The sequence below is a fragment of the Pongo pygmaeus genome, chromosome 18 (genome assembly GCF_028885625.2).
Source record: "Pongo pygmaeus isolate AG05252 chromosome 18, NHGRI_mPonPyg2-v2.0_pri, whole genome shotgun sequence".
Lineage (NCBI taxonomy): Eukaryota > Metazoa > Chordata > Mammalia > Primates > Hominidae > Pongo > Pongo pygmaeus.
In genome coordinates, this window is record NC_072391.2 from 37,231,812 (window position 1) to 37,303,900 (window position 72,089).

The window sequence follows — 72,089 nt, forward strand, 5'->3', positions numbered from 1 at the left end:
TTGAACGTTCTTTTTGATAGAACAGTTTTGAAACACTCCTTCTGCAGAATCTGCAAGTGTTTATTTCGAGCGCTTTGAGGCCTATGCTGGAAAAGGAAATGTCTTCAAATAACAACTACACAGAAGCATTCTCAGAAACTTCTGTGGGATGAGTGCATTCAACTCACAGACTTGAACGCTCCTTTTGATAGAACAGTTTTGAAGCACTCTTTCTGCAGAATCTGCAAGTGTTTATTTCGAGCGCTTTGAGGCCTATGCTGGAAAAGGAAATGTCTTCAAATAACAACTACACAGAAGCATTCTCAGAAACTTCTTTGTGATGAGTGCATTCAACTCACAGACTTGAACCTTCCGTTTCAAAGAGCAGTTTTGAAACACTCTTTTTGTAGAATCTGCAAGTGGATATTTGGAGCGCATTCAGGCCTATGCTGGGAAATGAAATATCTTCACCTAAAAACTAGACAGAAGCATTCTCAGAAACTTCTGTGTGATGAGTGCATTCAACTCACAGACTTGAACATTCCTTTTGATAGAGCAGTTTGGAAACACTCCTTTTGTAAAATCTGCAAGTGTTTATTTGGAGCACTCTGAGGCCTATGCTGGAAAAGGAAATATCTTCAAATAAAAACTAGACAGAAGCATTCTCAGAAACTTCTTTGTGATGAGTGCATTCTACTCGCAGAGTTGAACCTTCTTTTTGATAGAAGAGTTTTCAAACTCTCTTTTTGTAGAATCTGCAAGTGCATATTTTCAGCTGTTATAGGCCAATGCTGGAAAAGGGAACATCCTCAGATAGAGACTAGACAGAAGCATTCCGAGAAACTTGTTTGTGACGAGTGCATTAAACTCACAGACTTGAACGATTCTTTTGAAAGAGCAGTTTTGTAACACTCTTTTTGTGGAATCTGCTAGTGTATATTTGGAGCGCTGAGAGGCCTATGCTGGGAAATGTAATGTCTCCACTTAAAAACTAGACAGAAGCATTCTCAGAAACTTCTGTGTGATGAGTGCATTCAACTCACAGACTTGAACGTTCCTTTTGATAAAACAGTTTTGAAACACTCTTTCTGCAGAATCTGCAACTGTTCATTTCGAGCGAATTGAGGCCTACGCTGAAAAAGGAAATGTCTTCAAATAACAACTACACAGAAGCATTCTCAGAAACTTCTTTGTGATGAGTGCATTCAACTCACAGACTTGAACCTTCCTTTTGAAAGAGCAGTTTTGAAACACACTTTTTGTAGAATCTGCAAGTGAATATTTGGAGCGCTTTGAGGCCTATGCTGGGAAATGAAATATCTTCACCTAAAAACTACACAGAAGCATTCTCAGAAACTTCTGTGTGATGAGTACATTCAACTCACAGACTTGAACGCTCCTTTTGATAGAACAGTTTTGAAACACTCTTTCTGCAGAATCTGCAAGTGTTTATTTCGAGCACTTTGAGGCCTATGCTGGAAAAGGAAATATCTTCAAATAAAAACTAGACGGAAGCATTCTCAGAAACTACTTTGTGATGAGTGCATTCTATTCGCAGAGTTGAACCTTCTTTTTGGTAGAAGAGTTTTCAAACTCTCTTTTTGTAGAATCTGCAAGTGCATATTTGGAGCTGTTGGAGGCCAATGCTGGGAAAGGAAACATCCTCAGATAGAGACTAGAGAGAAGCATTCCCAGAAACTTGTTTGTGACGAGTGCATTCAACTCACAGACTTGAAAGTTTCTTTTGAAAGAGCAGTTTTGGAACACTCTTTTTGTGGTATCTGCTAGTGTATATTTGGAGCGCTGCGAGGCCTATGCTGGGAATGTAATGTCTCCATATAAAAACTAGACAGAAGCATTCTCAGAAACTTCTGTGTGATGAGTGCGTTCAACTCACAGACTTGAACGTTCCTTTTGATAGAACAGTTTTGAAACACTCTTTCTGCAGAATCTCCATGTGTTTATTTCGAGTGATTTGAGGCCTATGCTGGAAAAGGAAATGTCCTCAAATAATAACTACACAGAAGCATTCTCAGAAACTTCTTTGTGATGAGTGCATTCTAGTCGCAGAGTTGAAAATTCTTTTTGATAGAAGAGTTTTCAAACTCTCTTTTTGTAGAATCTGCAAGTGCATATTTGGAGCTGTTGGAGGCCAATGCTGGAAAAGGGAACATCCTCAGATAGAGACTAGACAGAAACATTCCCAGAAACTTGTTTGTGACGAGTGCATTCACCTCACAGACTTGAACGTTTCTTTTGAAAGAGCAGTTTTGGAACACTCTTTTTGTGGAATCTGCTAGTGTATATTTGGAGCGCTGAGAGGCCTATGCTGGGAAATGTAATGTCTCCACTTAAAAACTAGACAGAAGCATTCTCAGAAACTTCTGTGTGATGAGTGCATTCAACTCACAGACTTGAACGTTCCTTTTGATAGAACAGTTTTGAAACACTCTTTCTGCAGAACCTGCATGTGTTCATTTCGAGCGCTTTGAGGCCTATGCTGGAAAAGGAAATGACTTCAAATAACAACTACACAGAAGCATTCTCAGAAACTTCTTTGTGATGAGTGCATTCAACTCACAGACTTGAACGCTCCTTTTGATAGAACAGTTTTGAAACACTCTTCCTGCAGAATCTGCAAGTGTTTATTTCGAGCGCTTTGAGGCCTATGCTGGAAAAAGAAATGTCTTCAAATAACAACTACACAGAAGCATTCTCAGAAACTTCTTTGTGATGAGTGCATTCAACTCACAGACTTGAACCTTCCTTTTGAAAGAGCAGTTTTGAAACACTCTTTTTGTAGAATCTGCAAGTGGATATTTGGAGCGCTTTCAGGCCTATGCTGGGAAATGAAATATCTTCAGCTAAAAACTAGACAGAAGCATTCTCAGAAACTTCTGGGTGATGAGTGCATTCAACTCACAGACTTGAACATTCCTTTTGATAGAGCAGTTTGGAAACACTCCTTTTGTAAAATCTGCAAGTGTTTATTTGGAGCGCTCTGAGGCCTATGCTGGAAAAGGAAATAGCTTCAAATAAAAACTAGACAGAAGCATTCTCAGAAACTACTTTGTGATGAGTGCATTCTACTCGCAGAGTTGAACCTTCTTTTTGGTAGAAGAGTTTTCAAACTCTCTTTTTGTAGAATCTGCAAGTGCATATTTGGAGCTGTTGGAGGCCAACGCTGGGAAAGGAAACATCCTCAGATAGAGACTAGAGAGAAGCATTCCCAGAAACTTGTTTGGAACCAGTGCATTCAACTCACAGACTTGAACGTTTCTTTTGAAAGAGCAGTTTTGGAAAACTCTTTTTGTGGAATCTGCTAGTGTATATTTGGAGCGCTGTGAGGCCTATGCTGGGAAATGTAATGTCTCCACATAAAAACTAGACAGAAGCATTCTCAGAAACCTCTGTGTGATGAGTGCATTCAACTCAAAGACTTGAACGTTCCTTTTGATAGAACAGTTTTGAAACACTCTTTCTGCAGGATCTGCAAGTGTTTATTTCGAGCGATTTGAGGCCTATGATGGAAAAGGAAATGTCTTCAAATAACAACTACACAGAAGCATTCTCAGAAACTTCTTTGCGATGAGTGCATTCAACTCACAGACTTGAACCTTCCTTTTGAAAGAGCAGTTTTGAAACACTCTTTTTGTAGAATCTGCAAGTGGATATTTGGAGCGCTTTCAGGCCTATGCTGGGAAATGAAATATCTTCACCTAAAACCTAGACAGAAGCATTCTCAGAAACTACTGTGTGACGAGTGCATTCAACTCACAGACCTGAACATTCCTTTTGATAGAGCAGTTTGGAAACACTCCTTTTCTAAAATCTGCAAGTGTTTATTTGGAGCGCTCTGAGGCCTATGCTGGAAAAGGAAATATCTTCAAATAAAAACTAGACAGAAGCATTCTCAGAAACTACTTTGTGATGAGTGCATTCTACTCGCAGAGTTGAACCTTCTTTTTGGTAGAAGAGTTTTCAAACTCTCTTTTTGTAGAATCTGCAAGTGCATATTTGGAGCTGTTGGAGGCCAATGCTGGGAAAGGAAACATCCTCAGATAGAGACTAGAGAGAAGCATTCCCAGAAACTTGTTTGTGACGAGTGCATTCAACTCACAGACTTGAACGTTTCTTTTGAAAGAGCAGTTTTGGAACACTCTTTTTGTGGAATCTGCTGGTGTATATTTGGAGCGCTGTGAGGCCTATGCTGGGAAAAGTAATGTCTCCACATAAAAACTAGACAGAAGCATTCTCAGAAACTTCTTTGTGATGAGTGCATTCAATTCACAGACTTGAACGTTCCTTTTGATAGAACAGTTTTGAAACACTCTTTCTGCAGAATCTGCAAGTGTTTATTTCGAGCGCTTTGAGGCCTATGCTGGAAAAGGAAATGTCTTCAAATAACAACTACACAGAAGCATTCTCAGAAACTTCTTCCTGATGAGTGCATTCAACTCACAGACTTGAACCTTCCCTTTGAAAGAGCAGTTTTGAAACACTCTTTTTGTAGAATCTGCAAGTAGATATTTGGAGCGCTTTCAGGCCTATGCTGGGAAATGACATATCTTCACCTAAGAACTAGACAGAAGCATTCTCAGAAACTTCTGTTTGATGAATGCATTCAACACACAGACTTGAACGTTCCTTTTGATAGAACAGTTTTGAAACACTCCTTCTGCAGAATCTGCAGGTGTTTATTTCGAGCGCTTTGAGGCCTATGCTGGAAAAGGAAATGTCTTCAAATAACAACTACACAGAAGCATTCTCTGAAACTTCTTTGTGATGAGTGCATTCAACTCACAGACTTGAACCTTCCTTTTGAAAGAGCAGTTTTGAAACAATCTTTTTGTAGAATCTGCAAGTGGATATTTGGAGCGCTTTCAGGCCTATGCTGGGAAATGAAATATCTTCACCTAAAAACTAGACAGAAGCATTCTCAGAAACTTCTGTGTGACGAGTGCATTCAACTCACAGACTTGAACATTCCTTTTCATAGAGCAGTTTGGAAAGACTCCTTTTGTAAAATCTGCAAGTGTTTATTTGGAGCGATCTGAGGCCTATGCTGGAAAAGGAAATATCTTCAAATAAAAACTAGACGGAAGCATTCTCAGAAACTACTTTGTGATGAGTGCATTCTACCCGCAGAGTTGAACCTTCTTTTTCAGAGAAGAGTTTTCAAACTCTCTTTTTGTAGAATCTGCAAGTGCATATTTGGAGCTGTTGTAGGCCAATGCTGGAAAATGGAACATCCTCAGATAGAGACTAGACAGAAACATTCCCAGAAACTTGTTTGTGACGAGTGCTTTCAACTCACAGACTTGAACGGTTCTTTTAAAAGAGCAGTTTTGGAACACTCTTTTTGTGGAATCTGCATGTGGATATTTGGAGCGCTTTGAGGCCTATGCTGGGAAATGAAATATCTTCACCTAAAAACTAGACAGAAGCATTCTCAGAAACTTCTGTGTGATGAGTGCATTCAACTCACAGACTTGAACCTTCCTCTTGAAAGAGCAGTTTTGAAACACTCTTTTTGTAGAATCTGCAAGTGGATATTTGGAGCGCTTTGAGGTCTATGCTGGGAAATGAAATATCTTCACCTAAAAACTAGACAGAAGCATTCTCAGAAACTTCTCTGTGATGAGTGCATTCAACTCACAGACTTGAACGCTCCTTTTGATAGAGCATTTTGGAAAGACTCCTTTTGTAAAATCTGCAAGTGTTCATTTGGAGCGCTCTGAGGCCTATGCTGGAAAAGGAAATATCTTCAAATAAAAACTAGACGGAAGCATTCTCAGAAACTACTTTGTGATGAGTGCATTCTACTCGCAGAGTTGAACCTTCTTTTTGGTAGAAGAGTTTTCAAACTCTCTTTTTGTAGAATCTGCAAGTGCATATTTGAAGCTGTTGGGGGCAAATGCTTGGAAATGAAATATCCTCAGATAGAGACTAGAGAGAAGCATTCCCACAAACTTGCTTGTGACGAGTGTATTCAACTCACAAACTTGAATGTTTCTTTTGAAAGAGCAGTTTTGGAACACTCTTTTTGTGGAATCTGCTAGTGTATATTTGGAGCACTGTGAGGCCTATGCTGGGAAATGTAATGTCTCCACATAAAAACTAGACAGAAGCATTCTCAGAAACTTCTGTGTGATGAGTGCATTCAACTCACAGACTTGAACGTTCCTTTTGATAGAACAGTTTTGAAACACTCTTTCTGCAGAATCTCCAAGTGTTTATTTCGAGCGTTTTGAGGCCTATGCTGGAAAAGGAAATGTCCTCAAATAATAACTACACAGAAGCATTCTCAGAAACTTCTTTGTGATGAGTGCATTCTAGTCACAGAGTTGAACCTTCTTTTTGATAGAAGAGTTTTCAAACTCTCTTTTTGTAGAATCTGCAAGGGCATATTTGGAGCTGTTGGAGGCCAATGCTGGAAAAGGGAACATCCTCAGATAGAGACTAGACAGAAACATTCCCAGAAACTTGTTTGTGACGAGTGCATTCAACTCACAGACTTGAACGTTTCTTTTGAAAGAGCAGTTTTGGAACACTCTTTTTGTGGAATCTGCTAGTGTATATTTGGAGCGCTGAGAGGCCTATGCTGGGAAATGTAATGTCTCCACTTAAAAACTAGACAGAAGCATTCTCAGAAACTTCTGTGTGATGAGTGCATTCAACTCACAGACTTGAACGTTCCTTTTGATAGAACAGTTTTGAAACACTCTTTCTGCAGAACCTGCATGTGTTCATTTCGAGCGCTTTGAGGCCTATGCTGGAAAAGGAAATGACTTCAAATAACAACTACACAGAAGCATTCTCAGAAACTTCTTTGTGATGAGTGCATTCAACTCACAGACTTGAACGTTCCTTTTGATAGAACAGTTTTGAAACACTCTTTCTGCAGAATCTGCAAGTGTTTATTTCGAGCGATTTGAGGCCTATGCTGGAAAAGGAAATGTCTTCAAATAACAACTACACAGAAGCATTCTCAGAAACTTCTTTGTGATGAGTGCATTCAACTCACAGACTTGAACCTTCCTTTTGAAAGAGCAGTTTTGAAACACTCTTTTTGTAGAATCTGCAAGTGGATATTTGGAGCGCTTTCCGGCCTATGCTGGGAAATGAAATATCTTCACCTAAAAACTAGACAGAAGCATTCTCAGAAACTTCTGTGTGATGAGTGCATTCAACTCACAGACTTGAACGTTCCTTTTGATAGAACAGTTTTGAAACACTCTTTCTGCAGAACCTGCATGTGTTCATTTCGAGCGCTTTGAGGCCTATGCTGGAAAAGGAAATGACTTCAAATTACAACTACACAGAAGCATTCTCAGAAACTTCTTTGTGATGAGTGCATTCAACTCACAGACTTGAACGCTCCTTTTGATAGAACAGTTTTGAAACACTCTTCCTGCAGAATCTGCAAGTGTTTATTTCGAGCACTTTGAGGCCTATGCTGGAAAAAGAAAGGTCTTCAAATAACAACTACACAGAAGCATTCTCAGAAACTTCTTTGTGATGAGTGCATTCAACTCACAGACTTGAACCTTCCTTTTGAAAGAGCAGTTTTGAAACACTCTTTTTGTAGAATCTGCAAGTGGATATTTGGAGCGCTTTCAGGCCTATGCTGGGAAATGAAATATCTTCAGCTAAAAACTAGACAGAAGCATTCTCAGAAACTTCTGTGTGATGAGTGCATTCAACTCACAGACTTGAACATTCCTTTTGATAGAGCAGTTTGGAAACACTCCTTTTGTAAAATCTGCAAGTGTTTATTTGGAGCGCTCTGAGGCCTATGCTGGAAAAGGAAATATCTTCAAATAAAAACTAGACAGAAGCATTCTCAGAAACTACTTTGTGATGAGTGCATTCTACTCGCAGAGTTGAACCTTCTTTTTCGTAGAAGAGTTTTCAAACTCTCTTTTTGTAGAATCTGCAAGTGCATATTTGGAGCTGTTGGAGGCCAATGCTGGGAAAGGAAACATCCTCAGATAGAGACTAGAGAGAAGCATTCCCAGAAACTTGTTTGGAACCAGTGCATTCAACTCACAGACTTGAACGTTTCTTTTGAAAGAGCAGTTTTGGAAAACTCTTTTTGTGGAATCTGCTAGTGTATATTTGGAGCGCTGTGAGGCCTATGCTGGGAAATGTAATGTCTCCACATAAAAACTAGGCAGAAGCATTCTCAGAAACCTCTGTGTGATGAGTGCATTCAACTCAAAGACTTGAACGTTCCTTTTGATAGAACAGTTTTGAAACACCCTTTCTGCAGAATCTGCAAGTGTTTATTTCGAGCGATTTGAGGCCTATGCTGGAAAAGGAAATGTCTTCAAATAACAACTACACAGAAGCATTCTCAGAAACTTCTTTGTGATGAGTGCATTCAACTCACACACTTGAACCTTCCTTTTGAAAGAGCAGTTTTGAAACACTCTTTTTGTAGAATCTGCAAGTGGATATTTGGAGCGCTTTCCGGCCTATGCTGGGAAATGAAATATCTTCACCTAAAAACTAGACAGAAGCATTCTCAGAAACTTCTGTGTGATGAGTGCATTCAACTCACAGACTTGAACGTTCCTTTTGATAGAACAGTTTTGAAACACTCTTTCTGCAGAACCTGCATGTGTTCATTTCGAGCGCTTTGAGGCCTATGCTGGAAAAGGAAATGACTTCAAATAACAACTACACAGAAGCATTCTCAGAAACTTCTTTGTGATGAGTGCATTCAACTCACAGACTTGAACGCTCCTTTTGATAGAACAGTTTTGAAACACTCTTTCTGCAGTATCTCCAAGTGTTTATTTCGAGCGCTTTGAGGCCTTTGCTGGAAAAAGAAATGTCTTCAAATAACAACTACACAGAAGCATTCTCAGAAACTTCTTTGTGATGAGTGCATTCAACTCACAGACTTGAACCTTCCTTTTGAAAGAGCAGTTTTGAAACACTCTTTTTGTAGAATCTGCAAGTGGATATTTGGAGCGTTTCAGGCCTATGCTGGGAAATGAAATATCTTCAGCTAAAAACTAGACAGAAGCATTCTCAGAAACTTCTGTGTGATGAGTGCATTCAACTCACAGACTTGAACATTCCTTTTGATAGAGCAGTTTGGAAACACTCCTTTTGTAAAATCTGCAAGTGTTTATTTGGAGCGCTCTGAGGCCTATGCTGGAAAAGGAAATTTCTTCAAATAAAAACTAGACAGAAGCATTCTCAGAAACTACTTTGTGATGAGTGCATTCTACTCGCAGAGGTGAACCTTCTTTTTGGTAGAAGAGTTTTCAAACTCTCTTTTTGTAGAATCTGCAAGTGCATATTTGGAGCTGTTGGAGGCCAATGCTGGGAAAGGAAACATCCTCAGATAGAGACTAGAGAGAAGCATTCCCAGAAACTTGTTTGGAACCAGTGCATTCAACTCACAGACCTGAACGTTTCTTTTGAAAGAGCAGTTTTGGAAAACTCTTTTTGTGGAATCTGCTAGTGTATATTTGGAGCGCTGTGAGGCCTATGCTGGGAAATGTAATGTCTCCACATAAAAACTAGGCAGAAGCATTCTCAGAAACCTCTGTGTGATGAGTGCATTCAACTCAAAGACTTGAACGTTCCTTTTGATAGAACAGTTTTGAAACACCCTTTCTGCAGAATCTGCAAGTGTTTATTTCGAGCGATTTGAGGCCTATGATGGAAAAGGAAATGTCTTCAAATAACAACTACACAGAAGCATTCTCAGAAACTTCTTTGCGATGAGTGCATTCAACTCACAGACTTGAACCTTCCTTTTGAAAGAGCAGTTTTGAAACACTCTTTTTGTAGAATCTGCAAGTGGATATTTGGAGCGCTTTCAGGCCTATGCTGGGAAATGAAATATCTTCACCTAAAACCTAGACAGAAGCATTCTCAGAAACTACTGTGTGACGAGTGCATTCAACTCACAGACTTGAACATTCCTTTTGATAGAGCAGTTTGGAAACACTCCTTTTCTAAAATCTGCAAGGGTTTATTTGGAGCGCTCTGAGGTCTATGCTGGAAAAGGAAATATCTTCAAATAAATACTAGACAGAAGCATTCTCAGAAACTACTTTGTGATGAGTGCATTCTACTCACAGAGTTGAACCTTCTTTTTGGTAGAAGAGTTTTCAAACTCTCTTTTTGTAGAATCTGCAAGTGCATATTTGGAGCTGTTGGAGGCCAATGCTGGGAAAGGAAACATCCTCAGATAGAGACTAGAGAGAAGCATTCCCAGAAACTTGTTTGTGACGAGTGCATTCAACTCACAGACTTGAACGTTTCTTTTGAAAGAGCAGTTTTGGAACACTCTTTTTGTGGAATCTGCTGGTGTATATTTGGAGCGCTGTGAGGCCTATGCTGGGAAATGTAATGTCTCCACATAAAAACTAGACAGAAGCATTCTCAGAAACTTCTTTGTGATGAGTGCATTCAACTCACAGACTTGAACGTTCCTTTTGATAGAACAGTTTTGAAACACTCTTTCTGCAGAATCTGCAAGTGTTTATTTCGAGCGCTTTGAGGCCTATGCTGGAAAAGGAAATGTCTTCAAATAACAACTACACAGAAGCATTCTCAGAAACTTCTTCGTGATGAGTGCATTCAACTCACAGACTTGAACGATTCTTTTGAAAGAGCAGTTTTGGAACACTCTTTTTGTGGAATCTGCTAGTGTATATTTGGAGCACTGAGATTCCTATGCTGGCAAATGTAATGTCTCCACTTAAAAACTAGATTGAAGCATTCTCAGAAACTACTGTGTGATGAGTGCATTCAACTCACAGACTTGAACGTTCCTTTTGATAGAACAGTTTTGAAACACTCTTTCTGCAGAATCTGCAAGTGTTTATTTCGAGCGCTTTGAGGCCTATGCTGGAAAAGGAAATGTCTTCAAATAACAACTACACAGAAGCATTCTCAGAAACTTCTTTGTGATGAGTGCATTAAACTCACAGACTTGAACCTTCCCTTTGAAAGAGCAGTTTTGAAACTCTCTTTTTGTAGAATCTGCAAGTAGATATTTGGAGCGCTTTCAGGCCTATGCTGGGAAATGAAATATCTTCACCTAAAAACTAGACAGAAGCATTCTCAGAAACTTCTGTGTGATGAATGCATTCAACTCACAGACTTGAACGTTCTTTTTGATAGAACAGTTTTGAAACACTCCTTCTGCAGAATCTGCAAGTGTTTATTTCGAGCGCTTTGAGGCCTATGCTGGAAAAGGAAATGTCTTCAAATAACAACTACACAGAAACATTCTCAGAAACTTCTGTGTGATGAGTGCATTCAACTCACAGACTTGAACGCTCCTTTTGATAGAACAGTTTTGAAGCACTCTTTCTGCAGAATCTGCAAGTGTTTATTTCGAGCGCTTTGAGGCCTATGCTGGAAAAGGAAATGTCTTCAAATAACAACTACACAGAAGCATTCTCAGAAACTTCTTTGTGATGAGTGCATTCAACTCACAGACTTGAACCTTCCGTTTCAAAGAGCAGTTTTGAAACACTCTTTTTGTAGAATCTGCAAGTGGATATTTGGAGCGCATTCAGGCCTATGCTGGGAAATGAAATATCTTCACCTAAAAACTAGACAGAAGCATTCTCAGAAACTTCTGTGTGATGAGTGCATTCAACTCACAGACTTGAACATTCCTTTTGATAGAGCAGTTTGGAAACACTCCTTTTGTAAAATCTGCAAGTGTTTATTTGGAGCACTCTGAGGCCTATGCTGGAAAAGGAAATATCTTCAAATAAAAACTAGACAGAAGCATTCTCAGAAACTTCTTTGTGATGAGTGCATTCTACTCGCAGAGTTGAACCTTCTTTTTGATAGAAGAGTTTTCAAACTCTCTTTTTGTAGAATCTGCAAGTGCATATTTTCAGCTGTTATAGGCCAATGCTGGAAAAGGGAACAGCCTCAGATAGAGACTAGACAGAAGCATTCCGAGAAACTTGTTTGTGACGAGTGCATTAAACTCACAGACTTGAACGATTCTTTTGAAAGAGCAGTTTTGTAACACTCTTTTTGTGGAATCTGCTAGTGTATATTTGGAGCGCTGAGAGGCCTATGCTGGGAAATGTAATGTCTCCACTTAAAAACTAGACAGAAGCATTCTCAGAAACTTCTGTGTGATGAGTGCATTCAACTCACAGACTTGAACGTTCCTTTTGATAAAACAGTTTTGAAACACTCTTTCTGCAGAATCTGCAACTGTTCATTTCGAGCGAATTGAGGCCTACGCTGAAAAAGGAAATGTCTTCAAATAACAACTACACAGAAGCATTCTCAGAAACTTCTTTGTGATGAGTGCATTCAACTCACAGACTTGAACCTTCCTTTTGAAAGAGCAGTTTTGAAACACACTTTTTGTAGAATCTGCAAGTGAATATTTGGAGCGCTTTGAGGCCTATGCTGGGAAATGAAATATCTTCACCTAAAAACTACACAGAAGCATTCTCAGAAACTTCTGTGTGATGAGTACATTCAACTCACAGACTTGAACGCTCCTTTTGATAGAACAGTTTTGAAACACTCTTTCTGCAGAATCTGCAAGTGTTTATTTCGAGCGCTTTGAGGCCTATGCTGGAAAAGGAAATATCTTCAAATAAAAACTAGACGGAAGCATTCTCAGAAACTACTTTGTGATGAGTGCATTCTATTCGCAGAATTGAACCTTCTTTTTGGTAGAAGAGTTTTCAAACTCTCTTTTTGTAGAATCTGCAAGTGCATATTTGGAGCTGTTGGAGGCCAATGCTGGGAAAGGAAACATCCTCAGATAGAGACTAGAGAGAAGCATTCCCAGAAACTTGTTTGTGACGAGTGCATTCAACTCACAGACTTGAAAGTTTCTTTTGAAAGAGCAGTTTTGGAACACTCTTTTTGTGGTATCTGCTAGTGTATATTTGGAGCGCTGTGAGGCCTATGCTGGGAATGTAATGTCTCCATATAAAAACTAGACAGAAGCATTCTCAGAAACTTCTGTGTGATGAGTGCGTTCAACTCACAGACTTGAACGTTCCTTTTGATAGAACAGTTTTGAAACACTCTTTCTGCAGAATCTCCATGTGTTTATTTCGAGTGATTTGAGGCCTATGCTGGAAAAGGAAATGTCCTCAAATAATAACTACACAGAAGCATTCTCAGAAACTTCTTTGTGATGAGTGCATTCTAGTCGCAGAGTTGAAAATTCTTTTTGATAGAAGAGTTTTCAAACTCTCTTTTTGTAGAATCTGCAAGTGCATATTTGGAGCTGTTGGAGGCCAATGCTGGAAAAGGGAACATCCTCAGATAGAGACTAGACAGAAACATTCCCAGAAACTTGTTTGTGACGAGTGCATTCACCTCACAGACTTGAACGTTTCTTTTGAAAGAGCAGTTTTGGAACACTCTTTTTGTGGAATCTGCTAGTGTATATTTGGAGCGCTGAGAGGCCTATGCTGGGAAATGTAATGTCTCCACTTAAAAACTAGACAGAAGCATTCTCAGAAACTTCTGTGTGATGAGTGCATTCAACTCACAGACTTGAACGTTCCTTTTGATAGAACAGTTTTGAAACACTCTTTCTGCAGAACCTGCATGTGTTCATTTCGAGCGCTTTGAGGCCTATGCTGGAAAAGGAAATGACTTCAAATAACAACTACACAGAAGCATTCTCAGAAACTTCTTTGTGATGAGTGCATTCAACTCACAGACTTGAACGCTCCTTTTGATAGAACAGTTTTGAAACACTCTTCCTGCAGAATCTGCAAGTGTTTATTTCGAGCGCTTTGAGGCCTATGCTGGAAAAAGAAATGTCTTCAAATAACAACTACACAGAAGCATTCTCAGAAACTTCTTTGTGATGAGTGCATTCAACTCACAGACTTGAACCTTCCTTTTGAAAGAGCAGTTTTGAAACACTCTTTTTGTAGAATCTGCAAGTGGATATTTGGAGCGCTTTCAGGCCTACGCTGGGAAATGAAATATCTTCACCTAAAAACTAGACAGAAGCATTCTCAGAAACTTCTGTGTGATGAGTGCATTCAACTCACAGACTTGAACATTCCTTTTGATAGAGCAGTTTGGAAACACTCCTTTTGTAAAATCTGCAAGTGTTTATTTGGAGCGCTCTGAGGCCTATGCTGGAAAAGGAAATATCTTCAAATAAAAACTAGACAGAAGCATTCTCAGAAACTACTTTGTGATGAGTGCATTCTACTCGCAGAGTTGAACCTTCTTTTTGGTAGAAGAGTTTTCAAACTCTCTTTTTGTAGAATCTGCAAGTGCATATTTGGAGCTGTTGGAGGCCAATGCTGGGAAAGGAAACATCCTCAGATAGAGACTAGAGAGAAGCATTCCCAGAAACTTGTTTGGAACCAGTGCATTCAACTCACAGACTTGAACGTTTCTTTTGAAAGAGCAGTTTTGGAAAACTCTTTTTGTGGAATCTGCTAGTGTATATTTGGAGCGCTGTGAGGCCTATGCTGGGAAATGTAATGTCTCCACATAAAAACTAGACAGAAGCATTCTCAGAAACCTCTGTGTGATGAGTGCATTCAACTCAAAGACTTGAACGTTCCTTTTGATAGAACAGTTTTGAAACACTCTTTCTGCAGAATCTGCAAGTGTTTATTTCGAGCGATTTGAGGCCTATGATGGAAAAGGAAATGTCTTCAAATAACAACTACACAGAAGCATTCTCAGAAACTTCTTTGCGATGAGTGCATTCAACTCACAGACTTGAACCTTCCTTTTGAAAGAGCAGTTTTGAAACACTCTTTTTGTAGAATCTGCAAGTGGATATTTGGAGCGCTTTCAGGCCTATGCTGGGAAATGAAATATCTTCACCTAAAACCTAGACAGAAGCATTCTCAGAAACTACTGTGTGACGAGTGCATTCAACTCACAGACTTGAACATTCCTTTTGATAGAGCAGTTTGGAAACACTCCTTTTCTAAAATCTGCAAGTGTTTATTTGGAGCGCTCTGAGGCCTATGCTGGAAAAGGAAATATCTTCAAATAAAAACTAGACAGAAGCATTCTCAGAAACTACTTTGCGATGAGTGCATTCTACTCGCAGAGTTGAACCTTCTTTTTGGTAGAAGAGTTTTCAAACTCTCTTTTTGTAGAATCTGCAAGTGCATATTTGGAGCTGTTGGAGGCCAATGCTGGGAAAGGAAACATCCTCAGATAGAGACTAGAGAGAAGCATTCCCAGAAACTTGTTTGTGACGAGTGCATTCAACTCACAGACTTGAACGTTTCTTTTGAAAGAGCAGTTTTGGAACACTCTTTTTGTGGAATCTGCTGGTGTATATTTGGAGCGCTGTGAGGCCTATGCTGGGAAAAGTAATGTCTCCACATAAAAACTAGACAGAAGCATTCTCAGAAACTTCTTTGTGATGAGTGCATTCAATTCACAGACTTGAACGTTCCTTTTGATAGAACAGTTTTGAAACACTCTTTCTGCAGAATCTGCAAGTGTTTATATCGAGCGCTTTGAGGCCTATGCTGGAAAAGGAAATGTCTTCAAATAACAACTACACAGAAGCATTCTCAGAAACTTCTTCCGATGAGTGCATTCAACTCACAGACTTGAACCTTCCCTTTGAAAGAGCAGTTTTGAAACACTCTTTTTGTAGAATCTGCAAGTAGATATTTGGAGCGCTTTCAGGCCTATGCTGGGAAATGACATATCTTCACCTAAGAACTAGACAGAAGCATTCTCAGAAACTTCTGTTTGATGAATGCATTCAACACACAGACTTGAACGTTCCTTTTGATAGAACAGTTTTGAAACACTCCTTCTGCAGAATCTGCAAGTGTTTATTTCGAGCGCTTTGAGGCCTATGCTGGAAAAGGAAATGTCTTCAAATAACAACTACACAGAAGCATTCTCTGAAACTTCTTTGTGATGAGTGCATTCAACTCACAGACTTGAACCTTCCTTTTGAAAGAGCAGTTTTGAAACAATCTTTTTGTAGAATCTGCAAGTGGATATTTGGAGCGCTTTCAGGCCTATGCTGGGAAATGAAATATCTTCACCTAAAAACTAGACAGAAGCATTCTCAGAAACTTCTGTGTGACGAGTGCATTCAACTCACAGACTTGAACATTCCTTTTCATAGAGCAGTTTGGAAAGACTCCTTTTGTAAAATCTGCAAGTGTTTATTTGGAGCGATCTGAGGCCTATGCTGGAAAAGGAAATATCTTCAAATAAAAACTAGACGGAAGCATTCTCAGAAACTACTTTGTGATGAGTGCATTCTACCCGCAGAGTTGAACCTTCTTTTTCAGAGAAGAGTTTTCAAACTCTCTTTTTGTAGAATCTGCAAGTGCATATTTGGAGCTGTTGTAGGCCAATGCTGGAAAATGGAACATCCTCAGATAGAGACTAGACAGAAACATTCCCAGAAACTTGTTTGTGACGAGTGCTTTCAACTCACAGACTTGAACGGTTCTTTTAAAAGAGCAGTTTTGGAACACTCTTTTTGTGGAATCTGCAAGTGGATATTTGGAGCGCTTTGAGGCCTATGCTGGGAAATGAAATATCTTCACCTAAAAACTAGACAGAAGCATTCTCAGAAACTTCTGTGTGATGAGTGCATTCAACTCACAGACTTGAACCTTCCTCTTGAAAGAGCAGTTTTGAAACACTCTTTTTGTAGAATCTGCAAGTGGATATTTGGAGCGCTTTGAGGTCTATGCTGGGAAATGAAATATCTTCACCTAAAAACTAGACAGAAGCATTCTCAGAAACTTCTGTGTGATGAGTGCATTCAACTCACAGACTTGAACGCTCCTTTTGATAGAGCATTTTGGAAAGACTCCTTTTGTAAAATCTGCAAGTGTTCATTTGGAGCGCTCTGAGGCCTATGCTGGAAAAGGAAATATCTTCAAATAAAAACTAGACGGAAGCATTCTCAGAAACTACTTTGTGATGAGTGCATTCTACTCGCAGAGTTGAACCTTCTTTTTGGTAGAAGAGTTTTCAAACTCTCTTTTTGTAGAATCTGCAAGTGCATATTTGGAGCTGTTGGGGGCAAATGCTTGGAAATGAAATATCCTCAGATAGAGACTAGAGAGAAGCATTCCCACAAACTTGCTTGTGACGAGTGTATTCAACTCACAAACTTGAATGTTTCTTTTGAAAGAGCAGTTTTGGAACACTCTTTTTGTGGAATCTGCTAGTGTATATTTGGAGCACTGTGAGGCCTATGCTCGGAAATGTAATGTCTCCACATAAAAACTAGACAGAAGCATTCTCAGAAACTTCTGTGTGATGAGTGCGTTCAACTCACAGACTTGAACGTTCCTTTTGATAGAACAGTTTTGAAACACTCTTTCTGCAGAATCTCCAAGTGTTTATTTCGAGCGTTTTGAGGCCTATGCTGGAAAAGGAAATGTCCTCAAATAATAACTACACAGAAGCATTCTCAGAAACTTCTTTGTGATGAGTGCATTCTAGTCACAGAGTTGAACCTTCTTTTTGATAGAAGAGTTTTCAAACTCTCTTTTTGTAGAATCTGCAAGGGCATATTTGGAGCTGTTGGAGGCCAATGCTGGAAAAGGGAACATCCTCAGATAGAGACTAGACAGAAACATTCCCAGAAACTTGTTTGTGACGAGTGCATTCAACTCACAGACTTGAACGTTTCTTTTGAAAGAGCAGTTTTGGAACACTCTTTTTGTGGAATCTGCTAGTGTATATTTGGAGCGCTGTGAGGCCTATGCTGGGAAATGTAATGTCTTCACATATAAACTAGAGAGAAGCATTCTCAGAAACTTCTGTGTGATGAGTGCATTCAACTCAAAGACTTGAACGTTCCTTTTGATAGAACAGTTTTGAAACACTCTTTCTGCAGAATCTGCAAGTGTTTATTTCGAGCGATTTGAGGCCTATGCTGGAAAAGGAAATGTCTTCAAATAACAACTACACAGAAGCATTCTCAGAAACTTCTTTGTGATGAGTGCATTCAACTCACACACTTGAACCTTCCTTTTGAAAGAGCAGTTTTGAAACACTCTTTTTGTAGAATCTGCAAGTGGATATTTGGAGCGCTTTCCGGCCTATGCTGGGAAATGAAATATCTTCACCTAAAAACTAGACAGAAGCATTCTCAGAAACTTCTGTGTGATGAGTGCATTCAACTCACAGACTTGAACGTTCCTTTTGATAGAACAGTTTTGAAACACTCTTTCTGCAGAACCTGCATGTGTTCATTTCGAGCGCTTTGAGGCCTATGCTGGAAAAGGAAATGACTTCAAATAACAACTACACAGAAGCATTCTCAGAAACTTCTTTGTGATGAGTGCATTCAACTCACAGACTTGAACGCTCCTTTTGATAGAACAGTTTTGAAACACTCTTTCTGCAGTATCTCCAAGTGTTTATTTCGAGCGCTTTGAGGCCTATGCTGGAAAAAGAAATGTCTTCAAATAACAACTACACAGAAGCATTCTCAGAAACTTCTTTGTGATGAGTGCATTCAACTCACAGACTTGAACCTTCCTTTTGAAAGAGCAGTTTTGAAACACTCTTTTTGTAGAATCTGCAAGTGGATATTTGGAGCGTTTCAGGCCTATGCTGGGAAATGAAATATCTTCAGCTAAAAACTAGACAGAAGCATTCTCAGAAACTTCTGTGTGATGAGTGCATTCAACTCACAGACTTGAACATTCCTTTTGATAGAGCAGTTTGGAAACACTCCTTTTGTAAAATCTGCAAGTGTTTATTTGGAGCGCTCTGAGGCCTATGCTGGAAAAGGAAATTTCTTCAAATAAAAACTAGACAGAAGCATTCTCAGAAACTACTTTGTGATGAGTGCATTCTACTCGCAGAGGTGAACCTTCTTTTTGGTAGAAGAGTTTTCAAACTCTCTTTTTGTAGAATCTGCAAGTGCATATTTGGAGCTGTTGGAGGCCAATGCTGGGAAAGGAAACATCCTCAGATAGAGACTAGAGAGAAGCATTCCCAGAAACTTGTTTGGAACCAGTGCATTCAACTCACAGACTTGAACGTTTCTTTTGAAAGAGCAGTTTTGGAAAACTCTTTTTGTGGAATCTGCTAGTGTATATTTGGAGCGCTGTGAGGCCTATGCTGGGAAATGTAATGTCTCCACATAAAAACTAGGCAGAAGCATTCTCAGAAACCTCTGTGTGATGAGTGCATTCAACTCAAAGACTTGAACGTTCCTTTTGATAGAACAGTTTTGAAACACCCTTTCTGCAGAATCTGCAAGTGTTTATTTCGAGCGATTTGAGGCCTATGATGGAAAAGGAAATGTCTTCAAATAACAACTACACAGAAGCATTCTCAGAAACTTCTTTGCGATGAGTGCATTCAACTCACAGACTTGAACCTTCCTTTTGAAAGAGCAGTTTTGAAACACTCTTTTTGTAGAATCTGCAAGTGGATATTTGGAGCGCTTTCAGGCCTATGCTGGGAAATGAAATATCTTCACCTAAAACCTAGACAGAAGCATTCTCAGAAACTACTGTGTGACGAGTGCATTCAACTCACAGACTTGAACATTCCTTTTGATAGAGCAGTTTGGAAACACTCCTTTTCTAAAATCTGCAAGTGTTTATTTGGAGCGCTCTGAGGCCTATGCTGGAAAAGGAAATATCTTCAAATAAAAACTAGACAGAAGCATTCTCAGAAACTACTTTGTGATGAGTGCATTCTACTCGCAGAGTTGAACCTTCTTTTTGGTAGAAGAGTTTTCAAACTCTCTTTTTGTAGAATCTGCAAGTGCATATTTGGAGCTGTTGGAGGCCAATGCTGGGAAAGGAAACATCCTCAGATAGAGACTAGAGAGAAGCATTCCCAGAAACTTGTTTGTGACGAGTGCATTCAACTCACAGACTTGAACGTTTCTTTTGAAAGAGCAGTTTTGGAACACTCTTTTTGTGTAATCTGCTGGTGTATATTTGGAGCGCTGTGAGGCCTATGCTGGGAAAAGTAATGTCTCCACATAAAAACTAGACAGAAGCATTCTCAGAAACTTCTTTGTGATGAGTGCATTCAATTCACAGACTTGAACGTTCCTTTTGATAGAACAGTTTTGAAACACTCTTTCTGCAGAATCTGCAAGTGTTTATATCGAGCGCTTTGAGGCCTATGCTGGAAAAGGAAATGTCTTCAAATAACAACTACACAGAAGCATTCTCAGAAACTTCTTCCGATGAGTGCATTCAACTCACAGACTTGAACCTTCCCTTTGAAAGAGCAGTTTTGAAACACTCTTTTTGTAGAATCTGCAAGTAGATATTTGGAGCGCTTTCAGGCCTATGCTGGGAAATGACATATCTTCACCTAAGAACTAGACAGAAGCATTCTCAGAAACTTCTGTTTGATGAATGCATTCAACACACAGACTTGAACGTTCCTTTTGATAGAACAGTTTTGAAACACTCCTTCTGCAGAATCTGCAAGTGTTTATTTCGAGCGCTTTGAGGCCTATGCTGGAAAAGGAAATGTCTTCAAATAACAACTACACAGAAGCATTCTCTGAAACTTCTTTGTGATGAGTGCATTCAACTCACAGACTTGAACCTTCCTTTTGAAAGAGCAGTTTTGAAACAATCTTTTTGTAGAATCTGCAAGTGGATATTTGGAGCGCTTTCAGGCCTATGCTGGGAAATGAAATATCTTCACCTAAAAACTAGACAGAAGCATTCTCAGAAACTTCTGTGTGACGAGTGCATTCAACTCACAGACTTGAACATTCCTTTTCATAGAGCAGTTTGGAAAGACTCCTTTTGTAAAATCTGCAAGTGTTTATTTGGAGCGATCTGAGGCCTATGCTGGAAAAGGAAATATCTTCAAATAAAAACTAGACGGAAGCATTCTCAGAAACTACTTTGTGATGAGTGCATTCTACCCGCAGAGTTGAACCTTCTTTTTCAGAGAAGAGTTTTCAAACTCTCTTTTTGTAGAATCTGCAAGTGCATATTTGGAGCTGTTGTAGGCCAATGCTGGAAAATGGAACATCCTCAGATAGAGACTAGACAGAAACATTCCCAGAAACTTGTTTGTGACGAGTGCTTTCAACTCACAGACTTGAACGGTTCTTTTAAAAGAGCAGTTTTGGAACACTCTTTTTGTGGAATCTGCAAGTGGATATTTGGAGCGCTTTGAGGCCTATGCTGGGAAATGAAATATCTTCACCTAAAAACTAGACAGAAGCATTCTCAGAAACTTCTGTGTGATGAGTGCATTCAACTCACAGACTTGAACCTTCCTCTTGAAAGAGCAGTTTTGAAACACTCTTTTTGTAGAATCTGCAAGTGGATATTTGGAGCGCTTTGAGGTCTATGCTGGGAAATGAAATATCTTCACCTAAAAACTAGACAGAAGCATTCTCAGAAACTTCTGTGTGATGAGTGCATTCAACTCACAGACTTGAACGCTCCTTTTGATAGAGCATTTTGGAAAGACTCCTTTTGTAAAATCTGCAAGTGTTCATTTGGAGCGCTCTGAGGCCTATGCTGGAAAAGGAAATATCTTCAAATAAAAACTAGACGGAAGCATTCTCAGAAACTACTTTGTGATGAGTGCATTCTACTCGCAGAGTTGAACCTTCTTTTTGGTAGAAGAGTTTTCAAACTCTCTTTTTGTAGAATCTGCAAGTGCATATTTGGAGCTGTTGGGGGCAAATGCTTGGAAATGAAATATCCTCAGATAGAGACTAGAGAGAAGCATTCCCACAAACTTGCTTGTGACGAGTGTATTCAACTCACAAACTTGAATGTTTCTTTTGAAAGAGCAGTTTTGGAACACTCTTTTTGTGGAATCTGCTAGTGTATATTTGGAGCACTGTGAGGCCTATGCTCGGAAATGTAATGTCTCCACATAAAAACTAGACAGAAGCATTCTCAGAAACTTCTGTGTGATGAGTGCGTTCAACTCACAGACTTGAACGTTCCTTTTGATAGAACAGTTTTGAAACACTCTTTCTGCAGAATCTCCAAGTGTTTATTTCGAGCGTTTTGAGGCCTATGCTGGAAAAGGAAATGTCCTCAAATAATAACTACACAGAAGCATTCTCAGAAACTTCTTTGTGATGAGTGCATTCTAGTCACAGAGTTGAACCTTCTTTTTGATAGAAGAGTTTTCAAACTCTCTTTTTGTAGAATCTGCAAGGGCATATTTGGAGCTGTTGGAGGCCAATGCTGGAAAAGGGAACATCCTCAGATAGAGACTAGACAGAAACATTCCCAGAAACTTGTTTGTGACGAGTGCATTCAACTCACAGACTTGAACGTTTCTTTTGAAAGAGCAGTTTTGGAACACTCTTTTTGTGGAATCTGCTAGTGTATATTTGGAGCGCTGTGAGGCCTATGCTGGGAAATGTAATGTCTTCACATATAAACTAGAGAGAAGCATTCTCAGAAACTTCTGTGTGATGAGTGCATTCAACTCAAAGACTTGAACGTTCCTTTTGATAGAACAGTTTTGAAACACTCTTTCTGCAGAATCTGCAAGTGTTTATTTCGAGCGATTTGAGGCCTATGCTGGAAAAGGAAATGTCTTCAAATAACAACTACACAGAAGCATTCTCAGAAACTTCTTTGTGATGAGTGCATTCAACTCACACACTTGAACCTTCCTTTTGAAAGAGCAGTTTTGAAACACTCTTTTTGTAGAATCTGCAAGTGGATATTTGGAGCGCTTTCCGGCCTATGCTGGGAAATGAAATATCTTCACCTAAAAACTAGACAGAAGCATTCTCAGAAACTTCTGTGTGATGAGTGCATTCAACTCACAGACTTGAACGTTCCTTTTGATAGAACAGTTTTGAAACACTCTTTCTGCAGAACCTGCATGTGTTCATTTCGAGCGCTTTGAGGCCTATGCTGGAAAAGGAAATGACTTCAAATAACAACTACACAGAAGCATTCTCAGAAACTTCTTTGTGATGAGTGCATTCAACTCACAGACTTGAACGCTCCTTTTGATAGAACAGTTTTGAAACACTCTTTCTGCAGTATCTCCAAGTGTTTATTTCGAGCGCTTTGAGGCCTATGCTGGAAAAAGAAATGTCTTCAAATAACAACTACACAGAAGCATTCTCAGAAACTTCTTTGTGATGAGTGCATTCAACTCACAGACTTGAACCTTCCTTTTGAAAGAGCAGTTTTGAAACACTCTTTTTGTAGAATCTGCAAGTGGATATTTGGAGCGTTTCAGGCCTATGCTGGGAAATGAAATATCTTCAGCTAAAAACTAGACAGAAGCATTCTCAGAAACTTCTGTGTGATGAGTGCATTCAACTCACAGACTTGAACATTCCTTTTGATAGAGCAGTTTGGAAACACTCCTTTTGTAAAATCTGCAAGTGTTTATTTGGAGCGCTCTGAGGCCTATGCTGGAAAAGGAAATTTCTTCAAATAAAAACTAGACAGAAGCATTCTCAGAAACTACTTTGTGATGAGTGCATTCTACTCGCAGAGGTGAACCTTCTTTTTGGTAGAAGAGTTTTCAAACTCTCTTTTTGTAGAATCTGCAAGTGCATATTTGGAGCTGTTGGAGGCCAATGCTGGGAAAGGAAACATCCTCAGATAGAGACTAGAGAGAAGCATTCCCAGAAACTTGTTTGGAACCAGTGCATTCAACTCACAGACTTGAACGTTTCTTTTGAAAGAGCAGTTTTGGAAAACTCTTTTTGTGGAATCTGCTAGTGTATATTTGGAGCGCTGTGAGGCCTATGCTGGGAAATGTAATGTCTCCACATAAAAACTAGGCAGAAGCATTCTCAGAAACCTCTGTGTGATGAGTGCATTCAACTCAAAGACTTGAACGTTCCTTTTGATAGAACAGTTTTGAAACACCCTTTCTGCAGAATCTGCAAGTGTTTATTTCGAGCGATTTGAGGCCTATGATGGAAAAGGAAATGTCTTCAAATAACAACTACACAGAAGCATTCTCAGAAACTTCTTTGCGATGAGTGCATTCAACTCACAGACTTGAACCTTCCTTTTGAAAGAGCAGTTTTGAAACACTCTTTTTGTAGAATCTGCAAGTGGATATTTGGAGCGCTTTCAGGCCTATGCTGGGAAATGAAATATCTTCACCTAAAACCTAGACAGAAGCATTCTCAGAAACTACTGTGTGACGAGTGCATTCAACTCACAGACTTGAACATTCCTTTTGATAGAGCAGTTTGGAAACACTCCTTTTCTAAAATCTGCAAGGGTTTATTTGGAGCGCTCTGAGGTCTATGCTGGAAAAGGAAATATCTTCAAATAAATACTAGACAGAAGCATTCTCAGAAACTACTTTGTGATGAGTGCATTCTACTCGCAGAGTTGAACCTTCTTTTTGGTAGAAGAGTTTTCAAACTCTCTTTTTGTAGAATCTGCAAGTGCATATTTGGAGCTGTTGGAGGCCAATGCTGGGAAAGGAAACATCCTCAGATAGAGACTAGAGAGAAGCATTCCCAGAAACTTGTTTGTGACGAGTGCATTCAACTCACAGACTTGAACGTTTCTTTTGAAAGAGCAGTTTTGGAACACTCTTTTTGTGGAATCTGCTGGTGTATATTTGGAGCGCTGTGAGGCCTATGCTGGGAAATGTAATGTCTCCACATAAAAACTAGACAGAAGCATTCTCAGAAACTTCTTTGTGATGAGTGCATTCAACTCACAGACTTGAACGTTCCTTTTGATAGAACAGTTTTGAAACACTCTTTCTGCAGAATCTGCAAGTGTTTATTTCGAGCGCTTTGAGGCCTATGCTGGAAAAGGAAATGTCTTCAAATAACAACTACACAGAAGCATTCTCAGAAACTTCTTCGTGATGAGTGCATTCAACTCACAGACTTGAACGATTCTTTTGAAAGAGCAGTTTTGGAACACTCTTTTTGTGGAATCTGCTAGTGTATATTTGGAGCACTGAGATTCCTATGCTGGCAAATGTAATGTCTCCACTTAAAAACTAGACAGAAGCATTCTCAGAAACTACTGTGTGATGAGTGCATTCAACTCACAGACTTGAACGTTCCTTTTGATAGAACAGTTTTGAAACACTCTTTCTGCAGAATCTGCAAGTGTTTATTTCGAGCGCTTTGAGGCCTATGCTGGAAAAGGAAATGTCTTCAAATAACAACTACACAGAAGCATTCTCAGAAACTTCTTTGTGATGAGTGCATTCAACTCACAGACTTGAACCTTCCCTTTGAAAGAGCAGTTTTGAAACTCTCTTTTTGTAGAATCTGCAAGTAGATATTTGGAGCGCTTTCAGGCCTATGCTGGGAAATGAAATATCTTCACCTAAAAACTAGACAGAAGCATTCTCAGAAACTTCTGTGTGATGAATGCATTCAACTCACAGACTTGAACGTTCTTTTTGATAGAACAGTTTTGAAACACTCCTTCTGCAGAATCTGCAAGTGTTTATTTCGAGCGCTTTGAGGCCTATGCTGGAAAAGGAAATGTCTTCAAATAACAACTACACAGAAGCATTCTCAGAAACTTATTTGTGATGAGTGCATTCAACTCACAGACTTGAACATTCCTTTTGATACAACAGTTTTGAAACACTCTTTCTGCAGAATCTGCAAGTGTTTATTTCGAGCGCTTTGAGGCCTATGCTGGAAAAGGAAATGTCTTCAAATAACAACTACACAGAAGCATTCTCAGAAACTTCTTTGTGATGAGTGCATTAAACTCACAGACTTGAACCTTCCCTTTGAAAGAGCAGTTTTGAAACTCTCTTTTTGTAGAATCTGCAAGTAGATATTTGGAGCGCTTTCAGGCCTATGCTGGGAAATGAAATATCTTCACCTAAAAACTAGACAGAAGCATTCTCAGAAACTTCTGTGTGATGAATGCATTCAACTCACAGACTTGAACGTTCTTTTTGATAGAACAGTTTTGAAACACTCCTTCTGCAGAATCTGCAAGTGTTTATTTCGAGCGCTTTGAGGCCTATGCTGGAAAAGGAAATGTCTTCAAATAACAACTACACAGAAGCATTCTCAGAAACTTCTGTGTGATGAGTGCATTCAACTCACAGACTTGAACGCTCCTTTTGATAGAACAGTTTTGAAGCACTCTTTCTGCAGAATCTGCAAGTGTTTATTTCGAGCGCTTTGAGGCCTATGCTGGAAAAGGAAATGTCTTCAAATAACAACTACACAGAAGCATTCTCAGAAACTTCTTTGTGATGAGTGCATTCAACTCACAGACTTGAACCTTCCGTTTCAAAGAGCAGTTTTGAAACACTCTTTTTGTAGAATCTGCAAGTGGATATTTGGAGCGCATTCAGGCCTATGCTGGGAAATGAAATATCTTCACCTAAAAACTAGACAGAAGCATTCTCAGAAACTTCTGTGTGATGAGTGCATTCAACTCACAGACTTGAACATTCCTTTTGATAGAGCAGTTTGGAAACACTCCTTTTGTAAAATCTGCAAGTGTTTATTTGGAGCACTCTGAGGCCTATGCTGGAAAAGGAAATATCTTCAAATAAAAACTAGACAGAAGCATTCTCAGAAACTTCTTTGTGATGAGTGCATTCTACTCGCAGAGTTGAACCTTCTTTTTGATAGAAGAGTTTTCAAACTCTCTTTTTGTAGAATCTGCAAGTGCATATTTTCAGCTGTTATAGGCCAATGCTGGAAAAGGGAACATCCTCAGATAGAGACTAGACAGAAGCATTCCGAGAAACTTGTTTGTGACGAGTGCATTAAACTCACAGACTTGAACGATTCTTTTGAAAGAGCAGTTTTGTAACACTCTTTTTGTGGAATCTGCTAGTGTATATTTGGAGCGCTGAGAGGCCTATGCTGGGAAATGTAATGTCTCCACTTAAAAACTAGACAGAAGCATTCTCAGAAACTTCTGTGTGATGAGTGCATTCAACTCACAGACTTGAACGTTCCTTTTGATAAAACAGTTTTGAAACACTCTTTCTGCAGAATCTGCAACTGTTCATTTCGAGCGAATTGAGGCCTACGCTGAAAAAGGAAATGTCTTCAAATAACAACTACACAGAAGCATTCTCAGAAACTTCTTTGTGATGAGTGCATTCAACTCACAGACTTGAACCTTCCTTTTGAAAGAGCAGTTTTGAAACACACTTTTTGTAGAATCTGCAAGTGAATATTTGGAGCGCTTTGAGGCCTATGCTGGGAAATGAAATATCTTCACCTAAAAACTACACAGAAGCATTCTCAGAAACTTCTGTGTGATGAGTACATTCAACTCACAGACTTGAACGCTCCTTTTGATAGAACAGTTTTGAAACACTCTTTCTGCAGAATCTGCAAGTGTTTATTTCGAGCGCTTTGAGGCCTATGCTGGAAAAGGAAATATCTTCAAATAAAAACTAGACGGAAGCATTCTCAGAAACTACTTTGTGATGAGTGCATTCTATTCGCAGAGTTGAACCTTCTTTTTGGTAGAAGAGTTTTCAAACTCTCTTTTTGTAGAATCTGCAAGTGCATATTTGGAGCTGTTGGAGGCCAATGCTGGGAAAGGAAACATCCTCAGATAGAGACTAGAGAGAAGCATTCCCAGAAACTTGTTTGTGACGAGTGCATTCAACTCACAGACTTGAAAGTTTCTTTTGAAAGAGCAGTTTTGGAACACTCTTTTTGTGGTATCTGCTAGTGTATATTTGGAGCGCTGCGAGGCCTATGCTGGGAATGTTATGTCTCCATATAAAAACTAGACAGAAGCATTCTCAGAAACTTCTGTGTGATGAGTGCGTTCAACTCACAGACTTGAACGTTCCTTTTGATAGAACAGTTTTGAAACACTCTTTCTGCAGAATCTCCATGTGTTTATTTCGAGTGATTTGAGGCCTATGCTGGAAAAGGAAATGTCCTCAAATAATAACTACACAGAAGCATTCTCAGAAACTTCTTTGTGATGAGTGCATTCTAGTCGCAGAGTTGAAAATTCTTTTTGATAGAAGAGTTTTCAAACTCTCTTTTTGTAGAATCTGCAAGTGCATATTTGGAGCTGTTGGAGGCCAATGCTGGAAAAGGGAACATCCTCAGATAGAGACTAGACAGAAACATTCCCAGAAACTTGTTTGTGACGAGTGCATTCACCTCACAGACTTGAACGTTTCTTTTGAAAGAGCAGTTTTGGAACACTCTTTTTGTGGAATCTGCTAGTGTATATTTGGAGCGCTGAGAGGCCTATGCTGGGAAATGTAATGTCTCCACTTAAAAACTAGACAGAAGCATTCTCAGAAACTTCTGTGTGATGAGTGCATTCAACTCACAGACTTGAACGTTCCTTTTGATAGAACAGTTTTGAAACACTCTTTCTGCAGAACCTGCATGTGTTCATTTCGAGCGCTTTGAGGCCTATGCTGGAAAAGGAAATGACTTCAAATAACAACTACACAGAAGCATTCTCAGAAACTTCTTTGTGATGAGTGCATTCAACTCACAGACTTGAACGCTCCTTTTGATAGAACAGTTTTGAAACACTCTTCCTGCAGAATCTGCAAGTGTTTATTTCGAGCGCTTTGAGGCCTATGCTGGAAAAAGAAATGTCTTCAAATAACAACTACACAGAAGCATTCTCAGAAACTTCTTTGTGATGAGTGCATTCAACTCACAGACTTGAACCTTCCTTTTGAAAGAGCAGTTTTGAAACACTCTTTTTGTAGAATCTGCAAGTGGATATTTGGAGCGCTTTCAGGCCTATGCTGGGAAATGAAATATCTTCAACTAAAAACTAGACAGAAGCATTCTCAGAAACTTCTGTGTGATGAGTGCATTCAACTCACAGACTTGAACATTCCTTTTGATAGAGCAGTTTGGAAACACTCCTTTTGTAAAATCTGCAAGTGTTTATTTGGAGCGCTCTGAGGCCTATGCTGGAAAAGGAAATAGCTTCAAATAAAAACTAGACAGAAGCATTCTCAGAAACTACTTTGTGATGAGTGCATTCTACTCGCAGAGTTGAACCTTCTTTTTGGTAGAAGAGTTTTCAAACTCTCTTTTTGTAGAATCTGCAAGTGCATATTTGGAGCTGTTGGAGGCCAATGCTGGGAAAGGAAACATCCTCAGATAGAGACTAGAGAGAAGCATTCCCAGAAACTTGTTTGGAACCAGTGCATTCAACTCACAGACTTGAACGTTTCTTTTGAAAGAGCAGTTTTGGAAAACTCTTTTTGTGGAATCTGCTAGTGTATATTTGGAGCGCTGTGAGGCCTATGCTGGGAAATGTAATGTCTCCACATAAAAACTAGACAGAAGCATTCTCAGAAACCTCTGTGTGATGAGTGCATTCAACTTAAAGACTTGAACGTTCCTTTTGATAGAACAGTTTTGAAACACTCTTTCTGCAGAATCTGCAAGTGTTTATTTCGAGCGATTTGAGGCCTATGATGGAAAAGGAAATGTCTTCAAATAACAACTACACAGAAGCATTCTCAGAAACTTCTTTGCGATGAGTGCATTCAACTCACAGACTTGAACCTTCCTTTTGAAAGAGCAGTTTTGAAACACTCTTTTTGTAGAATCTGCAAGTGGATATTTGGAGCGCTTTCAGGCCTATGCTGGGAAATGAAATATCTTCACCTAAAACCTAGACAGAAGCATTCTCAGAAACTACTGTGTGACGAGTGCATTCAACTCACAGACTTGAACATTCCTTTTGATAGAGCAGTTTGGAAACACTCCTTTTCTAAAATCTGCAAGTGTTTATTTGGAGCGCTCTGAGGCCTATGCTGGAAAAGGAAATATCTTCAAATAAAAACTAGACAGAAGCATTCTCAGAAACTACTTTGTGATGAGTGCATTCTACTCGCAGAGTTGAACCTTCTTTTTGGTAGAAGAGTTTTCAAACTCTCTTTTTGTAGAATCTGCAAGTGCATATTTGTAGCTGTTGGAGGCCAATGCTGGGAAAGGAAACATCCTCAGATAGAGACTAGAGAGAAGCATTCCCAGAAACTTGTTTGTGACGAGTGCATTCAACTCACAGACTTGAACGTTTCTTTTGAAAGAGCAGTTTTGGAACACTCTTTTTGTGGAATCTGCTGGTGTATATTTGGAGCGCTGTGAGGCCTATGCTGGGAAAAGTAATGTCTCCACATAAAAACTAGACAGAAGCATTCTCAGAAACTTCTTTGTGATGAGTGCATTCAATTCACAGACTTGAACGTTCCTTTTGATAGAACAGTTTTGAAACACTCTTTCTGCAGAATCTGCAAGTGTTTATATCGAGCGCTTTGAGGCCTATGCTGGAAAAGGAAATGTCTTCAAATAACAACTACACAGAAGCATTCTCAGAAACTTCTTCCTGATGAGTGCATTCAACTCACAGACTTGAACCTTCCCTTTGAAAGAGCAGTTTTGAAACACTCTTTTTGTAGAATCTGCAAGTAGATATTTGGAGCGCTTTCAGGCCTATGCTGGGAAATGACATATCTTCACCTAAGAACTAGACAGAAGCATTCTCAGAAACTTCTGTTTGATGAATGCATTCAACACACAGACTTGAACGTTCCTTTTGATAGAACAGTTTTGAAACACTCCTTCTGCAGAATCTGCAAGTGTTTATTTCGAGCGCTTTGAGGCCTATGCTGGAAAAGGAAATGTCTTCAAATAACAACTACACAGAAGCATTCTCTGAAACTTCTTTGTGATGAGTGCATTCAACTCACAGACTTGAACCTTCCTTTTGAAAGAGCAGTTTTGAAACAATCTTTTTGTAGAATCTGCAAGTGGATATTTGGAGCGCTTTCAGGCCTATGCTGGGAAATGAAATATCTTCACCTAAAAACTAGACAGAAGCATTCTCAGAAACTTCTGTGTGACGAGTGCATTCAACTCACAGACTTGAACATTCCTTTTCATAGAGCAGTTTGGAAAGACTCCTTTTGTAAAATCTGCAAGTGTTTATTTGGAGCGATCTGAGGCCTATGCTGGAAAAGGAAATATCTTCAAATAAAAACTAGACGGAAGCATTCTCAGAAACTACTTTGTGATGAGTGCATTCTACCCGCAGAGTTGAACCTTCTTTTTCAGAGAAGAGTTTTCAAACTCTCTTTTTGTAGAATCTGCAAGTGCATATTTGGAGCTGTTGTAGGCCAATGCTGGAAAATGGAACATCCTCAGATAGAGACTAGACAGAAACATTCCCAGAAACTTGTTTGTGACGAGTGCTTTCAACTCACAGACTTGAACGGTTCTTTTAAAAGAGCAGTTTTGGAACACTCTTTTTGTGGAATCTGCAAGTGGATATTTGGAGCGCTTTGAGGCCTATGCTGGGAAATGAAATATCTTCACCTAAAAACTAGACAGAAGCATTCTCAGAAACTTCTGTGTGATGAGTGCATTCAACTCACAGACTTGAACCTTCCTCTTGAAAGAGCAGTTTTGAAACACTCTTTTTGTAGAATCTGCAAGTGGATATTTGGAGCGCTTTGAGGTCTATGCTGGGAAATGAAATATCTTCACCTAAAAACTAGACAGAAGCATTCTCAGAAACTTCTGTGTGATGAGTGCATTCAACTCACAGACTTGAACGCTCCTTTTGATAGAGCATTTTGGAAAGACTCCTTTTGTAAAATCTGCAAGTGTTCATTTGGAGCGCTCTGAGGCCTATGCTGGAAAAGGAAATATCTTCAAATAAAAACTAGACGGAAGCATTCTCAGAAACTACTTTGTGATGAGTGCATTCTACTCGCAGAGTTGAACCTTCTTTTTGGTAGAAGAGTTTTCAAACTCTCTTTTTGTAGAATCTGCAAGTGCATATTTGGAGCTGTTGGGGGCAAATGCTTGGAAATGAAATATCCTCAGATAGAGACTAGAGAGAAGCATTCCCACAAACTTGCTTGTGACGAGTGTATTCAACTCACAAACTTGAATGTTTCTTTTGAAAGAGCAGTTTTGGAACACTCTTTTTGTGGAATCTGCTAGTGTATATTTGGAGCACTGTGAGGCCTATGCTCGGAAATGTAATGTCTCCACATAAAAACTAGACAGAAGCATTCTCAGAAACTTCTGTGTGATGAGTGCGTTCAACTCACAGACTTGAACGTTCCTTTTGATAGAACAGTTTTGAAACACTCTTTCTGCAGAATCTCCAAGTGTTTATTTCGAGCGTTTTGAGGCCTATGCTGGAAAAGGAAATGTCCTCAAATAATAACTACACAGAAGCATTCTCAGAAACTTCTTTGTGATGAGTGCATTCTAGTCACAGAGTTGAACCTTCTTTTTGATAGAAGAGTTTTCAAACTCTCTTTTTGTAGAATCTGCAAGGGCATATTTGGAGCTGTTGGAGGCCAATGCTGGAAAAGGGAACATCCTCAGATAGAGACTAGACAGAAACATTCCCAGAAACTTGTTTGTGACGAGTGCATTCAACTCACAGACTTGAACGTTTCTTTTGAAAGAGCAGTTTTGGAACACTCTTTTTGTGGAATCTGCTAGTGTATATTTGGAGCGCTGTGAGGCCTATGCTGGGAAATGTAATGTCTTCACATATAAACTAGAGAGAAGCATTCTCAGAAACTTCTGTGTGATGAGTGCATTCAACTCAAAGACTTGAACGTTCCTTTTGATAGAACAGTTTTGAAACACTCTTTCTGCAGAATCTGCAAGTGTTTATTTCGAGCGATTTGAGGCCTATGCTGGAAAAGGAAATGTCTTCAAATAACAACTACACAGAAGCATTCTCAGAAACTTCTTTGTGATGAGTGCATTCAACTCACACACTTGAACCTTCCTTTTGAAAGAGCAGTTTTGAAACACTCTTTTTGTAGAATCTGCAAGTGGATATTTGGAGCGCTTTCCGGCCTATGCTGGGAAATGAAATATCTTCACCTAAAAACTAGACAGAAGCATTCTCAGAAACTTCTGTGTGATGAGTGCATTCAACTCACAGACTTGAACGTTCCTTTTGATAGAACAGTTTTGAAACACTCTTTCTGCAGAACCTGCATGTGTTCATTTCGAGCGCTTTGAGGCCTATGCTGGAAAAGGAAATGACTTCAAATAACAACTACACAGAAGCATTCTCAGAAACTTCTTTGTGATGAGTGCATTCAACTCACAGACTTGAACGCTCCTTTTGATAGAACAGTTTTGAAACACTCTTTCTGCAGTATCTCCAAGTGTTTATTTCGAGCGCTTTGAGGCCTATGCTGGAAAAAGAAATGTCTTCAAATAACAACTACAAAGAAGCATTCTCAGAAACTTCTTTGTGATGAGTGCATTCAACTCACAGACTTGAACCTTCCTTTTGAAAGAGCAGTTTTGAAACACTCTTTTTGTAGAATCTGCAAGTGGATATTTGGAGCGTTTCAGGCCTATGCTGGGAAATGAAATATCTTCAGCTAAAAACTAGACAGAAGCATTCTCAGAAACTTCTGTGTGATGAGTGCATTCAACTCACAGACTTGAACATTCCTTTTGATAGAGCAGTTTGGAAACACTCCTTTTGTAAAATCTGCAAGTGTTTATTTGGAGCGCTCTGAGGCCTATGCTGGAAAAGGAAATTTCTTCAAATAAAAACTAGACAGAAGCATTCTCAGAAACTACTTTGTGATGAGTGCATTCTACTCGCAGAGGTGAACCTTCTTTTTGGTAGAAGAGTTTTCAAACTCTCTTTTTGTAGAATCTGCAAGTGCATATTTGGAGCTGTTGGAGGCCAATGCTGGGAAAGGAAACATCCTCAGATAGAGACTAGAGAGAAGCATTCCCAGAAACTTGTTTGGAACCAGTGCATTCAACTCACAGACTTGAACGTTTCTTTTGAAAGAGCAGTTTTGGAAAACTCTTTTTGTGGAATCTGCTAGTGTATATTTGGAGCGCTGTGAGGCCTATGCTGGGAAATGTAATGTCTCCACATAAAAACTAGGCAGAAGCATTCTCAGAAACCTCTGTGTGATGAGTGCATTCAACTCAAAGACTTGAACGTTCCTTTTGATAGAACAGTTTTGAAACACCCTTTCTGCAGAATCTGCAAGTGTTTATTTCGAGCGATTTGAGGCCTATGATGGAAAAGGAAATGTCTTCAAATAACAACTACACAGAAGCATTCTCAGAAACTTCTTTGCGATGAGTGCATTCAACTCACAGACTTGAACCTTCCTTTTGAAAGAGCAGTTTTGAAACACTCTTTTTGTAGAATCTGCAAGTGGATATTTGGAGCGCTTTCAGGCCTATGCTGGGAAATGAAATATCTTCACCTAAAACCTAGACAGAAGCATTCTCAGAAACTACTGTGTGACGAGTGCATTCAACTCACAGACTTGAACATTCCTTTTGATAGAGCAGTTTGGAAACACTCCTTTTCTAAAATCTGCAAGGGTTTATTTGGAGCGCTCTGAGGTCTATGCTGGAAAAGGAAATATCTTCAAATAAATACTAGACAGAAGCATTCTCAGAAACTACTTTGTGATGAGTGCATTCTACTCGCAGAGTTGAACCTTCTTTTTGGTAGAAGAGTTTTCAAACTCTCTTTTTGTAGAATCTGCAAGTGCATATTTGGAGCTGTTGGAGGCCAATGCTGGGAAAGGAAACATCCTCAGATAGAGACTAGAGAGAAGCATTCCCAGAAACTTGTTTGTGACGAGTGCATTCAACTCACAGACTTGAACGTTTCTTTTGAAAGAGCAGTTTTGGAACACTCTTTTTGTGGAATCTGCTGGTGTATATTTGGAGCGCTGTGAGGCCTATGCTGGGAAATGTAATGTCTCCACATAAAAACTAGACAGAAGCATTCTCAGAAACTTCTTTGTGATGAGTGCATTCAACTCACAGACTTGAACGTTCCTTTTGATAGAACAGTTTTGAAACACTCTTTCTGCAGAATCTGCAAGTGTTTATTTCGAGCGCTTTGAGGCCTATGCTGGAAAAGGAAATGTCTTCAAATAACAACTACACAGAAGCATTCTCAGAAACTTCTTCGTGATGAGTGCATTCAACTCACAGACTTGAACGATTCTTTTGAAAGAGCAGTTTTGGAACACTCTTTTTGTGGAATCTGCTAGTGTATATTTGGAGCACTGAGATTCCTATGCTGGCAAATGTAATGTCTCCACTTAAAAACTAGACAGAAGCATTCTCAGAAACTACTGTGTGATGAGTGCATTCAACTCACAGACTTGAACGTTCCTTTTGATAGAACAGTTTTGAAACACTCTTTCTGCAGAATCTGCAAGTGTTTATTTCGAGCGCTTTGAGGCCTATGCTGGAAAAGGAAATGTCTTCAAATAACAACTACACAGAAGCATTCTCAGAAACTTCTTTGTGATGAGTGCATTCAACTCACAGACTTGAACCTTCCCTTTGAAAGAGCAGTTTTGAAACTCTCTTTTTGTAGAATCTGCAAGTAGATATTTGGAGCGCTTTCAGGCCTATGCTGGGAAATGAAATATCTTCACCTAAAAACTAGACAGAAGCATTCTCAGAAACTTCTGTGTGATGAATGCATTCAACTCACAGACTTGAACGTTCTTTTTGATAGAACAGTTTTGAAACACTCCTTCTGCAGAATCTGCAAGTGTTTATTTCGAGCGCTTTGAGGCCTATGCTGGAAAAGGAAATGTCTTCAAATAACAACTACACAGAAGCATTCTCAGAAACTTATTTGTGATGAGTGCATTCAACTCACAGACTTGAACATTCCTTTTGATACAACAGTTTTGAAACACTCTTTCTGCAGAATCTGCAAGTGTTTATTTCGAGCGCTTTGAGGCCTATGCTGGAAAAGGAAATGTCTTCAAATAACAACTACACAGAAGCATTCTCAGAAACTTCTTTGTGATGAGTGCATTAAACTCACAGACTTGAACCTTCCCTTTGAAAGAGCAGTTTTGAAACTCTCTTTTTGTAGAATCTGCAAGTAGATATTTGGAGCGCTTTCAGGCCTATGCTGGGAAATGAAATATCTTCACCTAAAAACTAGACAGAAGCATTCTCAGAAACTTCTGTGTGATGAATGCATTCAACTCACAGACTTGAACGTTCTTTTTGATAGAACAGTTTTGAAACACTCCTTCTGCAGAATCTGCAAGTGTTTATTTCGAGCGCTTTGAGGCCTATGCTGGAAAAGGAAATGTCTTCAAATAACAACTACACAGAAGCATTCTCAGAAACTTCTGTGTGATGAGTGCATTCAACTCACAGACTTGAACGCTCCTTTTGATAGAACAGTTTTGAAGCACTCTTTCTGCAGAATCTGCAAGTGTTTATTTCGAGCGCTTTGAGGCCTATGCTGGAAAAGGAAATGTCTTCAAATAACAACTACACAGAAGCATTCTCAGAAACTTCTTTGTGATGAGTGCATTCAACTCACAGACTTGAACCTTCCGTTTCAAAGAGCAGTTTTGAAACACTCTTTTTGTAGAATCTGCAAGTGGATATTTGGAGAGCATTCAGGCCTATGCTGGGAAATGAAATATCTTCACCTAAAAACTAGACAGAAGCATTCTCAGAAACTTCTGTGTGATGAGTGCATTCAACTCACAGACTTGAACATTCCTTTTGATAGAGCAGTTTGGAAACACTCCTTTTGTAAAATCTGCAAGTGTTTATTTGGAGCACTCTGAGGCCTATGCTGGAAAAGGAAATATCTTCAAATAAAAACTAGACAGAAGCATTCTCAGAAACTTCTTTGTGATGAGTGCATTCTACTCGCAGAGTTGAACCTTCTTTTTGATAGAAGAGTTTTCAAACTCTCTTTTTGTAGAATCTGCAAGTGCATATTTTCAGCTGTTATAGGCCAATGCTGGAAAAGGGAACATCCTCAGATAGAGACTAGACAGAAGCATTCCGAGAGACTTGTTTGTGACGAGTGCATTAAACTCACAGACTTGAACGATTCTTTTGAAAGAGCAGTTTTGTAACACTCTTTTTGTGGAATCTGCTAGTGTATATTTGGAGCGCTGAGAGGCCTATGCTGGGAAATGTAATGTCTCCACTTAAAAACTAGACAGAAGCATTCTCAGAAACTTCTGTGTGATGAGTGCATTCAACTCACAGACTTGAACGTTCCTTTTGATAAAACAGTTTTGAAACACTCTTTCTGCAGAATCTGCAACTGTTCATTTCGAGCGAATTGAGGCCTACGCTGAAAAAGGAAATGTCTTCAAATAACAACTACACAGAAGCATTCTCAGAAACTTCTTTGTGATGAGTGCATTCAACTCACAGACTTGAACCTTCCTTTTGAAAGAGCAGTTTTGAAACACACTTTTTGTAGAATCTGCAAGTGAATATTTGGAGCGCTTTGAGGCCTATGCTGGGAAATGAAATATCTTCACCTAAAAACTACACAGAAGCATTCTCAGAAACTTCTGTGTGATGAGTATATTCAACTCACAGACTTGAACGCTCCTTTTGATAGAACAGTTTTGAAACACTCTTTCTGCAGAATCTGCAAGTGTTTATTTCGAGCGCTTTGAGGCCTATGCTGGAAAAGGAAATATCTTCAAATAAAAACTAGACGGAAGCATTCTCAGAAACTACTTTGTGATGAGTGCATTCTATTCGCAGAGTTGAACCTTCTTTTTGGTAGAAGAGTTTTCAAACTCTCTTTTTGTAGAATCTGCAAGTGCATATTTGGAGCTGTTGGAGGCCAATGCTGGGAAAGGAAACATCCTCAGATAGAGACTAGAGAGAAGCATTCCCAGAAACTTGTTTGTGACGAGTGCATTCAACTCACAGACTTGAAAGTTTCTTTTGAAAGAGCAGTTTTGGAACACTCTTTTTGTGGTATCTGCTAGTGTATATTTGGAGCGCTGCGAGGCCTATGCTGGGAATGTAATGTCTCCATATAAAAACTAGACAGAAGCATTCTCAGAAACTTCTGTGTGATGAGTGCGTTCAACTCACAGACTTGAACGTTCCTTTTGATAGAACAGTTTTGAAACACTCTTTCTGCAGAATCTCCATGTGTTTATTTCGAGTGATTTGAGGCCTATGCTGGAAAAGGAAATGTCCTCAAATAATAACTACACAGAAGCATTCTCAGAAACTTTTTGTGATGAGTGCATTCTAGTCGCAGAGTTGAAAATTCTTTTTGATAGAAGAGTTTTCAAACTCTCTTTTTGTAGAATCTGCAAGTGCATATTTGGAGCTGTTGGAGGCCAATGCTGGAAAAGGGAACATCCTCAGATAGAGACTAGACAGAAACATTCCCAGAAACTTGTTTGTGACGAGTGCATTCACCTCACAGACTTGAACGTTTCTTTTGAAAGAGCAGTTTTGGAACACTCTTTTTGTGGAATCTGCTAGTGTATATTTGGAGCGCTGAGAGGCCTATGCTGGGAAATGTAATGTCTCCACTTAAAAACTAGACAGAAGCATTCTCAGAAACTTCTTTGTGATGAGTGCATTCAACTCACAGACTTGAACGCTCCTTTTGATAGAACAGTTTTGAAACACTCTTCCTGCAGAATCTGCAAGTGTTTATTTCGAGCGCTTTGAGGCCTATGCTGGAAAAAGAAATGTCTTCAAATAACAACTACACAGAAGCATTCTCAGAAACTTCTTTGTGATGAGTGCATTCAACTCACAGACTTGAACCTTCCTTTTGAAAGAGCAGTTTTGAAACACTCTTTTTGTAGAATCTGCAAGTGGATATTTGGAGCGCTTTCAGGCCTATGCTGGGAAATGAAATATCTTCAGCTAAAAACTAGACAGAAGCATTCTCAGAAACTTCTGTGTGATGAGTGCATTCAACTCACAGACTTGAACATTCCTTTTGATAGAGCAGTTTGGAAACACTCCTTTTGTAAAATCTGCAAGTGTTTATTTGGAGCGCTCTGAGGCCTATGCTGGAAAAGGAAATAGCTTCAAATAAAAACTAGACAGAAGCATTCTCAGAAACTACTTTGTGATGAGTGCATTCTACTCGCAGAGTTGAACCTTCTTTTTGGTAGAAGAGTTTTCAAACTCTCTTTTTGTAGAATCTGCAAGTGCATATTTGGAGCTGTTGGAGGCCAATGCTGGGAAAGGAAACATCCTCAGATAGAGACTAGAGAGAAGCATTCCCAGAAACTTGTTTGGAACCAGTGCATTCAACTCACAGACTTGAACGTTTCTTTTGAAAGAGCAGTTTTGGAAAACTCTTTTTGTGGAATCTGCTAGTGTATATTTGGAGCGCTGTGAGGCCTATGCTGGGAAATGTAATGTCTCCACATAAAAACTAGACAGAAGCATTCTCAGAAACCTCTGTGTGATGAGTGCATTCAACTCAAAGACTTGAACGTTCCTTTTGATAGAACAGTTTTGAAACACTCTTTCTGCAGAATCTGCAAGTGTTTATTTCGAGCGATTTGAGGCCTATGATGGAAAAGGAAATGTCTTCAAATAACAACTACACAGAAGCATTTTCCGAAACTTCTTTGCGATGAGTGCATTCAACTCACAGACTTGAACCTTCCTTTTGAAAGAGCAGTTTTGAAACACTCTTTTTGTAGAATCTGCAAGTGGATATTTGGAGCGCTTTCAGGCCTATGCTGGGAAATGAAATATCTTCACCTAAAACCTAGACAGAAGCATTCTCAGAAACTACTGTGTGACGAGTGCATTCATCTCACAGACTTGAACATTCCTTTTGATAGAGCAGTTTGGAAACACTCCTTTTCTAAAATCTGCAAGTGTTTATTTGGAGCGCTCTGAGGCCTATGCTGGAAAAGGAAATATCTTCAAATAAAAACTAGACAGAAGCATTCTCAGAAACTACTTTGTGATGAGTGCATTCTACTCGCAGAGTTGAACCTTCTTTTTGGTAGAAGAGTTTTCAAACTCTCTTTTTGTAGAATCTGCAAGTGCATATTTGTAGCTGTTGGAGGCCAATGCTGGGAAAGGAAACATCCTCAGATAGAGACTAGAGAGAAGCATTCCCAGAAACTTGTTTGTGACGAGTGCATTCAACTCACAGACTTGAACGTTTCTTTTGAAAGAGCAGTTTTGGAACACTCTTTTTGTGGAATCTGCTGGTGTATATTTGGAGCGCTGTGAGGCCTATGCTGGGAAAAGTAATGTCTCCACATAAAAACTAGACAGAAGCATTCTCAGAAACTTCTTTGTGATGAGTGCATTCAATTCACAGACTTGAACGTTCCTTTTGATAGAACAGTTTTGAAACAATCTTTCTGCAGAATCTGCAAGTGTTTATATCGAGCGCTTTGAGGCCTATGCTGGAAAAGGAAATGTCTTCAAATAACAACTACACAGAAGCATTCTCAGAAACTTCTTCCTGATGAGTGCATTCAACTCACAGACTTGAACCTTCCCTTTGAAAGAGCAGTTTTGAAACACTCTTTTTGTAGAATCTGCAAGTAGATATTTGGAGCGCTTTCAGGCCTATGCTGGGAAATGACATATCTTCACCTAAGAACTAGACAGAAGCATTCTCAGAAACTTCTGTTTGATGAATGCATTCAACACACAGACTTGAACGTTCCTTTTGATAGAACAGTTTTGAAACACTCCTTCTGCAGAATCTGCAAGTGTTTATTTCGAGCGCTTTGAGGCCTATGCTGGAAAAGGAAATGTCTTCAAATAACAACTACACAGAAGCATTCTCTGAAACTTCTTTGTGATGAGTGCATTCAACTCACAGACTTGAACCTTCCTTTTGAAAGAGCAGTTTTGAAACAATCTTTTTGTAGAATCTGCAAGTGGATATTTGGAGCGCTTTCAGGCCTATGCTGGGAAATGAAATATCTTCACCTAAAAACTAGACAGAAGCATTCTCAGAAACTTCTGTGTGACGAGTGCATTCAACTCACAGACTTGAACATTCCTTTTCATAGAGCAGTTTGGAAAGACTCCTTTTGTAAAATCTGCAAGTGTTTATTTGGAGCGATCTGAGGCCTATGCTGGAAAAGGAAATATCTTCAAATAAAAACTAGACGGAAGCATTCTCAGAAACTACTTTGTGATGAGTGCATTCTACCCGCAGAGTTGAACCTTCTTTTTCAGAGAAGAGTTTTCAAACTCTCTTTTTGTAGAATCTGCAAGTGCATATTTGGAGCTGTTGTAGGCCAATGCTGGAAAATGGAACATCCTCAGATAGAGACTAGACAGAAACATTCCCAGAAACTTGTTTGTGACGAGTGCTTTCAACTCACAGACTTGAACGGTTCTTTTAAAAGAGCAGTTTTGGAACACTCTTTTTGTGGAATCTGCAAGTGGATATTTGGAGCGCTTTGAGGCCTATGCTGGGAAATGAAATATCTTCACCTAAAAACTAGACAGAAGCATTCTCAGAAACTTCTGTGTGATGAGTGCATTCAACTCACAGACTTGAACCTTCCTCTTGAAAGAGCAGTTTTGAAACACTCTTTTTGTAGAATCTGCAAGTGGATATTTGGAGCGCTTTGAGGTCTATGCTGGGAAATGAAATATCTTCACCTAAAAACTAGACAGAAGCATTCTCAGAAACTTCTGTGTGATGAGTGCATTCAACTCACAGACTTGAACGCTCCTTTTGATAGAGCATTTTGGAAAGACTCCTTTTGTAAAATCTGCAAGTGTTCATTTGGAGCGCTCTGAGGCCTATGCTGGAAAAGGAAATATCTTCAAATAAAAACTAGACGGAAGCATTCTCAGAAACTACTTTGTGATGAGTGCATTCTACTCGCAGAGTTGAACCTTCTTTTTGGTAGAAGAGTTTTCAAACTCTCTTTTTGTAGAATCTGCAAGTGCATATTTGGAGCTGTTGGGGGCAAATGCTTGGAAATGAAATATCCTCAGATAGAGACTAGAGAGAAGCATTCCCACAAACTTGCTTGTGACGAGTGTATTCAACTCACAAACTTGAATGTTTCTTTTGAAAGAGCAGTTTTGGAACACTCTTTTTGTGGAATCTGCTAGTGTATATTTGGAGCACTGTGAGGCCTATGCTCGGAAATGTAATGTCTCCACATAAAAACTAGACAGAAGCATTCTCAGAAACTTCTGTGTGATGAGTGCGTTCAACTCACAGACTTGAACGTTCCTTTTGATAGAACAGTTTTGAAACACTCTTTCTGCAGAATCTCCAAGTGTTTATTTCGAGCGTTTTGAGGCCTATGCTGGAAAAGGAAATGTCCTCAAATAATAACTACACAGAAGCATTCTCAGAAACTTCTTTGTGATGAGTGCATTCTAGTCACAGAGTTGAACCTTCTTTTTGATACAAGAGTTTTCAAACTCTCTTTTTGTAGAATCTGCAAGGGCATATTTGGAGCTGTTGGAGGCCAATGCTGGAAAAGGGAACATCCTCAGATAGAGACTAGACAGAAACATTCCCAGAAACTTGTTTGTGACGAGTGCATTCAACTCACAGACTTGAACGTTTCTTTTGAAAGAGCAGTTTTGGAACACTCTTTTTGTGGAATCTGCTAGTGTATATTTGGAGCGCTGTGAGGCCTATGCTGGGAAATGTAATGTCTTCACATATAAACTAGAGAGAAGCATTCTCAGAAACTTCTGTGTGATGAGTGCATTCAACTCACAGACTTGAACGTTCCTTTTGATAGAACAGTTTTGAAACACTCTTTCTGCAGAATCTGCAAGTGTTTATTTCGAGCGATTTGAGGCCTATGCTGGAAAAGGAAATGTCTTCAAATAACAACTACACAGAAGCATTCTCAGAAACTTCTTTGTGATGAGTGCATTCAACTCACAGACTTGAACCTTCCTTTTGAAAGAGCAGTTTTGAAACACTCTTTTTGTAGAATCTGCAAGTGGATATTTGGAGCGCTTTCCGGCCTATGCTGGGAAATGAAATATCTTCACCTAAAAACTAGACAGAAGCATTCTCAGAAACTTCTGTGTGATGAGTGCATTCAACTCACAGACTTGAACGTTCCTTTTGATAGAACAGTTAGAAACACTCTTTCTGCAGAACCTGCATGTGTTCATTTCGAGCGCTTTGAGGCCTATGCTGGAAAAGGAAATGACTTCAAATAACAACTACACAGAAGCATTCTCAGAAACTTCTTTGTGATGAGTGCATTCAACTCACAGACTTGAACGCTCCTTTTGATAGAACAGTTTTGAAACACTCTTCCTGCAGAATCTGCAAGTGTTTATTTCGAGCGCTTTGAGGCCTATGCTGGAAAAAGAAAGGTCTTCAAATAACAACTACACAGAAGCATTCTCAGAAACTTCTTTGTGATGAGTGCATTCAACTCACAGACTTGAACCTTCCTTTTGAAAGAGCAGTTTTGAAACACTCTTTTTGTAGAATCTGCAAGTGGATATTTGGAGCGCTTTCAGGCCTATGCTGGGAAATGAAATATCTTCAGCTAAAAACTAGACAGAATCATTCTCAGAAACTTCTGTGTGATGAGTGCATTCAACTCACAGACTTGAACATTCCTTTTGATAGAGCAGTTTGGAAACACTCCTTTTGTAAAATCTGCAAGTGTTTATTTGGAGCGCTCTGAGGCCTATGCTGGAAAAGGAAATATCTTCAAATAAAAACTAGACAGAAGCATTCTCAGAAACTACTTTGTGATGAGTGCATTCTACTCGCAGAGTTGAACCTTCTTTTTCGTAGAAGAGTTTTCAAACTCTCTTTTTGTAGAATCTGCAAGTGCATATTTGGAGCTGTTGGAGGCCAATGCTGGGAAAAGAAACATCCTCAGATAGAGACTAGAGAGAAGCATTCCCAGAAACTTGTTTGGAACCAGTGCATTCAACTCACAGACTTGAACGTTTCTTTTGAAAGAGCAGTTTTGGAAAACTCTTTTTGTGGAATCTGCTAGTGTATATTTGGAGCGCTGTGAGGCCTATGCTGGGAAATGTAATGTCTCCACATAAAAACTAGGCAGAAGCATTCTCAGAAACCTCTGTGTGATGAGTGCATTCAACTCAAAGACTTGAACGTTCCTTTTGATAGAACAGTTTTGAAACACTCTTTCTGCAGAATCTGCAAGTGTTTATTTCGAGCGATTTGAGGCCTATGCTGGAAAAGGAAATGTCTTCAAATAACAACTACACAGAAGCATTCTCAGAAACTTCTTTGTGATGAGTGCATTCAACTCACACACTTGAACCTTCCTTTTGAAAGAGCAGTTTTGAAACACTCTTTTTGTAGAATCTGCAAGTGGATATTTGGAGCGCTTTCCGGCCTATGCTGGGAAATGAAATATCTTCACCTAAAAACTAGACAGAAGCATTCTCAGAAACTTCTGTGTGATGAGTGCATTCAACTCACAGACTTGAACGTTCCTTTTGATAGAACAGTTTTGAAACACTCTTTCTGCAGAACCTGCATGTGTTCATTTCGAGCGCTTTGAGGCCTATGCTGGAAAAGGAAATGACTTCAAATAACAACTACACAGAAGCATTCTCAGAAACTTCTTTGTGATGAGTGCATTCAACTCACAGACTTGAACGCTCCTTTTGATAGAACAGTTTTGAAACACTCTTTCTGCAGTATCTCCAAGTGTTTATTTCGAGCGCTTTGAGGCCTATGCTGGAAAAAGAAATGTCTTCAAATAACAACTACACAGAAGCATTCTCAGAAACTTCTTTGTGATGAGTGCATTCAACTCACAGACTTGAACCTTCCTTTTGAAAGAGCAGTTTTGAAACACTCTTTTTGTAGAATCTGCAAGTGGATATTTGGAGCGTTTCAGGCCTATGCTGGGAAATGAAATATCTTCAGCTAAAAACTAGACAGAAGCATTCTCAGAAACTTCTGTGTGATGAGTGCATTCAACTCACAGACTTGAACATTCCTTTTGATAGAGCAGTTTGGAAACACTCCTTTTGTAAAATCTGCAAGTGTTTATTTGGAGCGCTCTGAGGCCTATGCTGGAAAAGGAAATATCTTCAAATAAAAACTAGACAGAAGCATTCTCAGAAACTACTTTGTGATGAGTGCATTCTACTCGCAGAGGTGAACCTTCTTTTTGGTAGAAGAGTTTTCAAACTCTCTTTTTGTAGAATCTGCAAGTGCATATTTGGAGCTGTTGGAGGCCAATGCTGGGAAAGGAAACATCCTCAGATAGAGACTAGAGAGAAGCATTCCCAGAAACTTGTTTGGAACCAGTGCATTCAACTCACAGACTTGAACGTTTCTTTTGAAAGAGCAGTTTTGGAACACTCTTTTTGTGGAATCTGCTGGTGTATATTTGGAGCGCTGTGAGGCCTATGCTGGGAAATGTAATGTCTTCACATATAAACTAGAGAGAAGCATTCTCAGAAACTTCTGTGTGATGAGTGCATTCAACTCACAGACTTGAACGTTCCTTTTGATAGAACAGTTTTGAAACACTCTTTCTGCAGAATCTGCAAGTGTTTATTTCGAGCGATTTGAGGCCTATGCTGGAAAAGGAAATGTCTTCAAATAACAACTACACAGAAGCATTCTCAGAAACTTCTTTGTGATGAGTGCATTCAACTCACAGACTTGAACCTTCCTTTTGAAAGAGCAGTTTTGAAACACTCTTTTTGTAGAATCTGCAAGTGGATATTTGGAGCGCTTTCCGGCCTATGCTGGGAAATGAAATATCTTCACCTAAAAACTAGACAGAAGCATTCTCAGAAACTTCTGTGTGATGAGTGCATTCAACTCACAGACTTGAACGTTCCTTTTGATAGAACAGTTAGAAACACTCTTTCTGCAGAACCTGCATGTGTTCATTTCGAGCGCTTTGAGGCCTATGCTGGAAAAGGAAATGACTTCAAATAACAACTACACAGAAGCATTCTCAGAAACTTCTTTGTGATGAGTGCATTCAACTCACAGACTTGAACGCTCCTTTTGATAGAACAGTTTTGAAACACTCTTCCTGCAGAATCTGCAAGTGTTTATTTCGAGCGCTTTGAGGCCTATGCTGGAAAAAGAAAGGTCTTCAAATAACAACTACACAGAAGCATTCTCAGAAACTTCTTTGTGATGAGTGCATTCAACTCACAGACTTGAACCTTCCTTTTGAAAGAGCAGTTTTGAAACACTCTTTTTGTAGAATCTGCAAGTGGATATTTGGAGCGCTTTCAGGCCTATGCTGGGAAATGAAATATCTTCAGCTAAAAACTAGACAGAATCATTCTCAGAAACTTCTGTGTGATGAGTGCATTCAACTCACAGACTTGAACATTCCTTTTGATAGAGCAGTTTGGAAACACTCCTTTTGTAAAATCTGCAAGTGTTTATTTGGAGCGCTCTGAGGCCTATGCTGGAAAAGGAAATATCTTCAAATAAAAACTAGACAGAAGCATTCTCAGAAACTACTTTGTGATGAGTGCATTCTACTCGCAGAGTTGAACCTTCTTTTTCGTAGAAGAGTTTTCAAACTCTCTTTTTGTAGAATCTGCAAGTGCATATTTGGAGCTGTTGGAGGCCAATGCTGGGAAAAGAAACATCCTCAGATAGAGACTAGAGAGAAGCATTCCCAGAAACTTGTTTGGAACCAGTGCATTCAACTCACAGACTTGAACGTTTCTTTTGAAAGAGCAGTTTTGGAAAACTCTTTTTGTGGAATCTGCTAGTGTATATTTGGAGCGCTGTGAGGCCTATGCTGGGAAATGTAATGTCTCCACATAAAAACTAGGCAGAAGCATTCTCAGAAACCTCTGTGTGATGAGTGCATTCAACTCAAAGACTTGAACGTTCCTTTTGATAGAACAGTTTTGAAACACTCTTTCTGCAGAATCTGCAAGTGTTTATTTCGAGCGATTTGAGGCCTATGCTGGAAAAGGAAATGTCTTCAAATAACAACTACACAGAAGCATTCTCAGAAACTTCTTTGTGATGAGTGCATTCAACTCACACACTTGAACCTTCCTTTTGAAAGAGCAGTTTTGAAACACTCTTTTTGTAGAATCTGCAAGTGGATATTTGGAGCGCTTTCCGGCCTATGCTGGGAAATGAAATATCTTCACCTAAAAACTAGACAGAAGCATTCTCAGAAACTTCTGTGTGATGAGTGCATTCAACTCACAGACTTGAACGTTCCTTTTGATAGAACAGTTTTGAAACACTCTTTCTGCAGAACCTGCATGTGTTCATTTCGAGCGCTTTGAGGCCTATGCTGGAAAAGGAAATGACTTCAAATAACAACTACACAGAAGCATTCTCAGAAACTTCTTTGTGATGAGTGCATTCAACTCACAGACTTGAACGCTCCTTTTGATAGAACAGTTTTGAAACACTCTTTCTGCAGTATCTCCAAGTGTTTATTTCGAGCGCTTTGAGGCCTATGCTGGAAAAAGAAATGTCTTCAAATAACAACTACACAGAAGCATTCTCAGAAACTTCTTTGTGATGAGTGCATTCAACTCACAGACTTGAACCTTCCTTTTGAAAGAGCAGTTTTGAAACACTCTTTTTGTAGAATCTGCAAGTGGATATTTGGAGCGTTTCAGGCCTATGCTGGGAAATGAAATATCTTCAGCTAAAAACTAGACAGAAGCATTCTCAGAAACTTCTGTGTGATGAGTGCATTCAACTCACAGACTTGAACATTCCTTTTGATAGAGCAGTTTGGAAACACTCCTTTTGTAAAATCTGCAAGTGTTTATTTGGAGCGCTCTGAGGCCTATGCTGGAAAAGGAAATATCTTCAAATAAAAACTAGACAGAAGCATTCTCAGAAACTACTTTGTGATGAGTGCATTCTACTCGCAGAGGTGAACCTTCTTTTTGGTAGAAGAGTTTTCAAACTCTCTTTTTGTAGAATCTGCAAGTGCATATTTGGAGCTGTTGGAGGCCAATGCTGGGAAAGGAAACATCCTCAGATAGAGACTAGAGAGAAGCATTCCCAGAAACTTGTTTGGAACCAGTGCATTCAACTCACAGACTTGAACGTTTCTTTTGAAAGAGCAGTTTTGGAACACTCTTTTTGTGGAATCTGCTGGTGTATATTTGGAGCGCTGTGAGGCCTATGCTGGGAAATGTAATGTCTCCACATAAAAACTAGACAGAAGCATTCACAGAAACTTCTTTGTGATGAGTGCATTCAACTCACAGACTTGAACGTTCCTTTTGATAGAACAGTTTTGAAACACTCTTTCTGCAGAATCTGCAAGTGTTTATTTCGAGCGCTTTGAGGCCTATGCTGGAAAAGGAAATGTCTTCAAATAACAACTACACAGAAGCATTCTCAGAAACTTCTTTGTGATGAGTGCATTCAACTCACAGACTTGAACCTTCCCTTTGTAAGAGCAGTTTTGAAACTCTCTTTTTGTAGAATCTGCAAGTAGATATTTGGAGCGCTTTCAGGCCTATGCTGGGAAATGAAATATCTTCACATAAAAACTAGACAGAAGCATTCTCAGAAACTTCTGTGTGATGAATGCATTCAACTCACAGACTTGAACGTTCTTTTTGATAGAACAGTTTTGAAACACTCCTTCTGCAGAATCTGCAAGTGTTTATTTCGAGCGCTTTGAGGCCTATGCTGGAAAAGGAAATGTCTTCAAATAACAACTACACAGAAGCATTCTCAGAAACTTCTTTGTGATGAGTGCATTCAACTCACAGACTTGAACATTCCTTTTGATAGAACAGTTTTGAAACACTCTTTCTGCAGAATCTGCAAGTGTTTATTTCGAGCGCTTTGAGGCCTATGCTGGAAAAGGAAATGTCTTCAAATAACAACTACACAGAAGCATTCTCAGAAACTTCTTTGTGATGAGTGCATTCTACTCGCAGAGATGAACCTTCTTTTTCGTAGAAGAGTTTTCAAACTCTCTTTTTGTAGAATCTGCAAGTGCATATTTGGAGCTGTTGGAGGCCAATGCTGGGAAAGGAAACACCCTCAGATAGAGACAAGAGAGAAGCATTTCCAGAAACTTGTTTGTGACGAGTGCATTCAACTCACAGACTTGAACGTTTCTTTTGAAAGAGCAGTTTTGGAACACTCTTTTTGTACAATCTGCTAGTGTATATTTGGAGCGCTGAGAGGCCTATGCTGGGAAATGTAATGTCTCCACTTAAAAACTAGACAGAAGCATTCTCAGAAACTTCTGTGTGATGAGTGCATTCAACTCACAGACTTGAACGTTCCTTTTGATAGAACAGTTTTGAAACACTCTTTCTGCAGAATCTGCAAGTGTTCATTTCGAGCGATGTGAAGCCTATGCTAGAAAAGGAAGTGTCTTCAAATAACAACTACACAGAAGCATTCTCAGAAACTTCTTCATGATGAGTGCATTCAACTCACAGACTTGAACGATTCTTTTGAAAGAGCAGTTTTGGAACACTCTTTTTGTGGAATCTGCTAGTGTATATTTGGAGCACTGAGAGGCCTATGCTGGGAAATGTAATGTCTCCACTTAAAAACTAGACAGAAGCATTCTCAGAAACTACTGTGTGATGAGTGCATTCAACTCACAGACCTGAACGTTCCTTTTGATGGAACAGTTTTGAAACACTCTTTCTGCAAAATCTTCAAGTGTTTATTTCGAGCGCTTTGAGGCCTATGCTGGAAAAGGAAATGTCTTCAAATAACAACTACACAGAAGCATTCTCAGAAACTTCTTTGTGATGAGTGCATTAAACTCACAGACTTGAACCTTCCCTTTGAAAGAGCAGTTTTGAAACTCTCTTTTTGTAGAATCTGCAAGTAGATATTTGGAGCGCCTTCAGGCCTATGCTGGGAAATGAAATATCTTCACCTAAAAACTAGACAGAAGCATTCTCAGAAACTTCTGTGTGATGAATGCATTCAACTCACAGACTTGAACGTTCTTTTTGATAGAACAGTTTTGAAACACTCCTTCTGCAGAATCTGCAAGTGTTTATTTCGAGCGCTTTGAGGCCTATGCTGGAAAAGGAAATGTCTTCAAATAACAACTACACAGAAGCATTCTCAGAAACTTCTGTGTGATGAGTGCATTCAACTCACAGACTTGAACGCTCCTTTTGATAGAACAGTTTTGAAGCACTCTTTCTGCAGAATCTGCAAGTGTTTATTTCGAGCGCTTTGAGGCCTATGCTGGAAAAGGAAATGTCTTCAAATAACAACTACACAGAAGCATTCTCAGAAACTTCTTTGTGATGAGTGCATTCAACTCACAGACTTGAACCTTCCGTTTCAAAGAGCAGTTTTGAAACACTCTTTTTGTAGAATCTGCAAGTGGATATTTGGAGCGCATTCAGGCCTATGCTGGGAAATGAAATATCTTCACCTAAAAACTAGACAGAAGCATTCTCAGAAACTTCTGTGTGATGAGTGCATTCAACTCACAGACTTGAACATTCCTTTTGATAGAGCAGTTTGGAAACACTCCTTTTGTAAAATCTGCAAGTGTTTATTTGGAGCACTCTGAGGCCTATGCTGGAAAAGGAAATATCTTCAAATAAAAACTAGACAGAAGCATTCTCAGAAACTTCTTTGTGATGAGTGCATTCTACTCGCAGAGTTGAACCTTCTTTTTGATAGAAGAGTTTTCAAACTCTCTTTTTGTAGAATCTGCAAGTGCATATTTTCAGCTGTTGTAGGCCAATGCTGGAAAAGGGAACATCCTCAGATAGAGACTAGACAGAAGCATTCCCGGAAACTTGTTTGTGACGAGTGCATTCAACTCACAGACTTGAACGATTCTTTTGAAAGAGCAGTTTTGGAACACTCTTTTTGTGGAATCTGCTAGTGTATATTTGGAGCGCTGAGAGGTCTATGCTGGGAAATGTAATGTCTCCACTTAAAAACTAGACAGAAGCATTCTCAGAAACTTCTGTGTGATGAGTGCATTCAACTCACAGACTTGAACGTTCCTTTTGATAGAACAGTTTTGAAACACTCTTTCTGCAGAATCTGCCACTGTTCATTTCGAGCGAATTGAGGCCTACGCTGAAAAATGAAATGTCTTCAAATAACAACTACACAGAAGCATTCTCAGAAACTTCTTTGTGATGAGTGCATTCAACTCACAGACTTGAACCTTCCTTTTGAAAGAGCAGTTTTGAAACACACTTTTTGTAGAATCTGCAAGTGAATATTTGGAGCGCTTTGAGGCCTATGCTGGGAAATGAAATATCTTCACCTAAAAACTACACAGAAGCATTCTCAGAAACTTCTGTGTGATGAGTACATTCAACTCACAGACTTGAACGCTCCTTTTGATAGAACAGTTTTGAAACACTCTTTCTGCAGAATCTGCAAGTGTTTATTTCGAGCGCTTTGAGGTCTATGCTGGAAAAGGAAATATCTTCAAATAAAAACTAGACGGAAGCATTCTCAGAAACTACTTTGTGATGAGTGCATTCTACTCGCAGAGTTGAACCTTCTTTTTGGTAGAAGAGTTTTCAAACTCTCTTTTTGTAGAATCTGCAAGTGCATATTGGAGCTGTTGGAGGCCAATGCTGGGAAAGGAAACATCCTCAGATAGAGACTAGAGAGAAGCATTCCCAGAAACTTGTTTGGAACGAGTGCATTCAACTCACAGACTTGAACGTTTCTTTTGAAAGAGCAGTTTTGGAAAACTCTTTTTGTGGAATCTGCTAGTGTATATTTGGAGCGCTGCGAGGCCTATGCTGTGAAATGTAATGTCTCCACATAAAAACTAGACAGAAGCATTCTCAGAAACCTCTGTGTGATGAGTGCATTCAACTCAAACACTTGAACGTTCCTTTTGATAGAACAGTTTTGAAACACTCTTTCTGCAGAATCTGCAAGTGTTTATTTCAAGCGATTTGAGGCCTATGATGGAAAAGGAAATGTCTTCAAATAACAACTACACAGAAGCATTCTCAGAAACTTCTTTGTGATGAGTGCATTCAACTCACAGACTTGAACCTTCCTTTTGAAAGAGCAGTTTTGAAACACTCTTTTTGTAGAATCTGCAAGTGGATATTTGGAGCGCTTTCAGGCCTATGCTGGGAAATGAAATATCTTCACCTAAAAACTAGACAGAAGCATTCTCAGAAACTTCTGTGTGATGAGTGCATTCAACTCACAGACTTGAACATTCCTTTTGATAGAGCAGTTTGGAAACACTCCTTTTGTAAAATCTGCAAGTGTTTATTTGGAGCGCTCTGAGGCCTATGCTGGAAAAGGAAATATCTTCAAATAAATACTAGACAGAAGCATTCTCAGAAACTACTTTGTGATGAGTGCATTCTACTCGCAGAGCTGAACCTTCTTTTTGGTAGAAGAGTTTTCAAACTCTCTTTTTGTAGAATCTGCAAGTGCATATTTGGAGCTGTTGGAGGCCAATGCTGGGAAAAGAAACATCCTCAGATAGAGACTAGAGAGAAGCATTCCCAGAAACTTGTTCGTGAAGAGTGCATTCAACTCACAGACTTGAACGTTTCTTTTGAAAGAGCAGTTTTGGAAAACTCTTTTTGTGGAATCTGCTAGTGTATATTTGGAGCGCTGTGAGGCCTATGCTGGGAAATGTAATGTCTCCACATAAAAACTAGACAGAAGCATTCTCAGAAACTTCTTTGTGATGAGTGCATTCAACTCGCAGACTTGAACGTTCCTTTTGATACAACACTTTTGAAACACTCTTTCTGCAGAATCTGCCAGTGTTTATTTCGAGCGCTTTGAGGCCTATGCTGGAAAAGGAAATGTCTTCAAATAACAACTACACAGAAGCATTCTCAGAAACTTCTTCCTGATGAGTGCATTCAACTCACAGACTTGAACCTTCCCTTTGAAAGAGCAGTTTTGAAACACTCTTTTTGTAGAATCTGCAAGTAGATATTTGGAGCGCTTTCAGGCCTATGCTGGGAAATGAAATATCTTCACCTAAAAACTAGACAGAAGCATTCTCAGAAACTTCTGTTTGATGAATGCATTCAACACACAGACTTGAACGTTCCTTTTGATAGAGCAGTTTTCAAACACTCCTTCTGCAGAATCTGCAAGTGTTTATTTCGAGCGCTTTGAGGCCTATGCTGGAAAAGGAAATGTCTTCAAATAACAACTACACAGAAGCATTCTCAGAAACTTCTTTGTGATGAGTGCATTCAACTCACAGACTTGAACATTCCTCTTGAAAGAGCAGTTTTGAAACACTCTTTTTGTAGAATCTGCAAGTGGATATTTGGGGCGCTTTGAGACCTATGCTGGGAAATGAAATATCTTCACCTAAAAACTAGACAGAAGCATTCTCAGAAACTTCTGTGTGATGAGTGCATTCAACTCACAGAGTTGAACCTTCCTCTTGAAAGAGCAGTTTTGAAACACTCTTTTTGTAGAATCTGCAAGTGGATATTTGGAGCGCTTTGAGGTCTATGCTGGGAAATGAAATATATTCACCTAAAAACTAGACAGAAGCATTCTCAGAAACTTCTGTGTGATGAGTGCATTCAACTCACAGACTTGAACGCTCCTTTTGATAGAGCAGTTTTGAAACACTCTTTCTGCAGAATCTGCTAGTGTTTATTTCGAGCGCTTTGAGGCCTATGCTGGAAAAGGAAATGTCTTCAAATAACAACTACACAGAAGCATTCTCAGAAACTTCTTTGTGATGAGTGCATTCAACTCACAGACTTGAACCTTCGCTTTGAAAGAGCAGTTTTGAAACACTCTTTTTGTAGAATCTGCAAGTAGATATTTGGAGCGCTTTCAGGCCTATGCTGGGAAATGAAATATCTTCACCTAAAAACTAGACAGAAGTATTCTCAGAAACTTCTGTGTGATGAATGCATTCAACTCACAGACTTGAACGTTCCTTTTGATAGAACACTTTTGAAACACTCCTTCTGCAGAATCTGCAAGTGTTTATTTCGAGCGCTTTGAAGCCTATGCTGGAAAAGGAAATGTCTTCAAATAACAACTACACAGAAGCATTCTCAGAAACTTCTTTGTGATGAGTGCATTCAACTCACAGACTTGAACGTTCCTTTTGATAGAACAGTTTTGAAACACTCTTTCTGCAGAATCTGCATGTGTTTATTTCGAGCGCTTCGAGGCCTATGCTGGAAAAGGAAATGTCTTCAAATAACAACTACACAGAAGCATTCTCAGAAACTTCTTGGTGATGAGTGCATTCAACTCACAGACTTGAACCTTCCTTTTGAAAGAGCAGTTTTGATACACTCTTTTTGTAGAATCTGCAAGTGGATATTTGGAGCGCTTTCAGGCCTATGCTTGGAAATGAAATATCTTCACCTAAAAACTAGACAGAAGCATTCTCAGAAACTTCTGTGTGATGAGTGCATTCAACTCGCAGACTTGAACATTCCTTTTGATAGAGCAGTTTGGAAACACTCCTTTTGTAAAATCTGCAAGTGTTTATTTGGAGCGCTCTGAGTCCTATGCTGGAAAAGGAAATATCTTCAAATAAAAACTAGACGGAACTATTCTCAGAAACTACTTTGTGATGAGTGCATTCTACTCGCAGAGTTGAACCTTCTTTTTGGTAGAAGAGTTTTCAAACTCTCTTTTTGTAGAATCTGCAAGTGCATATTTGGAGCTGTTGGGTGCCAATGCTTGGAAAGGAAACATCCTCAGATATAGACTAGAGAGAAGCATTCCCAGAAACTTACTTGTGACGAGTGTATTCAACTCACAAACTTGAATGTTTCTTTTGAAAGAGCAGTTTTGGAACACTCTTTTTGTGGATTCTGCTAGTGTATATTTGGAGCGCTGTGAGGCCTAAGCTGGGAAATGTAATGTCTCCACTTAAAAACTAGACAGAAGCATTCTCAGAAACTTCTGTGTGATGACTGCATTCAACTCACAGACTTGAACGTTCCTTTTGATAGAACACTTTTGAAACACTCTTTCTGCAGAATCTGCAAGTGTTTATTTCGAGCGCTTTGAGGCCTATGCTGGAAAAGGAAATGTCTTCAAATAACAACTACACAGAAGCATTCTCAGAAACTTCTTTGTGATGAGTGCATTCAACTCACAGACTTGAACCTTCCCTTTGAAAGAGCAGTTTTGAAACACTCTTTTGTAGAATCTGCAAAGAGGATATTTGGAGAGCTTTGAGGTCTATGCTGGGAAATGAAATATATTCACCTAAAAACTAGACAGAAGCATTCTCAGAAACTTCTGTGTGATGAATGCATTCAACTCACAGACTTGAACGTTCTTTTTGATAGAACAGTTTTGAAACACTCCTTCTGCAGAATCTGCAAGTGTTTATTTCGAGCGCTTTGGGGCCTATGCTGGAAAAGGAAATGTCTTCAAATAACAACTACACAGAAGCATTCTCAGAAACTTCTTTGTGATGAGTGCATTCAACTCACAGACTTGAACGCTCCTTTTGATAGAACAGTTTTGAAACACTCTTTCTGCAGAATCTGCAAGTGTTTATTTCGAGCGCTTTGAGGCCTATGTTGGAAAAGGAAATGTCTTCAAATAGCAACTACACAGAAGCATTCTCAGAAACTTCTTTGTGATGAGTGCATTCAACTCACACACTTGAACCTTCCTTTTGAAAGAGCAGTTTTCAAACACTCTTTTTGTAGAATCTGCAAGTGGATATTTGGAGCGCTTTCAGGCCTATGCTGGGAAATGAAATATCTTCACCTAAAAACTAGACAGAAGCATTCTCAGAAACTTCTGTGTGATGAGTGCATTCAACTCACAGACTTGAACATTCCTTTTGATACAGCAGTTTGGAAAGAATCCTTTTGTAAAATCTGCAAGTGTTTATTTGGAGCGCTCTGAGGCCTATGCTGGAAAAGGAAATATCTTCAAATACAAACTAGACGGAAGCATTCTCAGAAACTACTTTGTGATGAGTGCATTCTACTCGCAGAGTTGAACCTTCTTTTTGGTAGAAGAGTTTTCAAACTCTCTTTTTGTAGAATCTGCAAGTGCATATTTGGAGCTGTTGGGGGCCAATGTTTGGAAAGGAAACATCCTCAGATAGAGACTAGAGAGAAGCATTCCCAGAAACTTGCTTGTGACGAGTGTATTCAACTCACAAACTTGAATGTTTCTTTTGAAAGAGCAGTTTTGGAACACTCTTTTTGTGGAATCTGCTACTGTATATTTGGAGCGCTGTGAGGCCTATGCTGGGAAATGTAATGTCTCCAAATAAAAACTAGACAGAAGAATTCTCAGAAACTTCTGTGTGATGAGGGCATTCAACTCACAGACTTGAACGTTCCTTTTGATAGAACAGTTTTGAAACACTCTTCCTGCAGTATCTCCAAGTGTTTATTTCGAGCGCTTTGAGGCCTATGCTGGAAAAGGAAATGTCCTCAAATAACAACTACACAGAAGCATACTCAGAAACTTCTATGTGATGAGTGCATTCAACTCACAGACTTGAACCTTCCTTTTGAAAGAGCAGTTTTGAAACACTCTTTTTGTAGAATCTGCAAGTGGATATTTGGAGCGCTTTCAGGCCTATGCTGGGAAATGAAATATCTTCACCTAAAAACTAGACAGAAGCATTCTCAGAAACTTCTGTGTGATGAGTGCATTCAACTCACAGACTTGAACATTCCTTTTGATAGAGCAGTTTGGAAACACTCCTTTTGTAAAATCTGCAAGTGTTTATTTGGAGCGCTCTGAGGCCTATGCTGGAAAAGGAAATATCTTCAAATAAATACTAGACAGAAGCATTCTCAGAAACTACTTTGTGATGAGTGCATTCTACTCGCAGAGCTGAACCTTCTTTTTGGTAGAAGAGTTTTCAAACTCTCTTTTTGTAGAATCTGCAAGTGCATATTTGGAGCTGTTGGAGGCCAATGCTGGGAAAGGAAACATCCTCAGATAGAGACAAGAGAGAAGCATTCCCAGAAACTTGTTTGTGACGAGTGCATTCAACTCACAGACTTGAACGTTTCTTTTGAAAGAGCAGTTTTGGAAAACTCTTTTTGTGGAATCTGCTAGTGTATATTTGGAGCGCTGAGAGGCCTATGCTGGGAAATGTAATGTCTCCACATAAAAACTAGACAGAAGCATTCTCAGAAACTTCTGTGTGATGAGTGCATTCAACTCGCAGACTTGAACGTTCCTTTTGATACAACACTTTTGAAACACTCTTTCTGCAGAATCTGCAAGTGTTTATTTCGAGCGCTTTGAGGCCTATGCTGGAAAAGGAAATGTCTTCAAATAACAACTACACAGAAGCATTCTCAGAAACTTCTTCCTGATGAGTGCATTCAACTCACAGACTTGAACCTTCCCTTTGAAAGAGCAGTTTTGAAACACTCTTTTTGTAGAATCTGCAAGTAGATATTTGGAGCGCTTTCAGGCCTATGCTGGGAAATGAAATATCTTCACCTAAAAACTAGACAGAAGCATTCTCAGAAACTTCTGTTTGATGAATGCATTCAACACACAGACTTGAACGTTCCTTTTGATAGAGCAGTTTTGAAACACTCTTTCTGCAGAATCTGCAAGTGTTTATTTCGAGCGCTTTGAGGCCTATGCTGGAAAAGGAAATGTCTTCAAATAACAACTACACAGAAGCATTCTCAGAAACTTCTTTGTGATGAGTGCATTCAACTCACAGACTTGAACCTTCCCTTTGAAAGAGCAGTTTTGAAACTCTCTTTTTGTAGAATCTGCAAGTAGATATTTGGAGCGCTTTCAGGCCTATGCTGGGAAATGAAATATCTTCATCTAAAAACTAGACAGAAGCATTCTCAGAAACTTCTGTGTGATGAGTGCATTCAACTCACAGACTTGAACCTTCCTCTTGAAAGAGCAGTTTTGAAACACTCTTTTTGTAGAATCTGCAAGTGGATATTTGGAGAGCTTTGAGGTCTATGCTGGGAAATGAACTATATTCACCTAAAAACTAGACAGAAGCATTCTCAGAAACTTCTGTGTGATGAGTGCATTCAACTCACAGACTTGAACATTCCTTTTGATAGAGCAGTTTGGAAAGAATCCTTTTGTAAAATCTGCAAGTGTTTATTTGGAGCGCTCTGAGGCCTATGCTGGAAAAGGAAATATCTTCAAATACAAACTAGACGGAAGCATTCTCAGAAACTACTTTGTGATGAGTGCATTCTACTCGCAGAGTTGAACCTTCTTTTTGGTAGAAGAGTTTTCAAACTCTCTTTTTGTAGAATCTGCAAGTGCATATTTGGAGCTGTTGGGGGCCAATGTTTGGAAAGGAAAAATCCTCAGATAGAGACTAGAGAGAAGCATTCCCAGAAACTTGCTTGTGACGAGTGTATTCAACTCACAAACTTGAATGTTTCTTTTGAAAGAGCAGTTTTGGAACACTCTTTTTGTGGAATCTGCTAGTGTATATTTGGAGCGCTGTGAGGCCAATGCTGGGAAATGTAATGTCTCCACATAAAAACTAGACAGAAGAATTCTCAGAAACTTCTGTGTGATGAGTGCATTCAACTCACAGACTTGAACGTCCCTTTTGATAGAACAGTTGTGAAACACTCTTTCTGGAGAATCTGCAAGTGTTCATTTCGAGCGATTTGAGGCCTATGCTGGAAAAGGAAATGTCTTCAAATAACAACTACACAGAAGCATTCTCAGAAACTTCTTTGTGATGAGTGCATTCAACTCACAGACTTGAACCTTCCTTTTGAAAGAGCAGTTTTGAAACACTCTTTTTGTAGAATCTGCAAGTGGATATTTGGAGCGCTTTGAGGCCTATGCTGGGAAATGAAATATCTTCACCTAAAAACTAGACAGAAGCATTCTCAGAAACTTCTGTGTGATGAGTGCATTCAACTCACAGACTTGAACGTTCCTTTTAATAGAACAGTTTTGAAACACTCTTTCTGCAGAATCTGCAAGTGTTTATTTCGAGGGCTTTGAGGCCTATGCTGGAAAAGGAAATGTCTTCAAATAACAACTACACAGAAGCATTCTCAGAAACTTCTTTGTGATGAGCGCATTCAACTCACAGACTTGAAACTTCCCTTTGAAAGAGCAGTTTTGAAACTCTCTTTTTGTAGAGTCTGCAAGTGGATATTTGGAGCGCTTTCAGTCCTATGCTGGGAAATGAAATATCTTCACCTAAAAACTAGACAGAAGCATTCTCAGAAACTTCTGTGTGATGAGTGCATTCAACTCACAGAATTGAACATTCCTTTTGATAGAGCAGTTTGGAAACACTCCTTTTGTAAAATCTGCAAGTGTTTATTTGGAGCGCTCTGAGGCCTAAGCTGGAAAAGGAAATATCTTCAAATAAAAACTAGACAGAAGCATTCTCAGAAACTTCTTTGTGATGAGTGCATTCTACTCGCAGAGTTGAACCTTCTTTTTCATAGAAGAGTTTTCAAACTCTCTTTTTGTAGAATCGCAAGGGCATATTTGGAGCTGTTGGAGGCCAATGCTGGGAAAGGAAACACCCTCAGATAGAGACAAGAGAGAAGCATTTCCAGAAACTTGTTTGTGACGAGTGCATTCAACTCACAGACTTGAACGTTTCTTTTGAAAGAGCAGTTTTGGACCACTCTTTTTGTACAATCTGCTAGTGTATATTTGGAGCGCTGAGAGGCCTATGCTGGGAAATGTAATGTCTCCACTTAAAAACTAGTCAGAAGCATTCTCAGAAACTTCTGTGTGATGAGTGCATTCAACTCACAGACTTGAACGTTCCTTTTGATAGAACAGTTTTGAAACACTCTTTCTGCAGTATCTGCAAGTGTTTATTTCGAGCGATTTGAGGCCTATGCTGGAAAAGGAAATGTGTTCAAATAACAACTACACAGAAGCATTCTCAGAAACTTCTTTGTGATGAGTGCATTCAACTCACAGACTTGAACCTTCCTTTTGAAAGAGCAGTTTTGAAACACTCTTTTTGTAGAATCTGCAAGTGGATATTTGGAGCGCTTTCAGGCCTATGCTGGGAAATGAAATATCTTCAGCTAAAAACTAGACAGAAGCATTCTGAGAAACTTCTGTGTGATGAGTGCATTCAACTCACAGACTTGAACATTCCTTTTGATAGAGCAGTTTGGAAACACTCCTTTTGTAAAATCTGCAAGTGTTTATTTGGAGCGCTCTGAGGCCTATGCTGGAAAAGGAAATACCTTCAAATAAAAACTAGACAGAAGCATTCTCAGAAACTACTTTGCGATGAGTGCATTCTACTCGCAGAGTTGAACCTTCTTTTTGGTAGAAGAGTTTTCAAACTCTCTTTTTGTAGAATCTGCAAGTGCATATTTGGAGCTATTGGAGGCCAATGCTGGGAAAGGAAACATCATCAGATAGAGACTAGAGAGAAGCATTCCCAGAAACTTGTTTGGAACGAGTGCATTCAACTCACAGACTTGAACGTTTCTTTTGAAAGAGCAGTTTTGGAACACTCTTTTTGTGGAATCTGCTAGTGTATATTTGGAGCGCTGTGAGGCCTATGCTGGGAAATGAAATGTCTCCACATAAAAACTAGACAGAAGCATTCTCAGAAACTTCTGTGTGATGAGTGCATTCAACTCACAGACTTGAACGTTCCTTTTGATAGAACAGTTTTGAAACACTCTTTCTGCAGAATCTGCAAGTGTTTATTTCGAGCGATTTGAGGCCTATGCTGGAAAAGGAAATGTCTTCAAATAACAACTACACAGAAGCATTCTCAGAAACTTCTTTGTGATGAGTGCATTCAGCTCACAGACTTGAACCTTCCTTTTGAAAGAGCAGTTTTGAAACACTCTTTTTGTAGAATCTGCAAGTGGATATTTGGAGCGCTTTCAGGCCTATGCAGGGAAATGAAATATCTTCACCTAAAAACTAGACAGAAGCATTCTCAGAAACTTCTGTGTGATGAGTGCATTCAACTCACAGACTTGAACATTCCTTTTGATAGAGCAGTTTGGAAACACTCCTTTTGTAAAATCTGCAAGTGTTTATTTGGAGCGCTCTGAGGCCTATGCTGGAAAAGGAAATATCTTCAAATAAAAACTAGACAGAAGCATTCTCAGAAACTTCTTTGTGATGAGTGCATTCTACTCGCAGAGTTGAACCTTCTTTTTGATAGAAGAGTTTTCAAACTCTCTTTTTGTAGAATCTGCAAGTGCATATTTGGAGCTGTTGGAGGCCAATGCTGGAAAAGGGAATATCCTCAGATAGAGACTAGACAGAAACATTCCCAGAAACTTGTTTGTGACGAGTGCATTCAACTCACAGACTTGAACGATTCTTTTGAAAGAGCAGTTTTGGAACCCTCTTTTTGTGGAATCTGCTAGTGTATATTTGGAGCGCTGAGAGGCCTATGCTGGGAAATGTAATGTCTCCACTTAAAAACTAGACAGAAGCATTCTCAGAAACTTCTGTGTGATGAGTGCATTCAACTCACAGACTTGAACGTTCCTTTTGATAGAACAGTTTTGAAACACTCTTTCTGCAGAATCTGCAACTGTTCATTTCGAGCGAATTGAGGCCTACGCTGGAAAAGGAAATCTCTTCAAATAACAACTACACAGAAGCATTCTCAGAAACTTCTTTGTGATGAGTGCATTCAACTCACAGACTTGAACCTTCCTTTTGAAAGAGCAGTTTTGAAACACACTTTTTGTAGAATCTGCAAGTGGATATTTGGAGCGCTTTGAGGCCTATGCTGGGAAATGAAATATCTTCACCTAAAAACTAGACAGAAGCATTCTCAGAAACTTCTGTATGATGAGTGCATTTAGCTCACAGACTTGAACGCTCCTTTTGATACAACAGTTTTGAAACACTCTTTCTGCAGAATCTGCAAGTGTTTATTTCGAGCGCTTTGAGGCCTATGCTGGAAAAGGAAATGTCTTCAAATAACAACTACACAGAAGCATTCCCAGAAACTTCTTTGTGATGTGTGCATTCAACTCACAGACTTGAACCTTCCTTTTGGAAGAGCAGTTTTGAAACACTCTTTTTGTAGAATCTGCAAGTGGATATTTGGAGCGCTTTCAGGCCTATGCTGGGAAATGAAATATCTTCACCTAAAAACTAGACAGAAGCATTCTCAGAAACTTCTGTGTGATGAGTGCATTCAACTCACAGACTTGAACATTCCTTTTGATAGAGCGGTTTGGAAACACTCCTTTTGTAAAATCTGCAAGTGTTTATTTGGAGCGCTCTGAGGACTATGCTGGAAAAGGAAATATCTTCAAATAAAAACTAGACGGAAGCATTCTCAGAAACTTCTTTCTGATGAGTGCATTCTACTCGCAGAGTTGAACCTTCTTTTTGGTAGAAGAGTTTTCAAACTCTCTTTTTGTAGAATCTGCAAGTGCATATTTGGAGCTGTTGGAGGCCAATGCTGGGAAAGGAAACATCCTCAGATAGAGACTAGAGAGAAGCATCCCCAGAAACTTGTTTGTGACGAGTGCATTCAACTCACAGACTTGAACGTTTCTTTTGAAAGAGCAGTTTTGGAACAGTCTTTTTGTGGTATCTGCTCGTGTATATTTGGAGCGCTGTGAGGCCTATGCTGGGAAATGTAATGTCTCCACATAAAAACTAGACAGAAGCATTCTCAGAAACTTCTGTGTGATGAGTGCATTCAACTCACAGACTTGAACGTTCTTTTTGATAGAACAGTGTTGAAACACTCTTTCTGCAGAATCTGCTAGTGTTCATTTCGAGCGATTTGAAGCCTATGCTGGAAAAGGAAGTGTCTTCAAATAACAACTACACAGAAGCATTCTCAGAAACTTCTTTGTGATGAGTGCATTCAACTCACAGACTTGAACCTTCCTTTTGAAAGAGCAGTTTTGAAACACACTTTTTGTGGAATCTGCAAGTGGATATTTGGAACGCTTTGAGGCCTATGCTGGGAAATGAAATATCTTCACCTAAAAACTACACAGAAGCATTCTCAGAAACTTCTGTGTGATGAATGCATTCAACTCACAGACTTGAACGTTCCTTTTGATAGAACAGTTTTGAAACCCTCCTTCTGCAGAATCTGCAAGTGTTTATTTCGAGCGCTTTGAGGCCTAGGCTGGAAAAGGAAATGTCTTCAAATAACAACTACACAGAAGCATTCTCAGAAACTTCTTTGTGATGAGTGCATTCAACTCACAGACTTGAACCTTCCTTTTGAAAGAGCAGTTTGGAACACTCTTTTTGTAGAATCTGCAAGAGGATATTTAGAGCGCTTTCAGGCCTATGCTGGGAAATGAAATATCTTCACCTAAAAACTAGACAGAAGCATTCTCAGAAACTTCTGTGCGATGAGTGCATTCAACTCACAGACTTGAACATTCCTTTTGATAGAGCAGTTTGGAAACACTCCTTTTGTAAAATTTGCAAGTGTTTATTTCGAGCGCTTTGAGGCCTATGCTGGAAAAGGAAATGTCTTCAAATAAAAACTAGACGGAAGCATTCTCAGAAACTACTTTGTGATGAGTGCATTCTACTCGCAGAGTTGAACCTTCTTTTTGATAGAAGAGTTTTCAAACTCTCTTTTTGTAGAAACTGCAAGTGCATATTTGGAGCTGTTGTAGGCCAATACTGGAAAATGGAACATCCTCAGATAGAGACTAGACAGAAACATTCCCAGAAACTTGTTTGTGACGAGTGCATTCAACTCACAGACTTGAACGTTTCTTTTAAAAGAGCAGTTTTGGAACACTCTTTTTGTGGAATCTGCTAGTGTATATTTGGAGCGCTGTGAGGCCTACGCTGGGAAATGTAATGTCTTCACATAAAAACTAGACAGAAGCATTCTCAGAAACTTCTGTATGATGAGTGCATTCAACTCACAGACCTGAACCTTCCTTTTGAAAGAGCAGTTTTGAAACACTCTTTTTGTAGAATCTACAAGTGGATATTTGGAGCGCTGTGAGGCCTATGCTGGGAAATGAAATGTCTTCGCTTAAAAACTACACAGAAGCATTCTCAGAAACTTCTGCGTGATGAGTGCATTCAACTCACGGACTTCAACGTTCCTTTTGATAGAACAGTTTTGAAACACTCTTTCTGCAGAATCTGCAAGTGTTCATTTCGAGCGATTTGAGGCCTATTCTGGAAAAGGAAATGCCTTCAAATTACAACTACACAGAAGCATTCTCAGAAACTTCTTTGTGATGAGTGCATTCAACTCACAGACTTGAACCTTCCTTTTGAAAGAGCAGTTTTGAAACACTCTTTTTGTAGAATCTGCAAGTGGATATTTTTAGAGATTTCAGTCCTATGCTGGGAAATGAAATATCTTCACCTAAAAACTAGAGAGAAGCATTCTCAGAAACTTCTGTGTGATGAGTGCATTCAACACACAGACTTGAACATTCCTTTTGATAGAGCAGTTTGGAAACACTCCTGTTGTAAAATCTGCAAGTGTTTATTTGGAGCGCTCTGAGGCCTATGCTGGAAAAGGAAATATCTTCAAATAAAAACTAGACAGAAGCATTCTCAGAAACTTCTTTGTGATGAGTGCATTCTACTCGCAGAGTTGAACCTTCTTTTTGATAGAAGGGTTTTCAATCTCTCTTTTTGTAGAATCTGCAAGTGCATATTTGGAGCTGTTGGAGGCCAATGCTGGGAAAGGAAACATCCTCAGATAGAGACTAGACAGAAGCTTTCCCAGAAACTTGTTTGTGACGAGTGCATTCAACTCACAGACTTGAACGTTTCTTTTGAAAGAGCAGTTTTGGAACACTCTTTTTGTAGAATCTGCTAGTGTATATTTGGAGCGCTGTGAGGCCTATGCTGGGAAAGGTAATGTCTCCACTTAAAACCTAGACAGAAGCATTCTCAGAAACTGCTGTGTGATGAGTGCATTCAACTCACAGACTTGAACGTTCCTTTGATAGAACAGTTTTGAAACACTCTTTCTGCAGAATCTACAAGTGTTTATTTCGAGCGATATGAGGCCCAAGCTGGAAAAAGGAAATGTCTTCAAATAACAACTACACAGAAGCATTCTCAGAAACTTCTCTCTTTTGTGTGCATTCAACTCACAGACTTGAACCATCCCTTTTGAAAGAGCAGTTTTGAAACACACTTTTTGTAGAATCTGCAAGTAGATATTTCGAGCGCTTTGAGGCCTATGCTGGGAAATGAAATATCTTCACCTAAAAACTAGACAGAAGCATTCTCAGAAACTTCTGTGGGATGAGTGCATTCAACTCACAGACTTGAACGTTCCTTTTGATAGAACAGTTTTGAAACACTCTTTCTGCAGAATCTGCAAGTGTTCATTTCGAGCGAATTGAGGCCTATGCTGGAAAAGGAAATGTCTTCAAATAACAACTACACAGAAGCATTCTCAGAAACTTCTTTGTGATGAGTGCATTCAACTCACAGACTTGAACCTTTCTTTTGAAAGAGCAGTTTTGAAACACTCTTTTTCTAGAATCTGCAGTTGGATATTTGGAGCGCTTTGAGGCCTATGCTGGGAAATGAAATATCTTCACCTAAAAACTAGACAGAAGCATTCTCAGAAACTTCTGTGTGATGAGTGCATTCAACTCACAGACTTGAACATTCCTTTTGATAGAGCAGTTTGGAAACACTCCTTTTGTAAAATCTGCAAGTATTTATTTGGAGCGCTCTGAGGCCTATGCTGGAAAAGGAAATATCTTCAAATAAAAACTAGACAGAAGCATTCTCAGAAACTTCTTTGTGATGAGTGCATTCTACTCGCAGAGTTGAACCTTCTTTTTGATAGAAGAGTTTTCAAACTCTCTTTTTGTAGAATCTGCAAGTGCATATTTGGAGCTGTTGGAGGCCAATGCTGGAAAAGGGAGCATCCTCAGATAGAGACTAGACAGAAGCATTCCCGGAAACTTGTTTGTGACGAGTGCATTCAACTCACAGACTTGAACGATTCTTTTGAAAGAGCAGTTTTGGAACACTCTTTTTGTGGAATCTGCTAGTGTATATTTGGAGCGCTGAGAGGCCTATGCTGGGAAACGTAATGTCGCCACTTAAAAACTACACAGAAGCATTCTCAGAAACTTCTTTGTGATGAGTGCATTCAACTCACAGACTTGAACGTTCCTTTTGATAGAACAGATTTGAAACACTCTTTCTGCAGAATCTGCAAGTGTTCATTTCGAGCGAATTGAGGCCTATGCTTGAAAAGGAACTGTCTTCAAATAACAACTACACAGAAGCATTCTCAGAAACTTCTTTGTGATGAGTGCATTCAACTCACAGACTTGAACCTTCCTTTTGAAATAGCAGTTTTGAAACACTCTTTTTCTAGAATCTGCAATTGGATATTTGGAGCGCTTTGAGGCCTATGCTGGGAAAGGTAATGTCTCCACTTAAAACCTAGACAGAAGCATTCTCAGAAACTTCTGTGTGATGAGTGCATTCAACTCACAGACTTGAACGTTCCTTTTGATAGAACAGATTTGAAACACTCTTTCTGCAGAATCTGCAAGTGTTTATTTCGAGCGCTTTGAGGCCCATGCTGGAAAAGGAAATGTCTTCAAATAACAACTACACAGAAGCATTCTCAGAAACTTCTCTGTGATGTGGGCATTCAACTCACAGACTTCAACCATCCCTTTGAAAGAGCAGTTTTGAAACATTCTTTTTGTAGAATCTGCAAGTAGATATTTGGAGCGCTTTGAAGCCTATGCTGGGAAATGAAATATCTTCACCTAAAAACTATACAGAAGCATTCTCAGAAACTTCTTTGTGATGAGTGCATTCAACTCACAGACTTGAACGTTCCTTTTGATAGAACAGTTTTGAAACATTCTTTCTGCAGAATCTGCAAGTGTTCATTTCGAGCGATTTGAGGCCTATGCTGGAAAAGGAAATGTCTTCAAATAACAACTACACAGAAGCATTCTCAGAAACTTCTTTGTGATGAGTGCATTCAACTCACAGACTTGAACCTTCCTTTTGAAAGAGCAGTTTTGAAACACTCTTTTTCTAGAATCTGCAATTGGATATTTGGAGCGCTTTGAGGCCTATGCTGGGAAATGAAATATCTTCACCTAAAAACTAGACAGAGGCATTCTCAGAAACTTCTGTGTGATGAGTGCATTCAACTCACAGACTTGAACATTCCTTTTGATAGAGCATTTTGGAAACACTCCTTTTGTAAAATCTGCAAGTGTTTATTTGGAGCGCTCTGAGGCCTATGCTGGAAAAGGAAATATCTTCAAATAAAAACTAGACAGAAGCATTCTCAGAACCTTCTTTGTGATGAGTGCATTCCACTCGCAGAGTTGAACCTTCTTTTTGGTAGAAGAGTTTTCAAACTCTCTTTTTGTAGAATCTGCAAGTCCATATTTGGAGCTGTTGGAGGCCAATGCTTGAAAAGGGAACATCCTCAGATAGAGACTAGACAGAAGCATTCCCGGAAACTTGTTTGTGACGAGTGCATTCAACTCACAGACTTGAACGATTCTTTTGAAAGAGCAGTTTTGGAACACTCTTTTTGTGGAATCTGCTAGTGTATATTTGGAGCGCTGAGAGGCCTATGCTGGGAAATGTAACGTCTCCACTTAAAAACTAGACAGAAGAATTCTCAGAAACTTCTGTGTGATGAGTGCATTCAACTCACAGACTTGAACGTTCCTTTTGATAGAACAGTTTTGAAACACTCTTTCTGCAGAATCTGCAAGTGTTCATCTCGAGCGAATTGAGGCCTACGCTGGAAAAGGAAATGTCTTCAAATAACAACTACACAGAAGCATTCTCAGAAACTTCTTTGTGATGAGTGCATTCAACTCACAGACTCGAACCTTCCTTTGGAAAGAGCAGTTTTGAAACACTCTTTTTCTAGAATCTGCAATTGGATATTTTGTGCGCTTTGAGGCCTATGCTGGGAAATGAAATATCTTCACCTAAAAACTAGACAGAAGCATTCTCAGAAACTTCTGTGTGATGAGTGCATTCAACTCAAAGACTGGAACATTCCTGTTGATAGAGCAGTTTGGAAACACTCCTTTTGTAAAATCTGCATGTGTTTATTTGGAGCACTCTGAGGCCTATGCTGGAAAAGGAAATATCTTCAAATAAAAACTAGACAGAAGCATTCTCAGAAACTTCTTTGTGATGAGTGCATTCTACTCGCAGAGTTGAACCTTCTTTTTGGTAGAGGAGTTTTCAAACTCTCTTTTTGTAGAATCTGCAAGTGCATATTTGGAGCTGTTGGAGGCCAATGCTGGGAAAGGAAACATCCTCAGATAGAGACTAGACAGAAGCATTCCCAGAAACTTGTTTCTGACGAGTGCATTCAACTCACAGACTTGAACGTTTCTTTTGAAAGAGCAGTTTTTGAACACTCTTTTTGTAGAATCTGCTAGTGTATATTTGGAGCGCTGTGTGGTCTATGCTGGGAAAGGTAATGTCTCCACTTAAAACCTAGATAGAAGCATTCTGAGAAACTGCTGTGTGATGAGTGCATTCAACTCACAGACTTGAACGTTCCTTTTGATAGAACAGTTTTGAAACACTCTTTCTGCAGAATCTGCAAGTGTTTATTTCGAGCGCTTTGAGGCCCAAGCTGGAAAAGGAAATGTCTCCAAATAACAACTACACAGAAGCATTCTCAGAAACTTCTCTGTTTTGTGTGCATTCAACTCACAGACTTGAACCATCCCTTTGAAAGAGCAGTTTTGAAGCACTCTTTTTGTAGAATCTGCAAGTAGATATTTGGAGCGCTTTGAGGCCTATGCTGGGAAATGAAATATCTTCACCTAAAATCTAGACAGAAGCATTCTCAGAAACTTCTGTGTGATGAGTGCATTCAACTCACAGACTTGAACGTTCCTTTTGATAGAACAGTTTTGAAACAGTCTTTCTGCAGCATCTACAAGTGTTTATTTCGAGCGCTATGAGGCCCAAGCTGGAAAAGGAAATGTCTTCAAATAACAACTACACAGAAGCATTCTCAGAAACTTCTCTCTTTTGTGTGCATTCAACTCACAGACTTGAAACATCCCTTTGAAAGAGCAGTTTTGAAACACTCTTTTTGTAGAATCTGCAAGTAGATATTTGGAGCGCTTTGAGGCCTATGCTGGGAAATGAAATATCTTCACCTAAAAACTAGACAGAAGCATTCTCAGAAACTTCTGTGGGATGAGTGCATTCAACTCACAGACTTGAACGTTCCTTTTGATAGAACAGTTTTGAAACACTCTTTCTGCAGAATCTGCAAGTGTTCATTTCGAGCGAATTGAGGCCTATGCTGGAAAAGGAAATGTCTTCAAATAACAACTACACAGAAGCATTCTCGGAAACTTCTTTGTGATGAGTGCATTCAACTCACAGACTTGAACCTTCCTTTTGAAAGAGCAGTTTTGAAACACTCTTTTTCTAGAATCTGCAGTTGGATATTTGGAGCGCTTTGAGGCCTATGCTGGGAAATGAAATATCTTCACCTAAAAACTAGACAGAAGCATTCTCAGAAACTTCTGTGTGATGAGTGCATTCAACTCACAGACTTCAACATTCCTTTTGATAGAGCAGTTTGGAAACACTCCTTTTGTAAAATCTGCAAGTGTTTATTTGGAGCGCTCTGAGGCCTATGCTGGAAAAGGAAATATCTTCAAATAAAAACTAGACAGAAGCATTCTCAGAAACTTCTTTGTGATGAGTGCATTCTACTCGCAGAGTTGAACCTTCTTTTTGGTAGAAGAGATTTCAAACTCTCTTTTTGTAGAATCTGCAAGTGCATATTTGGAGCTGTTGGAGGCCAATGCTGGAAAAGGGAGCATCCTCAGATAGAGACTAGACAGAAGCATTCCCGGAAACTTGTTTGTGACGAGTGCATTCAACTCACAGACTTGAACGATTCTTTTGAAAGAGCAGTTTTGGAACCCTCTTTTTGTGGAATCTGCTAGTGTATATTTGGAGCGCTGAGAGGCCTATGCTGGGAAATGTAATGTCTCCACTTAAAAACTAGACAGAAGCATTCTCAGAAACTTCTGTGTGATGAGTGCATTCAACTCACAGACTTGAACGTTCCTTTTGATAGAACAGTTTTGAAACACTCTTTCTGCAGAATCTGGAAGTGTTCATTTCGAGCGAATTGTGGCCTACGCTGGAAAAGGAAATGTCTTCAAATAACAACTACACAGAAGCATTCTCAGAAACTTCTTTGGGATGAGTGCATTCAACTCACAGGCTTGAACCTTCCTTTTGAAAGAGCAGTTTTGAAACACTCTTTTTCTAGAATCTGCAATTGGATATTTGGAGCGCTTTGAGGCCTATGCTGGGAAAGGTAATGTCTCCACTTAAAACCTAGACAGAAGCATTCTCAGAAACTTCTGTGTGATGAGTGCATTCAACTCACAGACTTGAACGTTCCTTTTGATAGAACAGTTTTGAAACACTCTTTCTGCAGAATCTGCAAGTGTTCATTTCGAGCGAATTGAGGCCTACGCTGGAAAAGGAAATGTCTTCAAATAACAACTACACAGAAGCATTCTCCGAAACTTCTTTGTGATGCGTGCATTCAACTCACAGACTTGAACCTTCCTTTTGAAAGAGCAGTTTTGAAACACTCTTTTTCTAGAATCTGCAATTGGATATTTGGAGCGCTTTGAGGCCTATGCTGGGAAATGAAATATCTTCACCTAAAAACTAGACAGAAGCATTCTCAGAAACTTCTGTGTGATGAGTGCATTCAACTCACAGACTTGAACATTACTTTTGATAGAGCAGTTTGGAAACACTCCTTTTGTAAAATCTGCAAGTGTTTATTTGGAGCGCTCTGAGGCCTATGCTGGAAAAGGAAATATCTTCAAATAAAAACTAGACAGAAGCATTCTCAGAACCTTCTTTGTGATGAGTGCATTCCACTTGCAGAGTTGAACCTTCTTTTTGGTAGAAGAGTTTTCAAAGTCTCTTTTTGTAGAATCTGCAAGTCCATATTTGGAGCTGTTGGAGGCCAGTGCTTGAAAAGGGAGCATCCTCAGATAGAGACTAGACAGAAGCATTCCCGGAAACTTGTTTGTGACGAGTGCATTCAACTCACAGACTTGAACGATTCTTTTGAAAGAGCAGTTTTGGAACACTCTTTTTGTGGAATCTGCTAGTGTATATTTGGAGCGCTGAGAGGCCTATGCTGGGAAATGTAACGTCTCCACTTAAAAACTAGACAGAAGCATTCTCAGAAACTTCTATGTGATGAGTGCATTCAACTCACAGACTTGAACGTTCCTTTTGATAGAACAGTTTTGAAACACTCTTTCTGCAGAATCTGCAAGTGTTCATTTCGAGCGAATTGAGGCCTACGCTGGAAAAGGAAATGTCTTCAAATAACAACTACACAGAAGCATTCTCAGAAACTTCTTTGTGATGAGTGCATTCAACTCACAGACTCGAACCTTCCTTTTGAAAGAGCAGTTTTGAAACACTCTTTTTCTAGAATCTGCAATTGGATATTTTGTGCGCTTTGAGGCCTATGCTGGGAAATGAAATATCTTCACCTAAAAACTAGACAGAAGCATTCTCAGAAACTTCTGTGTGATGAGTGCATTCAACTCAAAGACTGGAACATTCCTGTTGATAGAGCAGTTTGGAAACACTCCTTTTGTAAAATCTGCATGTGTTTATTTGGAGCGCTCTGAGGCCTATGCTGGAAAAGGAAATATCTTCAAATAAAAACTAGACAGAAGCATTCTCAGAAACTTCTTTGTGATGAGTGCATTCTACTCACAGAGTTGAACCTTCTTTTTGGTAGAAGAGTTTTCAAACTCTCTTTTTGTAGAATCTGCAAGTGCATATTTGGAGCTGTTGGAGGCCAATGCTGGGAAAGGAAACATCCTCAGATAGAGACTAGACAGAAGCATTCCCAGAAACTTGTTTCTGACGAGTGCATTCAACTCACAGACTTGAACGTTTCTTTTGAAAGAGCAGTTTTGGAACACTCTTTTTGTAGAATCTGCTAGTGTATATTTGGAGCGCTGTGTGGTCTCTGCTGGGAAAGGTAATGTCTCCACTTAAAACCTAGATAGAAGCATTCTGAGAAACTGCTGTGTGATGAGTGCATTCAACTCACAGACTTGAACGTTCCTTTTGATAGAACAGTTTTGAAACACTCTTTCTGCAGAATCTGCAAGTGTTTATTTCGAGCGCTTTGAGGCCCAAGCTGGAAAAGGAAATGTCTCCAAATAACAACTACACAGAAGCATTCTCAGAAACTTCTCTGTTTTGTGTGCATTCAACTCACAGACTTGAACCATCCCTTTGAAAGAGCAGTGTTGAAACACTCTTTTTGTAGAATCTGCAAGTAGATATTTGGAGCGCTTTGAGGCCTATGCTGGGAAATGAAATATCTTCACCGAAAAACCAGACAGAAGCATTCTCAGAAACTTCTGTGTGATGAGTGCATTCAACTCACAGACTTGAACGTTCCTTTTGATAGAACAGTTTTGAAACAGTCTTTCTGCAGCATCTACAAGTGTTTATTTCGAGCGCTATGAGGCCCAAGCTGGAAAAGGAAATGTCTTCAAATAACAA